This window comes from Pogonomyrmex barbatus, unplaced genomic scaffold (genome assembly GCF_055798465.1).
Source record: "Pogonomyrmex barbatus isolate J1 unplaced genomic scaffold, ASM5579846v1 scaffold1, whole genome shotgun sequence".
NCBI classification, from domain to species: Eukaryota; Metazoa; Arthropoda; class Insecta; order Hymenoptera; family Formicidae; genus Pogonomyrmex; species Pogonomyrmex barbatus.
Genome location: NW_028297098.1, coordinates 13593854 through 13660900, shown reverse-complemented (window position 1 = coordinate 13660900; position 67047 = coordinate 13593854). Strand labels below are relative to the sequence as shown.

The 67047-nt window shown below is 39.0% G+C and overlaps 1 protein-coding gene across 1 annotated transcript; it reads left to right on the top strand.

The window, feature by feature from the left end:
* Window positions 1-6415: 6415 nt before the first annotated feature.
* Window positions 6416-42166, top strand: LOC105431867 (cyclic GMP-AMP phosphodiesterase SMPDL3A). Its single transcript, XM_089084605.1, has 11 exons — window positions 6416-6439; window positions 22077-22150; window positions 23800-23865; window positions 25312-25480; window positions 27078-27283; window positions 28148-28344; window positions 35963-36143; window positions 36594-36703; window positions 36868-37043; window positions 37782-37913; window positions 40107-42166. Exons 2-11 carry the CDS (start codon window positions 22093-22095, stop codon window positions 40225-40227), a joined length of 1416 nt encoding a protein of 471 aa, XP_088940731.1. The 5' UTR covers window positions 6416-6439; window positions 22077-22092; the 3' UTR covers window positions 40228-42166.
* The last annotated feature ends 24881 nt before the right edge of the window (window positions 42167-67047 follow it).

Sequence of the window (67047 nt, the reverse complement as noted above, 5' to 3'; positions counted from 1 at the left end):
TCAAAATTTCATTTTGGAAAAAAATAAAGTCACAAAAACGAGCTTTAACTTTATATCGGTGTTCAATGTTTTAATTATATGCATTTTTCACTGCCTACACACGCATGGAAATAACGAACTTGACGATTCACCGATTTTAACAGTGAAGAAATTTTTCAACATCCGTTCTTCGTTTCTTTATCGAAATATAAATTCATTGGTTTTCTGACTCCGAACGTCGCGAGATGTTAAAATTACATCTGTTATAATTAAGTTCAAATTTCTCTACTCCTAATTCACTGCTTTCCTTAAACGTTGTATCCAGTTTACACCGCTGCTCAATGAAATCAGGATTCTGTGTGCAAGAATTTACTTTATAATCTTTCACAGATAAATAATAAATCTTTTTCAAATTACACATTTACTTATCGAAACGACCACTAAGCAAGCACGAAAGCAAGTTTATTGATGTTTATACGCGTATTAAACATCGCAAAAAAGATATCGATACATTTCTTAATAGTTTACCAAAGAGAAATACGATTGGACACATAAGATGTAACACATAAGATATTTATAGACTTTATTTAGACTTTTTACTTATGGTGTTTTTTTTTTTTTTTTTAGAAATGCAAAGTAAAATCGCGTGTAAAAACTGTTGTATCTTCCGATTTTTCGAACGTTGAGAACACGGAAGTTGATCGAGTCGTCTAATTGGCGACTAAACGTTGCTTTGATCAGGAAATTGCAATTTCTGTTGTCTCAGGCACGGTTAAACTGTTCCTTGGTACTGTCTATTTACGCGACGCGTTATCGCTAAGCGAAACAATCAGTTCTCCACCCTCTTCTCCCCCGCGCGTTGCTCCTCTCTGAGGAATTTAAAAAAACTTTACTCTAAAATGTCCTAACGGAAGATAAATTATTACGAATCCGCGTTAAATCCACGTGGCGGCAGTCGGGGGGGATGCACAAGGAATACATTAATGCGAAATGCATCGCGCGCTCCTCCCGCGGCTGTTCCGCGCTCGCGAAACGCAAAACTAACATCTGCGTTATCCCCGAGAAACGCAAAATCGCTTAAGCGCGTCTTAAGCGGAGAGAGGCGAAACTTTCGCTATATCTGTCTGACAGTTATCCGATACATTACACGGCGGGATACCCGATATATTATGCGCGGCTAGTATATATATCGTGCGAGTATACGCCGCCGCCGCCGCCGTTGCCGCCGTCGTTGCGCGGGCGGATAATTTTATTCTAGCACGCGAATTCCGGTGCGGCACGCGCGAATGTTACGCTTTTTCTCCGGGCGGTCGTACATAGCTCGTGCGAATCCCGCGGCGCGAATGGAATCGCGGGTAATTCGACGTAATGATATTACGTGCCATAAATTTTACGTTTTAAAGAGGAGGAAAGAGAAAGAGAGAAGGATAGAGAGGGCGGAGGAGGGGCGAGGGGGGCGAGGGGGAGAGGCGGCAACTCTTGAACATCGACCGATGTGCTAGACGTGCGTCGGCCTCGCTCTCATCTCGCTTACGTGCTCTAATGTGCAGTTGCATCTGCAAGGTCTTCTCACGACACGCGCTTCACCAAATCTGACGAATATATATATATACGTGCTCCGCGCTCCCGGCTTTGTACAATTAATCGACGTTTCCGTCAACGGCATCTTTCTTCCGGAGCTGAGCTGAGAATTCGGCTCCGAGACCTATTCGCGCGTGACCTCCTTCCGGACCCATCACCCGACGACTCAACTCGTTTCCTCGAATTTGATAAAGCGTTATCCGTATAAGGATTTCAATAGGGAATTGCGCCGCGAGTAATGATTAAAAATTCCATAAAATTAACATCTCTCGGCGACGCTTTACCGTATTTCCGTTAAATTGCATATAAATATGAAAATTTGAAAGGCGCTGTTAACTAACTTCATATACTTCGATATGTTGTGCGATAATTGAAGTGTAGTTTTATTTCTATTAGATTCCTCTTTTTTTTTTTATTTTTTTATTTTTTATTTTTTTTTATTTTTTTGGTTTCTAGTTGCTTTACCAGTTTATGACGCTTTTATGTAATTTTCAAAAAACTCTTAGAGATATTAGCATGAAAATTACGCGTTTTGATCGATTTTTGCTACAACATAGTGGAATTAGTCTAGATTAGACTAGACTCGATTTCGCAATTTTTTGCATTATTTCCCATAAAAAACAGATGTGTATCGGTTAATTATTATAATATTTACGCCATATAGACTTGACGATCCGACAATTATACGTCACCAAATAAATTTTCTAAAAGAAGAGTTCTGTATTAATTGAAAGCTGATTCGATTAAATGTTGAATAACATCGTTAATAATATTTATTTTAATAATTAAAATAACATTGTGCAACAGAATAAATTATCGCGATGTTGTTGTTTCGAAATATATCGGAGCACATTAATTTATCGCAAATATTTTTTAATAATTTAAAGCTTCTGTTTTCTTCGCTGCAGTTGTATTAAATTATAATGTCAGAAACGAGATATTACGTAAACTTTTTCCTCGCTATTCGAAATAAATGAGTTCTTTTCGCACGCTATCGCTTGTAGTATAATATTGATAAAATATATCAAAGACTCACGTTCAATTTGCGGATTAATAAGTATTAAGTGTAAATTTTCGCAAAGTTTATTTTGATGAAAATATATAATTATATATTTATTTATTAATGTAAAATGATAGGAAAGCAAATGTATATATTCTTAATATTTTTTATCAGTTTATACATACTATTAAATATGTATGAAAAAAATTAATTTATTCCTATATATAATAAATTTTCTATATAAAAAAGAAATTTATTATACAATTTTTTATTTTTGACGTCATAATTAAAAGACTAATAACTTAAATATTACAGACAGTTTATATATATATATATATATATATATATATATATATATATATATAAACTTTTTTTATATACATATAATAGAGAATATTGCTATATGTAGATTTAAAGGAAAAAAGTGCAGTTTGAATTTAGCCACACGCTTTTCGAGAAAGGATCAACGATCTTCCACAAGCACCGCTTTTGCCATCAGGGCTTATGTGATGGCAAATTGTTGTGCCTGCACGTTCTGTGGAAATTGTACACCATATAAAATGGATTAAAAGAACTTGGCGAGACCTCATTCTCTAAAATAGAATTCCCAAAATGCACAAAAAATAGAAATTATTTACTTTATTAAAAAGAGCTTTGAACTTTATTTTTTCCGTTTTTTAATAAATTAACGTTGATTTTGCTTTTTTTCTTTTTTTACAAATGGTTAGATGAATATGATTCAATTTTTGCGGAAAATAGAAAAGCGTTGATTATAATTAGACGCTTATGAAATTTCTGCGAAATAAACTTACTACAATATGTATTTTAATCCTTACAATGATTAAACACTATGTTGTAATTTAGTTGAAAATCAAAGAGTTAATAAGAAAATAAAAAAAAAGTTGCGTACATTGTTCGAAAATTAAAAATTCTTATTAATTTCTGTTGATCTAAATCTACTTTTGTAGCCATTATTAGGATAATAAACTTAGAATTCCATGCTGCAATATCATCGCATTGTGACTTCACTAAGTCTTTTGCGAACGATACTTATCACTCGTGAACGTGGCGTTCTCCCGGTAATCCGTTTGCGCTTGTCAGAGCAACAGACGTCGCTTTTGTTTCTAGAGAGACATTTAGAGATTATTTCATCTCGCGTAGCAAAGTAGCGTCGAGAGCTAAGAACATTTTTCGAATTATTATATTATTCTGCATTATACCAGCATCTGTTCTGACGGAAATTCTCGAGGTGGAAACCCGATTCTTGTGATTAATTTGAGTTTCAGATTAACGACGGATACACGACGCTCTCGATCTCGTTAATGTTTGATGCAGAAATGGCGAGAGAGAGAGAGAGAGAGAGAGAGAGAGAGGGGGGGGGGAGGGAGAGAGAGAGAGAGAGAGAGAGAGAGAGAGGGAGAGACAATACGATGAGAAAGCTGCGCACGATGATAGATGGAATGTGACGTAAATCTTATTTGCCTCTATCTACGTCCATACCATAGCACCTCCCTGCCAATATTGTCCGTTTTCGTATGCAACTTTTAACAGCCGAGATGTGTCGCTGTCATGCAAGCTTTCGTTTCTCCTGTATGCGCTCTCACGTACGCCGCCCATGCGATGCAGCACAAATCCGCGAAGAGGCGACGCATGCGGACTTATAAGTGATAAGCGTAACTCCTCCACGAGTACCTGAAAATATCGAAATAGTCGAATGCGCATTTGACTAGTCGCTTCCAACGCCACGATATTTCGCTACGTTAAAGGAAAGCTGTCAAATGTCGTCTCCTTTCATAAAAATTTCTTCAATACGATGCAAGACGCGTCGGAACCTGTGACGTTAATACTGGATAATAAAGTTCTTTCTTTCTTTTTTTTTTTTTTTCCCTTAGTCACGACCTTCCTCAGAGACTTGGCGGAAAATCTTGCATTTTTAATTCTTTATAACTTGAAAAACTGACGGTGTTGCGACATTTTATAGTTAATGAAAAATCGACTGCAAGTTAATTAAAGACTATACTATTAAAATTAAGGTCAACGGTTCTAGAACACTCTATATAGAATATTGATGGGACAAACGCTTTGATGGATAACCAGTTAAGGAATATTGATAGATAGCATTATTCTCGGAAAATTGAAATATAATTGTTGTCGCCAATATTTGTGCGTCAATATAAACTACGAAATAATCTTTTTACAAAATAATATATTATTATAAATATATTATTTTATATAATTATAAATATTTTTACGATAATAAATAGAATTGATAACAAATAGAATTGAGATGCATTTAATTATATGTAAACAAAAAATACTGAATTTTAGCAATTTGGATAATTCTTAATCATTGTTTTAATTGGTATATGGTATATTTAATTGGTATTAATTTATATTTTAATAACTGTCATCTGTCGTAAATAAATTTCAGATATATTACGAGAATCGATTATTTAGATTAAAAAAAAAAAGGCAAAAGTGTCATTCATTTTCCATACATTTTCCGAATACTATGCTATTCTATGATATTGATCCATTTTGTTAAGAGGAATTATTCTCTTCTCTATTGTCATGTCAATGAGACTGATGATAGTCGATCCATCCATCCAAGCACACAAGAACAAGAGAATTCAACACACACACACACACACACACACACACACACACACACACACACACACACACACACACACACACACACACACACACACACACACACACACACGATTGATTATTTATTACAGAGTAAGATTGCACTTCTGTTTCGATATCAGAAGAAATGAGAGGATGTGAATCTTACTTCTTGTTTCTGAACTTGGAACTGTTTTTGCGCCGATCTCGAGCAGGTCAAGGGGCTTGGCCAAACGATATCCGCCGCGAGAGATAACGTCGCCGGTCACACGGAAAGCGTTAAGAGCCATCATCTCGGGAGGCTCGTTTCGCGCGTCGTAAATCACAGCGAAAGTCTCGTCGACTCTTTGACGTATTTTATAACGCCTTAAAAGTGACCATTAATTATCGCGGGGCGCACACGGTCGAATGCGTTCCGCGAAAACGTGCACCCACGTACACGCCTGCACACGTTTTGTACGTGTCTGTTGCGTACGTGTGCAGTACGTGAATGTGAGCGCGCGCGTATGTCGGATTCACATAAATCTCGAGTATACAGCTGTCCGCTATGCCGGCCACGTCCGCGGAATAAATTCGCCGAAGGAAAGAATCGCGCGGTGGTGGTAGCCGCGTACTACGTGTTCGAGTTTGGAAGCGACCGCCTCGTTCGATCAAGGGCGCCCTCGACGAAATCCCCACGGTCCGTGCCCCGACTCCGTGTCCTCCTCGCCCTCCCTCCCCCCTCCGTGTCCTCTTCCTACCTCATTACGGCATAATATCGTTGCCGATAATAATAATTGATCTCTAATTGGATTGCATTCCGAGCTCGTCTTCACTCCCGCGCGCCCGTTTCTCATCCCGGGCGCGCGTTTGTGAATTTTGCCCGCCACCGTAAATAATTCAATATGAATTCTCTTTGGTTAAACCGATTACCAATATAATAACGCTCGACGTATATAAAAAAAACAGAGGACAACGTTGCCGCGCGTTGCGTAATAACGACCGCCGTCGATAAAGCACATCAAAGAGATATTCACGCGGCGGATCGCAGAACAAATGCGCGATTCGTTCCGAAGTGGCGCGCACAGGCCGCGGCCGCAAAAGTGTTAATGGCGCATCGGGCCATGGTATTTCTACGCCATGAATATGCATCGCTGGATATATATCGAACAATAGTGCATTACGACCGAGAAGGCACTGCAAAGTGAGTCCCGAGCGAGGGACGAGAACGCGAGGGAGGCCGGGAAGGGGAGATAAGAGAAAAAGAAGGTGAGTCAGGGGCTGGGAAATAAATCTTCCGCGGCCCTCAAATTAAGACGGCCGCGCGCGCGCACGCGAGAGAGAGAGAGAGAGAGAGAGAGCGAGGGAAGACATTTACTCCTTAATGCGCCGACATGATTTCGCGAATGCTAATGCGTTTTTTTTTTCTTTCTTCACGAGCCAATGTATGATAACGATCCGCGATAACGATCGCCCCGGGCGATGCACGCGCCTTCTTCTGCGCCAGCTTTTTCCCTCGTAGTGCGCGCGGGCCGAGTTTATTCCACCGTCACTAATCGATTCATATCAACATTCCGTAGATTTTACGCACCATTTTCCACACGATCGCGTAATTTTCTACGGTGTAAGAAGATTTGAAAGGGAGAGAGAGAGAGAGAGAGAGAGAGAGAGAGAGAGAGAGAGAGAGAGAGAGAGAGAGAGAGAGAGAGAGGAGGGAAGAGAGCTTTACCGATAGGCCGTTTATTATATTTAAACAGCCATTTTCTTGCTCGCAATGAACTTTGCGTTTAATTCACGATTACGATGCAATAATAAACAAACGCGATGAAATGAAACGTTATGTCTTTATCGTCTGACCTCGTTGATTAAATCCCGCGAATTAAACTTCGTAAATTAAAGCTCAATTTTCAGCGCGGTAAAAAACGTTTCAAAAATTTTCTAATTGCAGAGATATTTTTCACGGGGGATGAATATACAGAAATTTACAAATGTACATATCGCAACGTCTACTTTACGCACGTTGAAAAATTCACGTATCCACTGACATTCGCTACTCGTTGCGCGCCGCACGATAACGGGCATAACTAGATTCTGATGCCGGTCGACAAAGCTGGCGTTGATCAAATTATTTCCTATTATCCGTGCCGCGCGCTCTGCGCTAGTTACCGTAATATCTAAAACAGCTGAAACACCGACGGTGCCCGGTGGCGACCGCTAAACAGCACGATCAGCAATAGCTCTTCCCCCTCCCCCCCCCCTCCCGACGTTCGACGTTAAATGCGCGTCGCGCGGAATTTCCGCGACGGGGCGAGCGCGACGTTCGCGTATGCCGAAACGCAACCGTTTTTCGCGCGAGGTGGCTGCGATATTTGACGTGTGCGGACCGGTTGCGGAGCTTAATATGCATCGGCCGTTTCCCCGCTTCGAAGCTTCGCACAGTATCAATCACGTTTTATTGGCCCCGGCGCACTGTCTATACGTTTTTTTTACGATGCCCCAACACAGGTACCCGCGATATAATACGTGCTCCGATATGACGCGCGCTGCCGCGCGCGCGCGCGCGCGCCCCTCTATTCCCAATCCATCGACAGTAACAATAGACAGTAAAATCCGCTCGAATGAATCTCCTTTATTCTATCGAGATAACGGTAATGTTATACCACAGTTTATATCACGTTCCTTAATTTAACTCGATCGCGAGTACTTTGACAGCCAATAAAAATCTCACTTTTGTACGAGAAATCCAAATGCAGATCTAATATGATAATACAAGAATCCAAGAATTACAATATGTAAAGGATATATTCACATTTACATCGATCCCGAATTCAACTCAACAACTCTTATGCACATATTATCTTGAGGTAATGTGTTTATTGGGCTTGATTTTATCAAATATGATTGTTTTTATTGAATCTTTATTTTTTTTTTTATTACTTATTGTGACTTGTCTATTTTTTAATTTATTAATTAATTCTCCTAATTTATAGTAATTTATTAATTTTATTCTCCTATCTTTTTAGTTTGTCAGACATATTTTTCATTTCCACGTCTGATTCAACCGCTGAAAAAAAAATTTTTCATTTCGATTTGAGATTCAGTATTATAACTTCCTTTTCATCTATGAATTTTGGACAAGATGCTTTGAATTTTGTTAATCAAATTTGATATGTGTTAGGAACAACGTTTTATGAAATTGTTTTTATTAATTGTTTTTGCAGTGAAGATGATTATATTGAAGATGGAAACGTTTGCGTTGCATGTATGAATTTCATAAATGTTAGTAAGTATTAAAATATATTTTAGCATCGTCATTTAACTTCGAATAGTCGAATAGTCCTTCGTATTCTGATTTATTTTCACACCAAAAAAAATATATTCTCTGACTATTATTAATTTATTTTGATATATAAAGAATTTCTTATTACCTAAATACTAGAACTTTCATAGCCTTTCTTTTACCTGTTCTCTCAAAGTAAAAGTAATATACAAATAAAATCTTTTTTACATTAATTAAAATTCGCCTCTAAGGTTCCTTGTGAAAAATTGTCCATTTGGTTACGTAACTAGAACTTTTCGCGTCTAGGAAATACTGTCGTCCATGCGAAATTGGCGGTATTTTCGTGGCGGAGAGACACCGCCGAGGATGAAAGAGGTTAACGCGGGTAACGAACGAGTGTGTCAGGATTCAGGCCGGGAAATTCTTTGTCCCGCTATCCTGGCTATTCATTCAATTCCTTCAACACTATCTCGCCGTAAAACGGCTGCCATCGTGCGCACGAAACGCTCTAATCATAACGATCGTTTCATAGCGTGTACGATCCGCACGCTGACTTTCTTCCCCGACCTGTGTCGCGAATTTACTGCGCGTTTGCCGACCCACTGTTATCGATACCATAGATTATCCGCACGCACCGGCTCCTCCTTTGTTCCTGACACCTCTCGATTTTAAGGAAGGCACACAACTCCCGTGCTTTAAAGAGCACGCGAAATAATTAAGACATTATACAAGAGCCTGGGAATAAATTTCGATTACAAATGGTATGTACGAATTTAAAACTGACTGTAGACTACGGATCAAATATATAAAAAAATGATCGAATGTAAAGTCGCAACAAAGTCAAAATTGATTCTTAATTTCCGCAAGTGATTTAATTTTTCACAGGATAAATTTTCATTTTGTCAGTTTTAATTTTTTTTTTTTTTTTTTTTTTTTTCATATATTATTCGCATGCACATTGCTTTTTCCCCCGCCATTCGAAATGAATGCAATTATTGTGCACGATGTGCATTATTCGATTTTCTATTCATTGGATTGCTTGAATCTGGTCGCCTTTTATAATTCAATGATTGTTATGTATTGTATTTTATAAATGTTATATGTTTTTTTAAATAGAGAAAGGCAAACTGCTAGTTTATTATTCTCATTTGACACGAATCATTTATCGGTTGAAATTTATTAACACTCTTCCATTTTCCTGAATGACTTGCGATCATTATAATTATGGCGATGTATATTACAGAAACAACAGATTAGTATATTTGTTGATGATTTTATACTTTTCATTTTTTTCTGAATTCTTTATTTATAAAGTATATATACATAATACGTTGCAATACTGATTTTTTTAATTATGACTTTCCGACATTTTAGAAAATAATAAGTTTTTGTTTATTAAGACAATCCTCTCAAATGTGCCTCTTTCGCAAAAATATGTCCAGACGTTTAGGACATTTTTCGGTTGCCTCAAAAATATATCTAGACTTAGGCTATTTCTCTCGCTCGGTTGTCTCAAAAAAATTGTAAAATTTAGTTAGTAATTTCCCCGGGGAGATTCCTGCGCATCGAGAAATTTCCGCGAAAGTGCTAAAGACACGCGAAGACCCTTGCGAAAGAAATGACGCGTAAATCGGAGATTCTCTCGCGAGATAGCGAGGACCGCGCCACCTTCTCCTCAGGAATGCGGCGCAATTTAACTTAATTAAAGCAACACGGACGATCCGGAGCGAACACGCGTACATTCGTTCGTTCGCTCAGATCCGACGCGGATCGATATCGAGGAATTTTCTGCGGTGCTGCTGCTCGGTTTCGCGCGCGGCGAGATGCACGACATGCAGCTAGGGTGGCGCAGTTTCTTGTCACGCGCGCGTTTCGTGCTTTCGCGTACCACATTTCCGGTCCCCTGCCCGCCGTCGAACGTATTTCCCGACACGGCCGCTTAGAGACCGCATTTACCTGCAAAACGTTTCAGGAGCGCATCTCATGCCGCACCGCACCGCACCGCACCGCACCGGACCGCACCGCACCGCACCGCACCGCACCGCACCGTACCGCACCCCACCGCACCGCGCGGTGGACCTATATATGCGCGGTGGGTAATTGCGCCCGGGATATTTCGTCGCTCAGGGCCAACTAAAATTTCCCAACGACTTCCGTTCGACACGGCGAGTCCGCCAGTACAAGTAGCGGTAGGATTTTATCAAGAAAATTGTAAAAACTTCCTTTCCCTCGCTCGTTTTTAAGAGATATAATTGCATTTAAATTCATATATTTTGCATTTAAATTCATATATTTAAATTCGTATATCGCGCCGCGAAAGAAGCTAAATATCTTTCCTGTTAATATCGCGTTCTATAATAATCTCACAAAAATACTCGATTTTTATTTCATATTTTGTCCATAATCGTTAGTAAAAATAAGAAAGCCGTTTTAATTGATAATAACTTACAGAAAAGAAATTCTACATTACGAATCGGAAATCAATTCCTTATAAATCTTTTAAATCTATTGAATTTTTTACACGGGCTTATTTAGAGTCTAGGCCATTAAAAGTTTAATGGATCCGATGAGGGTTAATGACCCGTAAATCAGGCACGTTGCTACTGCGCGATACAAGTTATTGTAATTTTTAATCGCAATCAGAAAGGAAAATAAGAGCAGCGATAAGAAATGCGAAGTTTGTAAAAATTGTAAGATATTTTCTTTTAAATGCAAACAATATTTTTTATACTATGGGTCTACATATATTATTAAAAAGATCTCGGGAATTATGATGGCAATTTACTTTTATGTATCTTATATTTTTTTGTATTGCATATCTTTTATTTTCTTCTATTATTTAGTTTATATTTATATTTTATTGCCAACGCGTTTTAGATTTCCTATTTGTTCACGATTTTACAATAGCAACAAAAAACTATTCTTCTCTGCTAAAATTTGTCTTATAAAAGTTTTATGATTAAATTTTATTATTTTATTTTTTTTGTGAGATAAATTTTTAGAAAGAAAAACAGCATTTTGTTGCTATTATAAAAAAATAGTTCAGCAGTTTTACAGTCTGAATATCAATTTGTCAACAATAGATCGTTTTGTAACATTTCTGTTTCGGGAAGCCTGTTTAAATCCTAACGTTTTTCTCAGAGAGCTCGAAAAGAAACTATCGCGTATCATTTTGTATCCACCACGAACGTTCCCAATCAAGGATTTGTCGCTACACGCGTCATGCACGTATTCCCCATGATTGGCGACACGCCAACTTAACAAGCACGTATCTCGCGCAAAAAAGCACTCGCTTCTGATGCAAGAATTTGACGGAAGAATATATAAACAGAGCGAGGGCGGGGCGACGAGATCGCTGATTAAAAGGGGTTGCGAGCGCGAGGTGACACGACGAAGGGTTGTGCCCGGGATAGATAGTGGCCCGGGCACAACCCTTGCGAGCGTTATTACGACTCGGTGCGATTTCTTGTAAGGGCGGAAAATGAGCGAGAACTTTAGCCTATTAAGCACAGAGTACAACTCGCCGCCGGTAAAGACTACACGCGATCGCTCATTTGCATTTTCTTTCCACTGTCAAGCGGCATCAATTTATTTTGTTTGCCACCATTGCGACTGCGCCGCTAATGCAGGTTGTACAGAGTGTCTCAGAATAACCAACCTTTAGTGATATAGTTGATCAATTATTTAGAGAGTAGATATTGTTTTAACGAAGATAGAGATAAAACTTGCAATTTTTCAATATTGAAATTTAATTAAAATTAAGTTACTTAATAAAACTTTTGCATAAGGAATAAAATTTTTTATTATCCGTTTGCACCTCGTAATTTACGAACTGTTATTCATATTTATTCGATGATAATTGAAAAAGTGTTAAAAATTTGATTACAGATCAATTGTCCGTACAACGAAAGATTGACAATAAAAATAAACTTGTTCAGAATTTGTAAAATTTATTTAAAATATGTTTTTATATTCTTATATTTTAAAAATTGAACGATCTATTTTCATCTCATCTCAGATCTATATTATTTTTAGTATGAATTTAATTATTATGGAACAGTCTTTAAAATGTGACCATCCTTTAAAAATATTGATTTAAAACTGTTTGACTTTAAATTCTTCAATTATAGACTTTATTCCGACTTTAAAACTTTTGATTGTTCAAAGGAATTTGTTTAAGCTTTAACCATTCGTTTTGGAGCGCCTTGTAAGAACGACGCGAGAATGATGTAAGCTGGCGAGAGAAAAAAAGGATGATTTCATTTCATTCCCGCGGATCGAATAATGAGTAGCGAGCGATCAAAGAAAAACGCGCGAGGGAATCGGACAGCTCGACACAAAAGATACAACGGATAGGTGAGAAAGAGTAGGACGGGACCGATAGTCGCCAGTATCCATTACGAGTCGGGAGCTCCTTTCGCGAAGGGGTGGCTGAAAAATAAACGAGAGTTTCAGCTCGTTAACCGTCGAACGGTTCCGTGCTAATAAATGCAACACGCGATGTTCTATTTTGCTTCCACCTCCGACGCGACGGACTCGGAATCGGACCTTCGTGTGTACTTGGAGGAAAGTTTTTAACCGGCGGCGGGGTTGTTGAAACTGCAAATTAGCCGCGATTGGACCCCGGTCGCGCTTTAGCGCGTTAAAGCGCGACCGGGACACACGGGACGCAACGTGCGCACGCAAGTTAAACAGCCCCTCCAGTATCTCACCCCGTGCTGGACAACAAAAAGTATAAAGCCCGGCGCGCATCCGCGCGCGATGAATGTGCGTTCTCGAGAGCGACGTGTTTCCTCTCGACGAATTAAAGAATTCAAAGCCGTATTAACTCTAGGTAGAACTATACGTTACCAAAGAGAGACGCAGCGAGTGCGCGCGCGCGCGCGCGCAAATTAAATATGCGGGCAAATATTTTGCAAAAGTCGTGAAATAAAGGGGCGCAGACGTCTCTCTGCAATTGAAAAAGATACATGAATATGTATGCATTTGAAAGAGGCGCCCGCGTGCGCTTTCAAACGACGACGACGTATTACGTATCTGAAAAATGCAGCCCGAAGGGCTAGTTAAAAACTAAAAACTCGCGTTAAAGCTTGCGCAGAGAGTTCTGAGAGATGAGAAGATACGGGATACATCGTAGTGAGCGCGAGAGGAAGGGAGAGGGAACGATATATCGTTCGACGATATATGCAACGTTCGCTGATTTAATTTCGGTGCATCACGCACGAGTGGCAGCTGACGTTCGCTGTCACTTGGTCGGAAACTGCTATCATTTCAAGCTTATCGAGCAGTATGCTCGTACAAATAAGGCTACTCGTGCACTATCTTCTTCTTCCTCTCTCTCTCTCTCTCTCTCTCTCTCTCTCTCTCTCTCTCTCTCTCTCTCTCTCTCTCCCCTCTCTCCCTCTACATTTTTATTTAAAATTCTCTCTCTCTCTTCTTTTTCATTTACTTACAAAATTTTTAGACGTTAATTCATCTTTAAATCAGAAATAATATAATCATAAATAATTAAATTTATTAAAAAATAAAAAAAGCGATTTTCGGGAGATAGGTTACGAGATAAGTTTATGCTAAATATTAATTGTAACATTTTTGCTATAGTATGTAATAAGATTTCAATGAGAAAATAAAAAATTTTACAAAAAATTAACATTTTATTATCTTTTCTTTCAAGATACAAACTGTTTTATATAGTAGCATCTGTGTTGAGCTAATATTTTTCTTCACTGTACATAAGAGCGATACTTATGCACATATCTGTCAGCACTTCTTAAATATGATATTTTATGTATAATTAAGTTTTCATTCCTTTTGAACTATTATAACTATACATTTTAATAGCTATTCTCTTCTTTTCACTATTTTTCTTTCCGTATACTTTTTTATATTCTATTTTTTTTTTATTATAAATATATGTAAATCTCTTAAATACCCTTTAAAATACCCTTTAAAAGATTTTTATTCAAAAATATAATAACTTCTTCGTTTCATTCATTTATTTAATTATTCATACAATCTTCTCTCTCTTTCTCTCCGTCTATCTTTCATTTTGTTGCAGTAGCTAAGTTAACATAATAAATACCATTACAGCTAAACTTGATTAAAGTAATTCGATTAACTTTTTCCATATTTGAAAATAGTCTAGACCATGCTTCTATTTAGATATTTCAACAACACTGTGTTCATTCTTTTTAAATTTTCATATCTGATCTGTTTTATATTTAAAATAAAATTTGCTGTGAAATATAATAATCACATAATATAACTAATTTGTATTTCTATCATGTTTGTTATTTTATAAGCTATAAAAAAAATTATCATTTTGTATTATTAATAATTTTGCAAAATATTTTTTTATTAAGTAATATCAAGAATGTTATATCTCTCAAAATTCAACTTTTATTTATATTAACATAATCGTTTTCTTACTAAAATTCGTCTTAAAATTCGTATTAAACGTTTTTTTAAAGTAAGAAATTATTGAAGCTGATTAAATTGATTTTCGCTTAGAAAAGATGTTTCGATTCGAAATGAAATTGATTACTTCTTAACTTAATTTGACAAATACAACGAATGATGGCGACAAATTTCGCATTATTTTGATAATAGAAAAAAAAAAGTGTTGCACGTAAATCTTGCGAACCCCACGATTTTGTAGACTGTCCCTGTGTTCTTGAGCACGTACGAGCATTCTTCAGAGCGTATCCAATTTCGCAGGGCGAATTTACGCATCGCCCTTTGTAGATCCTCCTCTCTCTCTTTTTTTACCGCAACGAATCTCTCGCCAAAAGTCCGTCCGTTGCTACCTTTAAACACTATCCCCAAAGGTCAATTACCGATAAACTCACAGCGGGGAGCACATAAGCTCGCGGTATATAAAGAAGGACGACACGGGAGGGTGGCCGAGAGAAGAGGAGAAGGAGGAGGGGGAGGAGGAGGAGGAGGGTTAAAGCACCGCTCGTAAACGCGCGATGGGAGAGATACAGCCATGCGGTATTCGATGTAAAGCCGAGCGCGTACGTGGCTGCGGGTTAAGAAGTTGTCACGTGAGAGCCCCGGATGGGCGAAGCCCCGGGGCGCACCGGGTAATGCCGAAGAACCGCCGGGAACCCGAGGAGAGAGGTCCGTTGATTTCCCCGAGATTTATGGCGCCGCGGCAGTTTCGGGCGCGCGTATCTGACATTGCCGTCGCTTCTCTCGTGACGGGTCGCGCTTAAAGAGCCCACGACTCTCGGAAACACGCGAGCTCGTCGTAAACGTCGCGTGGAGATTTTTGACACGCTCAGTCACGCTGAGTACACCTCGTACAATGGCGCGCCGTTTGCATATCGAGTTAAATGTAAACAGACGGAATACTGTGTTACGTGTATCGTGACATCAACGGGCATGTAGCGGGCTTATTTATCAAGGATTAATGAAAGGATCGATGAAAGGTTACAGATGTAAAAAGCAACAGAGAAATAACTACGAGCTACGTAGAAAGCTACGCAAGATCTAACGTACGGAATAATTATATTACATTAAAATAAGTTAAAAATTGAACATGTTATATACTTTCGATTAGCGCAATCGAAAAATTTATTTATAGTTATAATGGAGGCATTTGCTATATTTGACGATAATGTGGGATATAATCTTTTGTAAGCTGCGAATTTTCGAAAAATTCCCTATTTCTTTAAACAAAGCCCTTCCCCCTTGCAAAATATCTTTCACAAGGAGCGTCCCTTAATGCCGCGCTGAAGATATGGGATGATACACTCCCGTCGTCGTGTCGCGCGAGCTCGCGCGAAAGCGCGATAGGGGTGTTGTAAGCGGATGGCGTGTGTGATAAGCGTCGTAATTTATAACCGGTCGCGGATATTTCCGCGGGTGGCTCTTAAACGGCCGCGCGGACGAGTGTAATCTGCGCGCGCGAAATACGCGTGTGTTAACGTTGACACGATGAAAAACGTATTACACCGCGCGCGCGCGCGCGCGCTCACCATCGCGATAACGCGTCGCGGACCCTTCTCTCTCTCTCTCTCTCTTTCTCTCTCTCTGTAATGACATTTCCGGGACAATTTTGATTTGCATTAACGAGGCGAACCGGCACGATTTACGTCGCAATCGTGTACCCGACGCGCGATTAACGCGCAACGTGAATCGCGCCCCAGGCGAAATCGAGCGAGGGAATGCCGTGAGGAGGCGGAAAAACGGTTCCGGTTAATGCACAAATTCATCGCTGCGAACGAGAACAAGATCGTAGCGACGAAGGGCAATTTCCCCTTTCACAATAAAATATTATTATGTAACGGCAATATGTATAATAAAACGCATGCTATCTATTATGTAATAGCTATATATATATTGTATATATATATATATATATATATATATATATATATATATATACAATTTATTGTTAACATGTGTATATATATATATATATATATATATTAATAATAAAATCATTTTCAATTTTAGAATAATACGTTGTTGCGCACGTTGTTGCGCTGTGCTCTTTACCAGCGTTATTTTGTATTTTCATTTAGAGAGGAATGACTGCTGATACAAAACGATGTAATTTTGTCTCTTTCAAAAAAACATATTTGGGGATTGCGAACAATGAGTTCCCTTCACTCTGAGTATATGGCTGACAGATTTTGCAAGAAGTTCTTTCAAGCTAGTAAATATTAAGATGCGCCTTTCCGTACGCTATGCTTTTTGGCAAAATAACAAAATATTAAAATATGTCGCTTTGTATACAACACAACGATGTAATTTGGTATTCTAATTGCACATTTGTTTGTGTTGGAACTTGGATTCTCGTATTTTGCAAATATTTATGAATAACATTCGAGAAAAATCTTCATTGAAGCGTTGCAGCGTTTGTGTAGTGTGATTTTAGATCTGACTTTAAAGCTAGCACAGAGAAAACATAAAAAGGCAACATAAAAACTGCTCGTATTCCTTTTCTGGCAGAAAGGGATTGCTTTCTTACATTCTCAGTAATAATTTGGAATAAAGCAATGATCGCGTATAGAAAAAGCTAAAAGCAAACAAGCTGCTCAGGGAGGTGCCGACTGAAAGGAACAGGCGTAGCGCGCGGATGCTCAAATAATAAAATAAAATCCGAAAGCGATGTGATGTGCGATGTGATTTATTTGAAAACATGATGAAATTGGGTCTTGAATTCTATAGAAAGGAACCAATCAACAATCGAAAAATTGTTGGTTGGCTTCCTTCTGTAGAATATAATCCGATTGAGGCACAGCTTCGAAAAATCAATCAATACGCTCATTGTATTCGCGTATATCTTCTTTTTGAACAGAAATTCTATCTTAATGTTCCTTTGTATACAATAACAGATAACGTTAGCACGAATTTCACGTCGGCTTTACCTTCCGAGTGATAAATGATGCCATAAATTAACGAAAAACTCTAATCGATAATTTGCTAAAGTTTTATCTGCTTTTACCGCAAATGCCCCAATTCTTAATGAATGTGCATATATCATACCGCGTAGTATACCGTGTGGCTGGGAGAATCGGACGTGAAAAATGATGGCTTTCGGACATTTTGGTAGGAAAAAAATATCTTCTCTCATCTTATATATGTCGCTATTTATATATATATATATATATATATATATATATATATATATATATATATATACATACACATATATATTAAGCTCGAATCTAGGAAGCCTAATCGAAAATGCGCCACCGAGTTCGGCGGATATCGCGGAGGAATGGCAGCTACGTGCTTCCACTTTATCGCGATCCTCCGCTGATTCCCTGCTGATTGCCGATGGCTGCGATAGAAAGATTACGTATATAGCAAAAGGGAGAAATGCTCGCCGATAAAGGCGATAGTCGATGCGATCGAGAAAACGGATTTCCGCGACGCCTGCACGATAGACAGTTCGTTAGTCACCGAGCTAAGAGCACCGATAATTACTCCGCCATCCGTGTATCACGAGGTCACTCGGATGACGCGGTATCGAGGTCAACTGAGCGTTTTCCAGTACAGAGGACCTACGGATCCGAAGGACGGAATACAACGCTCTAATATAGACGAGACATGTCGAGTAATGGCGCGGCAGGAGGCTTATAGTCAGACAACATCCTCAGCAACCCTGTTCGGCGATACTAGTGATGTTATCTGGTTGACAACGCGCCACTATAACTAGATATAATCTGAGTTTAACGGAACGTGAAGCAGCGTGTGGTTTGCGATTTGATATGCCTAGAGTAACGCATAATGCAAATAGTCCTCGGGAAAATATCGCAAAATGTATTTTTTCATTGTGGGCTCTAGTATGAAATTCAAAAATTTATGCGAGAAATCTTTTTTTTTTGTTTTAAATTTATTCTTTTAATTTTTTTATTCAGAGATACGTGTTATTTGAAATTTTCAAGGACGGTCATTTTTAAATATAAATTAGAAAAATTAGTAGATCTGGAGGAAAATATATATGAATTAAAATGACAAAAAATCTTCGAAAAATGTTGGAAGAATCGACAGGTACTATAATATGTGTATATATATATATATATATATATATATATATATATATATATATATATATATACATACATCTATTAAAATATAGCACACATAAAATTAGAAATAAAATGTTATTCTAAAAGCTGACACGATTGTAGAACCTTTAAAGGAAAGATCGAAATAGAGAAACATTTAAACTCAAATTTAGTTATGTAACTTATTTTATATATCTTGTATTAAAATTTCTTATTTCGAAGGAAATGAAGAATCTCCTTGAAATCTTAATATTTTTGTAATAATAACAATTAAGATTTTAACGGATTATTTTTATAGGTTATGTTATACACATAATATGCGTTATTAATCGAAAAGATATACGCACGTGTGACGTAACAGCATTTATGCACTCGTTATTCTCACTCGTGGAAGCAGCTATCACATTACGCGGAATTCTTATGGCGGCTCGACATAGCCATTTGTGCGATGTGACACGCGATTACAAGTAATTACACCTCGCGCGTGTCATGAATATTTACGAGCGCAGTTTTTAAAGTTTCGTGTTTAGTTTAGTGCGTCGTCAGCTATATATATTGGGAAAAATGATTTCTCGTTTACGAGCTCGATGGCGAATGAGCTTCCAAATATGGAACGCGAACACACAAACATGAAAGAGCAGCCAGACGGTTATTGTCTCCATTTTTAAAAAAAAATTACTTAGAAATAAATTTGACGTGATAATGTTATTTTCGAATTATATTTAATAAGTCTTTCACGTATCAAATTTACTTGTTAGTTTTAGCTCAATTTAATTTCATTAACGACTATAATTAGTTATGTTTTGGATATTAAATAAAATATCAAAGTGTTTGCAGTTTGCTCCAAAAAAATCAGATCATTAATAAATAAAAAAAGAATTAAACTTGTTTGAATAACTTGAGTCTCAACTGCACAAAATAAACGGCGAAATTTTATTTTCAATTTATCTTTACTTGTTTTAATTTGAGACTGCCGGTAAAACTTTCACAGAACTAAGAAGCTGTCTGAGACAGCATCGACGACAATTTTAATCTATTCTAATTAGAGACGGAGAATAAAATGTCGTACACATTCATGCACTTAATTTTATCGTCATTTGCAAGAATTATCGCGAAGGAACGATCTTCCGAGTTAATCAATTCCATCGGGACACAATCGATCCCCCCTCGCCTCCCCTCCGGAGGTAACAGGAATGGAATCATCGGTGCAATTACTTCTTCACAATTTCGTTTCTACGAAACGTCCACGATACGTCGCGTATCGACGTTTTGACACATGGCGTCGCGAATTATTCATGCCGCGATGCAGTGGTTAGTGTCGTCCATATGGCGGACGAGATCCGCGGTCGTCGGACCGGCCATTATTTTGCATTAAGTCGTTAACGCCCGGTCGCGCACGCGGCCCGAAACGAACAAGAAAATCGCGTGTCCCATCGTAAACTTCCGTCCACGGTCGCACAAAGAGCCCCCGTCCGATGATAGACCGATTGCCCGTAATGGTTCGCTTCGTCCTCTCGTAATTCTGCTTGTCGTTCCCTGTCGTGCACTAGTCGCAAATTGAAATTCACGGTGGCCGCCGGGCCAAATGTGCCCGCCCTCCACTCATCCGCTTTTCACCGCTCGCGGGCTCGGAGCAATACGTTAAGAAAGGTAAGCGTGAATGGGCGCTGCCGAAATACCTACATAGGAATAGTACGAATATGACGAAAATGGAAAATTCGTGAGACGGGATCCGGCATTAAAAAATATCACGAAAAATCGAATGGTAACGGACTCGTAAATAAAGGATTTTCCCGCTACGAAATATGCATGATAAACAATAACATGGTGAAAAAAAAATAGTCACAGAGGAATCTGCGAAAAGGAACTTTTATCGGGAGCCAAAGCGATCGATTAGTACAGTCTCGATGCGAACGGCTATCGTAAATATTAGAGAAATCGTAATGAGAGTTTATTTTATATACTTTTTAGCTCTATATATATATATATATATATATATATATGTGTGTGTATGAATATATGAAATATGCAAGATGTCCGAGTGACGTGTGGCTTCACTATTCGAGCTCGCGAGACGGGCAATTGTCGTCAAATTAAATCCGAAATTAGCGCTTGTTTATCACTTCCCGCTGTGTCATTTATCTTGGATATTTACGTTTACCGGGAACGAAACACCAGCGCGCGACGGGCAGTGCATTAATTATACGCGGCAGTTCGTCACATATTTTTCCTATGATAATGAATTTCATACATCCGACGTAAACGGAATTTGATTTCGTATTTGAGCCAGTCAATTTAACGAGAATCCCAAAACTATGGGCAATATATAACCGCTTGATAGTTTGATTTGTAGCAAGAGGAGCCTAGAGAGGCCTGGGCTTTTTTTTTTTTACGCAAAACGTCAAAAGCCAACGAATTTGTTGATATTTGTCCGCAACACTCTTTGTGACGTCAAATATGTAGATCAACAAATCTTTCTCTATTGACTAAATCTAAAAGTATATACCGCACATGATTGAAATTATTGAGCAGCCGGATAAATAAAGCTCCGAATGGCATTGCCGTGACTGCGAATTTTCATACGGGATGCGGAATTGATTTTTCCCACCCCTGTGTGTGTGTGTGTGTGTGTGTGTGTGTGTGTGTGTGTGTGTGTGTGTGTGTGTGTGTGTGTGTGTGTGTGTGTGTGTGTGTGTGTGTGTGTGTGTGTGTCTTGGAAATAGAAGCGGAGAAAAATCCGGATCAGATCCAAATTCGGTGAGTTCACGGGTGAGCGCGCGTGCAAAATTATCCGTGACCGCGCTATCCGACATTAATGGCCGACCTATTTGCATATCGCGTTTAAACTGCGCGAAACGTTATTCCGCTTAATACCGCACTGAGAGGGCGCATATATACTTATCATCTTTTATGACTCTGAGAATATCCAGTTTGTCGGGGAAGAATACTCTATCTCGTGGTCGAGTTCTTAGCCCGCGCGCGCGCGCGCGAGCAAACGTGGCTCGGGCGCGATCGCGCGTAAACAAAACCCACCGTCCCCGTTGTCCTTATCGCCGACGATTCGATTTCTGAGATACTCAAATGCGGTCTGTAATTACAGGTGCGATTCCGGAAAGATGATACGCGACTACCTGATACTGCTCTCATGGCTCTGCGCGGTGCAAGGAAAGATAGGTAAGTACCGTTCACACCCTCCACGCGACTTTGCATCGGTCACGGAATTTGAATGAAATTTGATTGATAGTTCGTGTATTTACAATGGTGCACTCGCGTCTCTTTACATGCGCTAGCAGGCACAATTTTTAATCCCATATCAAAAGAAACTGCATAGCGGCCGCATGCCCGGAGGCGCGGCAATCTGGTTATCGTTTACGCGCCGTCAGAAAATCTGCCCCGCGGCGCAGCTATCTCGAGAGAAAAACTTTCCAGCGTTATATAATAGGTCGGGAACAACGGCAGATTCGAAGCGATACTGCTTTAGCTGGAATCTCGAAACGAGAGTGCACTTTCAAATCTATAGCCACACACGATTTTCGAGAGTACGATCGCAATGGATATAACTAGGACTTAAACTTCCGTGTATTATAGCTTGAATTTATCGTTATTAAAATTTATCGCAAGATTTGTTTTTATTTAGACACTCGCTGTGAAGGATATTAAATTGATTTAAAGTTATAATATTGCTATTAATATAAATAATGAGTCAAAAAATCATGTACATTCAAGTGTAATATAAATGTCATATATAACATGTCAATATTATTATATTATATAATTATTATTATAAATAAAATGTATAAGGTAGGTATTATTACTATTTTCTCAAAAATTTCACTTGCATTCCATTTTTTCTATTTTTTTCAAAATAAAAAATATTAGTTCTTACAGTTATCCTAATATTTTTTTTTACATATAGTATTTTTTATACATATTTTTTACATATATTTTACACAGTAACAAAATGACAAATGAAAATATTTTTATATTAATAATCGTTACTATTTTTTTATAGATAAATGGAAATTGTGTTTGTTGGTGCATTAAAAAGATAATATAAAATCCGATTTAAAATAAATATTGCATGCGATTACCTAAGTAAATACAAAATATCAATATAAGAAAAAAATTGAAAAAAATCTTTAGATGCATTATGGCACTTATCTCTCTGGCCAAGATGTAATCAATCTAAATTTTGTGAGATGTTATGTATAGAACTTTAACTGACGAAAAATTTGCCGGAACAGCAGAATTTCCATCTGCCAAACGAATTTCGCTGTGTGCACCGCAACATTTTTTTCGTGTAGATACGCAAATATGATCTCTATGTTTATTTGTGACAATGGAAGCGCAGCAATTGGTGTGAGATGTATTTTTCCATATCTACGGCAGTGAAAATTGGACTCACCGATCATACTGGTTTTAATCCCTGGGATATTTCGACAAGGTTACACATACCAGCAGCCGAATTTTATAGGAGGGAGACAAAAACCTGTTTATTTAAAAGAACATAAAAATAACGAGCTTTTTGAACGTATAAATTAAACCTCTTAATAAACAGTGACGGTGTTTGAAATTTTTCGTTGTTTTGCAACGGCAAATAAATTATTTTTATTTCGTCACGTATTACTTTTTCGAAATATGCAATTCAATTGAAGCCGGAGAGTGTTAATCGTGTTAATCGTGTTCAATCGCGTTAAGCGCCAAAACATGTATTGATCTGATATGGAAAATTTTAAAATTGATTGTAGCACTTTTTAAGCTTTTGTGTCTTTTATCCCCTATTAATTTCAATCACAGTCACGATAAAATTTTTTATCTTACAGGATACTTCTGGCACATAACCGACATTCATTACGATCCAACATATGCTACGCAAGGAAACGCCGCTAGTAAGCTACTAATATTCTGCTTTGACGATTTTTGCAATTTTTAAAAGTCGGAGAGATCGCTCGGTAAAATTCATAATTTTATGAAAATAAATTGTGATATTTTCGAATTTTTCTTTTATTAATTTATGAAATGAATTTTTAAGAAAAATGTGATTTGTGTGTCTTTGCTAATGAATTGTAAAATTGAAATTTTACGGTATCTTGACGCTATCTTGACGCAATTTTTACTCAATTTGGCTAGAGTTACTTTTATCATCGAGCTAGGAGAGCTTGATCACGTAATTATTAACAAGTTTTTTACCTCATTCAATTTTTCATATCTTGTTCAATCACTCACGCGAATCTCATTCTATCAAATTTTATTTCGTCTCGAAAGGTTACGTGACCACGATTTTTACGAAATTCGCGTGAAAATTTTCACTTTTCACTTTTTCGCTCTTAGAGAAAATATACGTGATCGAGCTCCCGTTGTGAAATCTGAACCTTGGTGTTACCACCAAGTATCGATGTTGCCAGATGCCTGGAGGTATAAACTTTCCCGAGCGTTTCATGAAAATTTCTCTAAATTTATCAGTGAAAATTTTCGCAACTTCATAATTTCTGAAATATAATGTAGAACGCTGTGAATATTTTTATCTTTTTCTTTCACCTTTTGCTTGTTTTGATAGAAAAGTATCGCACGTGAGATAATTACTTACCATTAAATAACGTGAGATAATTACTTTTCATTAAACAACATATTTATCTAGAAAATTGAAGAATATATTTTGTAGGAATTAATTATCATGACCTAATAATTAATTACTTACTTTGAATATTTGAATTACTGTCATTTAATAAACTTCTCCTTAGTGATTAGACATTAATTTAATAGCCTATGGTTTATGTATTAGACGGTAAACTTTTGTGTCGACAGATTCGTATCGGGATTTTTTTCGAATTGTCCGTTCAGCATGCAGCAAAATGACTCGCGGGCAACTTCGAGCTTTAACGAATACACGCCTCCGTACCGTTATACATTTCATTTTCCGACGATCGCATGAGCAAATTATTATCATTTCTCTAATAGGATGGTAAAACTGTTATTTACTGGCCTCCCGGGCGCGGGTATTTACCGATCGTTCTAAAGAACGTAGCGTGCCCGGCTGGCACGAGACCCGCACGAAATAGCAACGGCTTGAATTACCTCCCCCCCCCCCGATCTACCTACCTCGCTTATTCGACCTACCACCTACCATCCTAGGCCTCGTGTCATACGAACGTTAGCGAGATACAAGTCTGAACTCCCTAAAGTGAGGGGGTAAGCGCGACCCCTGGCCGTTCCTTGTCACGCGGCGCGCACTTTTATTTACCGCAAGTTTCCACGATCATCACGTCGTATTTCCTCTCCGTCGCAACTCTTCCACTTGAATTGGTCTCTCGATCTCATTTACCAACGTGTTCCAGCGTGCTCGAACATGAGAAACAGCGACGGCGGATGGATGAGGCTCGACAAAAGACTGATGGGCAAGTTCGGCAACTACAGTTGCGACTCGCCTTGGGCCCTGGTCGAATCGGCGGCGCGGGCGATGAGATCGAAGCACAGCGAGGGGATCGAGTTCGTCCTGTGGACGGGGTAGGTCCGGACTATTGTTCACAATCGCGTCGTACGACGCGGGGTTGCACGGGGTTTCACAGCGCGTGGTTTCAGCGCAAGTTTCATCGTACGTCGATGGCATCCAAATGGGATTTCATAAATGATAATCTAGTAATTTTTTTTTTTTAACTTATGTATTGTCTCATGAATGCGGATAATTGATGTACAATGTGATCGAAATACGATATGTTGACATAATAAGCTATATATATTAACCAATAATTCGTATTAATGTCTTTCCGCTTTGAATTATACGTATTGAAACGCGAGAATGTTTTATTATCATCAGGATTATTATCACTGTTATTATTGTTATTTTTAAGAGTCCTTTTTCACTTGATTATTTTCGATAATAATAATAATATTATTATTATTATTATTATCATTGCAAATTATTATTGTTGTTGTCGTTATTACTAATTCATATTATATATTTGAAATTTATGAAAATATTCAACGCTTTTATAATAGTCAAACGATATACAACATGCTATCGTTAATAACGATTGTTGTTAAATGAATCATTAACGTATTGTAATTTATTTATGAGGTCTCATTTATTATCAATAAAATTATAAACAAGATCCAGTTTGGGGAATGACAACTTGTTAATTCAGTTAATAACGTGATTATTATATGTGTTGAATATATTACCGTTAAATAAATTTACTTTACGAACGATTTACTAGTTCGAGGCGTACAACTTTCAATTAATTACCGGAAGCGAAGAGTGCAATTCCGCTGACCAGGATAAATATCATATCCATGACCGATGGTTTTCTCCACTTAGCTTTACCGCTTTATTATAATCATTATCATTATCGGAAATGTAGATGCAAACAAATGCAAATGGCAAATGTTAAAATACTGCTAAAGTATAAATTATTTATTTTCGAAAAGTATAGCTTTGAAACCGTATGAATTTCAAATCCGTTCGGCATTAATATGTTAATAAGATTTGACATATTGAACTCGTATTTCCGTGTTTCAAACTAATTTCGTTCCTATTAGTCTAATATACGTAATCATATTTTGAGATTAATTATAAGTTGAGCTTTAATTACGTTTTCTTATATTTTTAATATATCAATTTAATATATCGAAGATATATATTCAGATATTAATCTGTATCGTTTTCTAAAAAGAACAGTCTGAACTTTTCTCATCCCTTTTTCTCGCCCTTTTCTCCATGTTTATAAATTTATTCTTTCGAAACGTGCCACTTGCATCTTGTCGCGTCGAAGTTTTCTTCGGCGTCCGTCATCGAAGCGACAAAAGACGAAGTGTGTCGGGGGTTTAATCAGTTATCGTTGACGTAACAATTATCAGCGTTCCGCTCGGGTGACAAGTCGCACGTCTGATTTCGTCCTCGTCATCGTCGTGCCGCATTGCGCCTCATCTCTTGCGTGTCGGCGCGGCGCGGCGCGGCGCGACGCGACGAGCCCGTCCTTATCCGGGGACATTTCCTCTTCTCCGTTCTATTTATCGACGATAATCACCGACGCTCGCGTTGTAATCCCCGAGTGCGCGCGTTCTATGTAACTAGGACTAACGAGGCTGTAACTACTTGTTGCAGTGACGCGCTGACGCGCAATGCCGGCATGAACGCGGAGCTGCGTCTGCAGTGTTTGCGGAATTTGACCGATCTGTTGCACCGCACGTTCAAAGGGCACTTCGTATTCCCCGCGCTCGGCCATGAAGACATCGGCGTGAATTACACGCAGCTCGCGAGCCTCTGGCAGAACTGGCTACCGCCGGAAGCCGTAGACACTTTTGTAAAGGGTAAGTAGGCAAATCACCGCTGAAACGAAACCAGTCGAAAGAATCGATTTATGAAAAAGTATTTTCTTTTTTTTTTTTTTTTTTTTTTATTATTTTGACAAACAGAGAACAACTTCTTATAAATTTTTGGATGCTGAAAACGATGTTACAAATTAAATTTTTCCAGCAATTTTTAAATTTCCCCCCAAAAATTGAAGTTTAATGTATAAAGAATGTTTAATGTGTAAAAAAAGTTTTTTGCGATATTTGAAAATTTTTTATAAAAAAAGTTAACGATGATACCTTGAGATTCTAATTAAAATTCATCTCTATAAAATGCACTTTTTTTATTTTAACATCTTAATTTTTAGCCATGTTTCATAAAGAATTTTAATACAAAGTTTTGTTAAATAGCAAAAGTCTGTGCTGGAAAAATTTGGCTTGCGGCATTGTTTTCAGTAAAAAACTAGAAGAAATTTATTTGGTTCACAAAACTTTCTGCTGTAAACTAGTAACTAATAACTGAATGATGATAATCATCGAGTCAATTTCGTTCTAAATCAGTGATACGTTATACGGTCGATTTAACTTCGGAGAATCTTTATATATATTTTGATAAAACATTATGCCGCGATATTTATTTATCATTGTATCTTAACATATTAAAATTCAAAAAGAGGCATCTTACGGGGCTCCCGAGAGCTGCATAAGTGATCGGCGAACGAGGTCTGTGCCGCTCTTTGATTCGAAACGCGCGCAACGGATCGATGCAACATTTATAGATGCCCTCTCCCTTTGAAAATGTTACGGCACAAAGTAAGCTTATTGGCGGGCATAAATTCGCCCCGGCTTTACCGCCACGGCACTATTCAAAATTTGTTGCAGCCGGCTACTATACGATCGAGCAGCGCTCGAAAAAATATCGGATCGTCTTCCTTAATACGAATTTGTGGCTGAGCTCGGTCGACAGCCGTATGCTGCATCGCGCCGGAAGCAGCACGGTCGATAACATGCAGGATCCCTTCGGCCAATGGTCCTGGTTCCAGTCGGTCCTCGAGAATGCGCGGAAGAAGAAAGAGACGGTAGGTTGTTACTTTGCGATATATGATATTATTGGTCTTCCGAGTGAGCTATTATACCGCGCGTTACTCGGACGCGCATTACTTTCCTCCTGTTATATTGCGCTCTTCCGTCGTCGTTATACGACGGCGGATAATAAATAATTCCCGGCATCGCCGTATCGATAAACGATTTTATGGATTATTGTCGAGGATAAGGAAGTACCGTGAAAATGATAAAGGCGAGGCCTCGCGCGCGGTTCCGGTTGCGCGCGGAGAACAGAGAGAGCGGAATCTAAACGAGAGGATACCGATGAAAATCGGGAAGAGATTCGGTATTAATTCAACCGGACTGATCCCTGTTTGGATAGTCTGTCGGGATAATGGAATTTTCATTTTTTAATGTATGTATCATATTATTTCGACGGCGATATCGATTTTTGGTGTGCACTGCACACTGGTTCGAAACTCTTCAACGTACGTGGAACTAAATTAGGCGGAAATATTCTATGAGACTATCTTTGTACGTAATACGATTTCGAATATTGGACTCGTATAATGGCCGCATTGAAATTTTTCGTGTCCATTGAATCGCGCGCGTGCGCGCGCGCGCGCGCGCGCGCGCGCGTGTGTGTGTGTGTGTGTGTGTGTGTGTGTGTGCGTGTGTGCGTGCTGTCCCGTACAGATTGCACGTAAAAAGATAATACAGGGCAAAGAATTTTTACGTGTCATCAATTTTCTCGGATCGATGGAAATGAACGACGGGATATTTCGGAGAGGGCGTCGAGTCACCTGCCATTATAAGCGCAAGTAAATTAAGCTCTTTCTAATGAAGCTGATCATCGATAAATCTGTGGACACGAGTTTTAACAGGGAAATTGATTGGATAAACGAACGTTTAATCATGGAAAATCGATGTACCCTCGGTGTCAGGTATGCCCTAAATTATATAAAATTACGCAATTTCATACTTTTAGATATTCGCGCACGACGAGTTATTGACAGAACTGTGTTTGACAATTTGTCACAAATGTTGAGTGCGTATTTAAGAGATAAAACGTAACATTAAAAAATAAATAACAGCTTACGCAATATTGAATTAACCGGTGAAAAATACAATTTATATTTTGCAAGTAACAATTATGAAGTCCGAATATTTGAAAACAATGCATAATTTGTATTTCTTTCCAAATGTCGCACATCTATATTCTAAAATTAAATATCGTTTTGCTATTTTAGATTTCTGTGTATATTTATATATAAGTCTGTATATATTTATGTATTATTGAACGATCGACTCTTGTTATTTTAATTAGATTCGTTCTATACATAATATACCACGATGATTAAACGAGTCAACGAGCAAAAAACATCACAAAGTTTTTAAACATATGCTAATGGAGTTGAGATACCTTTTTTTTTGGGATGAACGCGTCAATATTATTCGCTTATCATGAAGAAACTCGCATCAAACAGCTGATGCAAATGACGCAAAAAGGGGAGGATGAGAGGTACTTGTTCTTTGCACGTCCAATAAATTACTAAATAGATTTTTAATCAGCGCCGCGGCGGCTCGCTTTTATACAGAACTTCGCGAGTATATACGAATATTCGATACAAACTTCTAGCCAATGCAAAAACGCTTGGGCCACTCGCACGATCGCGCTTATTGGAAAGCACGTTTCGCGAACTTTCCTTTGGAAGATTAATATCAAAAGTCGCGAATCTCGCGCGCAATATCGCTTAATTCAATATCTTACTTTTTTTTTTTTTTGCGAGATACGCCGCTCCTCCCGTCCAATAACATCGCGCCATAATTTTTTTAAAATGAAGTAAACCCAAACTTTCCTCCGTTGTGCTTAATCCTCGGGGTACACTTCGATCGGATGATATTTACTTTAATTTAACTTAATGACAGATTGACTTAACGGTATCACGACAGGCGTAACGGTATAACGACAGTTTGCGGCGTGAGTTCTAATATCGTTCTACATCGGGTACACAGAGAATTCTCGCGATTACCAGTGCCGTCAAGCTCGCCGGACATCGTAGAATTATGGATGGCACGTGTTCCGTTCGGTAAATATGCACGTATAAAACACTCCCCCCCGGTATCTCGCGTGTCACACGGCAAGTTGTTGAGTAATTGAAGGCTGCCCAAAGATGCAAAGATATTACTCGGTTTCGCGGTTTATCATTTCGCGAAAAGCGTGGAAAACCCACAAACTGCGTGACGGCATTGGGGCAAAATTTAAGACGACGGTTATGACTCTCTCATCTCACTCCGCTGCGCGACGAGATTGTTTCTCTTTTTCTTTTCTTTTTTTTTTTTTTTTTTTTTTTCATTATTTCAAGAATAAACTACACGATGCGCGCGATGGACAATTGCAATGTAAGCAATGAAAAAGATCGCGCGGTATAAACGTATTTTTGCGCTGCATGTCCGTCGTATTAAAATGTCAACGCGACACAGGTGCGATCGTCAAGAAGATAAATTTTAATGAAATAAATTCCCGCGGCGCATACGAGGACATACGAGGCGAATAAAATCCCGCTGATCGGACTTCAATGGGATGTATGATTTATCAAGCGAGCTGTTTTGTCGTCATCATTTTCGTTCCTCCTCGTTCGCACGTTTATAAATTATGACACGGGACTAGACACGTTCGCTGGACGGACAGCTGACGACACATCGCGATTTTCGATTCTCTTTCTTGATCACGTTTTGGGTCATTATTCGACAGTTTATCAGCTCTTGAGCGGCGCGCATCCACGAATCCGAAGCTTTCTCGGAAACTCGAGGATGGAAATTTATAACCACAGCTAACCGGATCTTCGTAGGAAGACGGAACAAATTGTATAATCGCCATCGACGATTCGAATGCAAATTGCAACGAAAGAGCGACTCTATTCCCGACAAATACAATTTCCCCGGGATTTCCCTTCTCGATGTATTACATGATCTCCTCCCCTCTCTCTCTCTCTCTCTCTCTCTCTCTCTCTCTCTTCCTCCCCCCTCTCTTTTTCTTCCCTTCTCGGCGCCATAAAACGCTCGATGACAAATCATAGGTAATGCCCATTACGCTCGGATATCGGAGATCGTTGCGAGATCGCGGCGAGAGACGAGGAGGACGCGAGGCTCGCAAATTTATCCTCTTCGATCAGCGAGGCAATTAATTCGGCGTGGCCGCCTCGCGAAAGCCACGGTCGCGACGGTTCTGGTATCGTTCGCGGCGGGCGAACGGAAATCTTCCGAGCCGGGACCTATCGAATATCGCGGTTCCCGGGGTTATCGGTTATCGATTACGCCGCGGGGCGTGTAGTAGAACGAGTCCGACATACGCGAGGGAGGTCCTTCACGCGACCGAGATGGCACGACCAACGATAAATTATGGAAGGACTTGGTATTCCATACATGGGCCTGCGAGAGGAGACCCCCGTCCGTATACGTAAACCGTTGCACGCCATCGTCATTGATCCCGATCGTATTAACCGGCGAGCGCAACTGAAAGAGAGAGAGAGAGAGAGAGAGAGAGAGAGAGAGAGAGAGAGAGAGAGAGAGAGAGTGTGTGTGTGTGTGTGTGTGTGTGTGTGTGTGTGTGTGTGTGTGTGTGTGTGTGTGTGTGTGTGGAGAGTGAGAGGAAGAGAGGGAGGGCGGGAGGGAGGGAGGGAGGGAGTTGAGCCGCGCCGTCGCGTTCATCCACGACACTATCGTGCATTCACCTACATGCACGTCCGAAAAGGCAACCCTGTTACCCCGCGATGCATAACGCCACCGACTGGCTCGCGTATGAAGAGTAGTGACGTTATTTTTCAGTGTACCTTCGACTACGTGCGCAATAAAACTCCGGGTAAATTTTTGATACTGTATGATCAAAAGTTAGAAATTATTTGCGGAATTTACTATGGCACACAAGCTAAACCCCCCATTGTATATTTAAAGCAGAATGCGGTTACATATATCTAGCCTATATATATTCTATCGATACGAAAAAAAAAAAGATCGTTTTTTTTTTAATTATCGCCTGCTTCACATATTCACGCATCCGCGTTGCACCATTTTAGCCCTATGAATTGTTTGTTAAGGCTCGTTAAGGTTCGATAATATTCAAGAAATTTTTCTGAAATCTTAAATATTTTCCTGAAGTCCTTTTTTAGTAAAAATAAGACATTGAAGGAATATTTACAATTGAGTAACAGCGCTCCGTGTGATGAGTTTCGATAAACGTAGCCGTATTCTTTGCTAAATGTACGATATGCCGTAAGCTCTTGGAAGATTCTTAAAGCTTCCCTTCGTCTCCCCTTCCTCTCTCTCTCTCTCTCTCTCTCTCTCTCTCTCTCTCTCTCTCTCTCCTCTTTTTTCTCGGAAAGCTCTTAATGCGGATCAACGAGCGTAGAAGCAAAATAGCCGTCGCACGATAGGTCCTCCTCAAAGCAATGAAATAACCAGTAGGGTAATAACAATCGGAAAATGTAGCGAGCATGGCTCGTTGGTCGCGACTTTGATAACCAGCAATAATTTTCCTCGACTCCCTCCCCGCTCCCCGTCGTCCTCTTATCCTCCTCTTTCTCCATCCTGTTCCTCGATGTTCGCTCGATCGCACCGCGAACGCGCTCCCCCGGGGATTTCCGGAGAAGAATTCTCGGAAAATCTTGTACGTCCTTATGTGCCCGGATAAAAAGAGCGCGCGGAGACACGGATGCAAGAAGGACGAAGGGAGGCGGTGAGCGGGAAGGGCGGATGCCCAGGTTCCGAGATAGAATCCGATTTTCCGTGGACAGATATAATCCGGTGCCGGTGCCGTTTCGCAAACGGTCCGAGAGCGGGGCTTCTCGATCCCAGGCATTCCCATAGAGACGGGGCGATGTCGCGGCAAACGGCAAACGGACGGCCCACCCATCCCGAGAAAGAGGAGGAGGAGGAGGAGGATGGCGGGAGGGGGGAGAAGGAAATGAATCGATCGATCGTTTCCAACGTCGGACGGATAATGCGATTACAAATTACGAGTCGTTTAAGAGCGTCAGCGGCAAAACTGACCAATCAGCGACCCATTGTAGCCCGGTCCAATTCGTTCGTGCCTCCCTTGAATGGCAGCCGTGATTCCTGCACCTTCGGCAAAAGGCCCTCGGCGGCAATTTAAAATCGACGTCTGCGCGCTTTTCACGCGATATTTTTCAATCTCCGCGGCACCGACAATTCGGTTGTTTGCGGAGAGCGCGCTTTTTGCCACCCCCTCACGCCGCGGACCGGCCGAGCGTTTTTGCGTTTATCCCGCGGACCGCAACGCGCGCCGCGCGCGACGATTCGCCACATAATTTCAAACGTGTCACTCTCTCTCATTCAACCCCATCCACCGCCATTTACTTTTCAAAGGAGGCGGCCTTTTCCCCACGGGGCGATTTGACGAGAAAGGATCCATCCTGCGAATGGAAAATGTATCTCTCTTTCACCGTTATCCACTTAACGAGTTTTGCTTTATCCATCTACTATCTTGGCCAGAATGGCCCTATGGGAATATCACCATGGTTGCTTCGTTCCGAACGCTATTGGTATATTCCTATCCATCAAATATACGCGTCATATCAATATAATAAGTTCTTATGATTATTGATATCATCAATGTCTTCACGATAATTTTAGAAAAAAAAACGTACGTATTATTAAAACATTGCTATATAATATATATAAAAAAGGTAAAAATTAATATTTTATTAATATTTTATTAATATTTTATTAATATTTTATTATTTAATATGAAAGATTTCTCATATGCAAAATACAATGTTAAACAGATAAAATCAGGTAAAAAAACGATATAATTTTAGGACATCTTACAATTATACAATTATACAATTATTATACAATTTTTAGTGACATTATACAATTTTATTGACTAATTAAACAATAGTCATTAGGTCTAATACATTTTCCGATCGTCCTTCGAAAGTGTCTCCTCTCCGATAATTAACGAGATCCTCGACTGCTTTTTCAATCAGAAGCCCTGTCTCGGCGCTCGGCGCCAACTTCTGCGTCAATTTGCGTTTCGAGCCGGCGGGACTAATTTCGCGTACGTGTCCGATTAGATATCAGGTCCTTCGTATCTCCAATCCTTCGTCGTTGTGACAGACACCATGATCGAACACAATCGCAGATGCGCGCGCGCGCGCGCGCGCGCGTGTGTGTGTGTGTGTGTGTGTGTGTGCGAATCCGTGTGTGCGCCCAGCGCTGCTATCCGCGAGCGACTGGCCGGTTTGCCAATGCTAACGAGACTTCCTGCGTCCCGAGAGACACATTGCGTAGCCACGTACGTGATTCACCCCCCAGAGCGTCTGTTTAACCGGGACGTAGTCACGCGACGTAACTAAGGATCCTCTGTTCAACGAGAATACCTCCGGTCTCGTTGTCTGAGAGTATCGCGCGAGAATCGTCGCTACTTCTCAATGACCAACGAGACCCATTTCTTTTTTATTCGCAATCTGTATAAATTATTCCATCATGAATTTGTGATATCATTATTATTATTATACTTAAGTTTCGATCGATCATTTAGTTCTAATAAAGCTACTTTCGCGTTTATATCAAATATTATTATACTAAGTTTCGATCGGTCATTTAGCTCTAATAAAGTTTACTTTTGCGTTAATATCGAAGCATTTTTATGTATAAAACAAGATTTGTAGGTTTATATATGTATCTTCTCTGATAAAAATAAATCTAATAATAAATTACGTTACAGGTAAAATTTGCAACACGATAAGAGATGCAAGTATTCTTTAAATACGAGATATTAAGAATTAAGAATTACTATTTGTCTTTTATTTCTATTCTATTTATATAAGATATACTTTGTTGTATGCATCTATTCCAATTATAAATTGGAATATCAATTAGTGATGATCAACAATAAATTTTCACTGCAGTTATGTTTAAACTCGTTCTTATGGTTTTAATTAATTTTATAATTGGAATAGCGTGACTTAACTTTGCACTCTCTTTGATTGTAAAAGTAGAGATATTTATACTCGAATTTGAAATAACATTACGAATGTATAAATATTTCCATTCATATATTTATAGACGTACTGCCACTTAAAACATGAGACAACATTTAAAAATAAATTTAGAAATAGCGGACAAATTCTTGAGATAGCATTGTTATAAATAGATTATGTAACAATGGAGATATATTTGTGAGGATATATAATCAAAGTACATAAGTATGCAAAATCCATTACGATTACAATAATAAATACATTAATATCTAACAGCAGAACATAACAAGAGTTGTACTCAGCCATGAGTTAATTGATTATAAAAATTTTATTACAAAAATAATATTTAACAAACTGTCAGTCTCTAAGACTTCGAGTATACGAGAATTGTATGTATACAAAAATAACTTTATAATAACGTAAACATATATTGTAAATAAAGTATATTCTCGTGTCACAAACATAACGCGGCTCGTCAAAGATTCATCTGCATAGCAACATCGAGTTGCTAGGAACATGGAGTTTTCATGAATGGATATTAAGATAGAACATAGATGACGAAACACCAAGTTGACCTAACTATGCAGATTCCCCCCCTCGAAATATCGATGTTCGATGCTTCATTCCTATTCTGCTCTGTTACGGTCAGGTATACATAGTCGGCCACACACCGCCGGGGGTGGACGACCACGAAAACGGCGCCGCGGCGCTCAACGAGAGGCACAACACGAAGTATCTGCAGGTGGTGCGGCTTTATTCGGACATCATCCGAGGACAGTTCTTTGGCCACTGGCATTCGGATACATTCCGCGTGATATACAGCGACACAGGTATATTACCTTCAGCGAAGTGTCAAGATTTATTTATGAACAACTGTAGAGAGTCACGTGATCCTGCACGTGTCTCTCCGTATCGCGATAATATTTCGCGATAGTATTTGTCCTCAATATTACATTTCCTCCTGGGTTACTACCCAGGTAGGGTAGGTTGAGTTTACTCTGGAATAAAGCAACGTCAATCCTCGATTTTGTCTGTCATAAAGATGTTTGTCGAACTACCGAATGTCCCATTTGAAGGGAAGAAAATGAATTTCTCGGACGGATAATTTATTTATTAATTCTCGTCGTTCGTTTGCCCCCTTGAGCGTTATTGCTTTATCAATTCTCTCTCTCTCTCTCTCTCTCTCTCTCTCTCTCTCTCTCTCTCTCTTTGACCTTAATTTTATTAATACTCGCAGCGCACTTAATTAATTTCGGTGAAACGATACTCGCGTTGAACAGGTCTGCCCGTATCCTGGATAATGATGGCTCCCAGCGTAACGCCGAACGCTGTCGGCGGGCCCAACAACCCGGGCTTGCGACTCTACAAATTCGAAACTAACACCGGACAGGTACGTGGTCGTGTGTGTGTGTATATATATATATATATATATATATTCTTGATAATATCACGGCGTTCCCCCGCCGTAACGGTCTATTTGCGCGACGTACCGATTTCAAAGGGGACGCAGAAATGTAGGACCACATATATGTCTATGTGTTGCACGCTGCGCAGATTCTGGATTACACGCAGTACTATCTTAATCTGCCTGAAGCGAATTCAATCGGCAAAGCGAACTGGATAGTCGAGTACTCGCTGCTCGACTATTATGAGCTGCAGGAGATATCGGCGATCACTCTTCACGATCTGGCGGACCGGTTTACTCAGTCGAACGATTACGCCTTCGTCAGGTATGTGTGTGCGTTGAAATGGATCGATCGATCCATTCGCGTAATGTTATAGCCCTAAAACCATAACCCATAACAGTACCCCCGCTAATTACTGGCCTCGATTACGAGGCTCAAGCCGCGCGCGCGTGTCTCGTGCCTCCAGCACATTTTTTTCTGCCCTTAAGTAATCAACGAACACAATATGGACATCGAGGCAAATAGATCATCTAAAAATACCACAATTCGTATCGCGAACGCTAATGACGATTCTTACGTAGTAAGGAATTGACCGGGCGATCGTGTTTGTCTCGCTATCGTCTATCGCCTATTATTATTACACAGCACGTTCCGCATAAATACCAAACGAAATATTTCGAAGGGGGGTGGGAGGGTTAATGCCGACACGCTAAGTGTCGACGGTTGCGTGAGATATCAACATATATATATATATATATATATATATGCTCACGGTCGAGAATTAATAATTCCCGCGTTTCTCCATGTGAGCCGCCGCAATTATATATCTCGGTATATAATATCTGACTCTGGCCTGCGACATCGTGATAATTGTCTACCCCTTTTCGAGACGCGCGCGCCATTACGATGCTAATGACAGTCCTGATACCCGGCCACTCCCGCGTTTCTCCTAATGCACAAGCCCGGTCCCAGCCTGTGTATATTATCCATCCTCGCGCATCCCGCGCACGTTTCGCGCGCGTGTGCGTGCGTGCGTGTATGTGTCTGTCCTATGTTCCGCAGGTATTACGCGGCCAACACGGTCTCGGTGCCGCGCGAGGTGGAGCAAATCTGGGGCTGCGGCGGACCTCTCAACGGAGTCTGTGCGCTGCATCATTACTGCACTGTGACAAGGCTCAATCCCGAGACCTACAAGTACGCCACACCTTCAACAACTTCAACTCGCGAAAATGATCAATTCTTTGAAAGCTTATTAGTATTATTTTGAAATATATTTATATTTATTCTTCTTCTATCTTCGATAATTATGAAAAATTTCTTTTTGTCGACTGTCTAATTTTTCTCTTGTTTCTTATGAAAACTTGTTTGCGTTGAAAAAAACACATTTGATCGATTTCGCGAGCATGGCAACTAGGTTGAATGTATTTTATTTAATTTATCGTTGAAACGACAAATAAATCTCAAATTTGGAACGGTTATGCAGCATATGTCAAGAAAATTGCACCATATTCGAAGTATATTCGTGACATCGATAAACTTATTTTACGAGAAAAGTATTAAATTTTCCTTGTAACAAAATTGACAGGTTTATTGAGAATCTTCATTTATGAAAGATCTTCCATTTTTAAGTGAGTTCGGAAGTGAATTCGGAATCAATCTTGATTTCATTTCTTCATTCAATATATGCAATCTTGGTTAATTTTAATAGCCAATTAAATTTAATATTTTGATAGTAAATTATCGTAAAACTTTATCGTGGCCAAATTTAATCGCTTTCTGTTATTTCGAAAACGCAGCTGAGTACCATCAGTACCCAGATGACGCCTATGCTCATGAAACTTGGAATCCATTGAGAGTATAGTAAGCTCTCGATGTTCGTCGTTAATTGGTTGCGTATACGTGAAGCGAATACCGATTACATCAGAGTGCTCTACAGCAAAGCACATCGCACACATTACGCACGCGATCTAAGTATAATAATATTATTACGGGAGAGAAGTGAAGAAAATTCCAAAAGCTTCAGTAATGAAAGCTCTTCTCTTTGTACATCCCGAATACCGTAAATATCGTCAATAATTTTCGAAAATATTTAATATTAAAAACTTTTTATTGATGTCGACGTAGTTTAAAGAAATATCTTTTTCATTATTAAATTTGATTTTACAAACCTAAATAGAAAAGTAGATTAGACGATAATTGTGAATTATCTATTAGAAAATTTAAAATGTTTTATTGGTACAAAATTTAAAAAAATTAGAAAAAAATTTTATATATATATATAGATTTTTCCGTATATCATACTATCCGAAATCAATATACTCTTTCGTTTTCTAAAGTATGTTAAAAGTCTAACATATTAAAGCAGCAGAGGAGACAAAGGTTCAATTCCAAAAGAGTTGTCTCGATTGTAATTTCAAAGTGGAACAAAAGTCAGTAATACACATAACGGGCTAGATAAATGTCGACACGAAGATGGATAAATGGAAAGACGAATAGAGAGGGATTACTGCACTTTTCAATATTCGCAAAACGGCAAGACGTTTTCGTAAATTAAGCATCGCGAAAGCTCCCTGAGAGCGTCATGTAATCTTGCAAAGTCTTGGAAGAGTCTCAAAGAATCCAAAGATTTCAGAGAATTCTCAGCGAGGTATGGCTTAGCGCGGTAATGTTTCGAAGTTGCAAGCAATTTCGTATTAGCCAGTAATGTTGTAACACCTTACGACTGACTGCTCCTGTAAAAATAATAGGAACATACGCGCCAGACAGATTTTTAAAGAAACTTCGCACGCGAATCTCCTTTAACGTGCACTCGAAGCGAGGAGCATGCATTATGTATCGGGCAAAACAGCGACGGAGAGAAATATATTATTGATGGAATAAGAAATGTCTCCTCTATTTTTTTTCTCGAGTTGACCTCAATTTGATATATTGCGCGCGAGAAGATAACAGAAACGTAAATACCCGATGGCCGATGTTTTTGCTCGGCAGCCAGTTTATCTCGGAATTTTCAGAGGCCACGGAAATTTTCCGATTCTCGCAATGGTCGGCGGAGAAATTCGGATCGGCTATCGACCGTATATTCGATGTTAATGCATTCGCAAATACGTAGAATGGCTGTTAACGTTTTTTTTTATATATTTTTTCTATTTTTTTTAATCGCTATCGTCATTTTGATTTATAAAGAATAGACTAATGGCATGTTTGACTAATGACAATTATTGGAAAGACATAAAATTAACTATTGTGCATTTTCATATACATTATATATAGTAAAAAAATTAATTAATTTAAAAAGTATTTACTAGAGATAATTTTGACAAATTATTATTATTATTCTTTCTTATTCGTTATGAAAGTCTTGTACATGAATGTATGTTACGCTCACAGGGAATGCTATTCGTCCTACGCCTATGCCCTGGCGTCCACGGGACACTCCACCGTACGTCTCTACTTCGCGTTGCATCTGTTAATCCTGCTGATTTGCGCCGAGGTTCTGAACGACCGGTAGGATGAACGAGATGAGAGGACTCTCGATAGCGCGGGCTACGCCTCGCGTCGGCCCTCCAACGCAACAGCGGTCCGCGTCTTTTCTCTGGCAGAATCCGATCGGGATGCGTTATCGATCGGCTACGGATCGGATCGGTCTAGAAGCGGTCCACGAGTCAAGGCGAGCGCATCTAGCGATACGGCGTTACGGTGTGTCATCTACTTTGTCTATGTCTCTGTCGTGTCTCCGTCTTCTCCTTGTCGCGCCACCGAAATTGTTCAGGCGCGCCTTCGTTCCGTCGTGTTTGGTGTTGCGTGTCTACGCGTTTTTTCAACTGAGTTCACTGTAAAAATTCCGAATTCCAGATATAGGGGATATCCGACAGATATCCAGGATGATTTCGAATCCCGCCGCGCAATTCAGCTTTGAAATTGAGATATCCGAATAATTCGGGTACGATTATTCGAATAATTCCAGTAATTTGGACAATTCGGATAAATCGGATAATTTGATTTGAGTGATTTGGATAATATTCGTGTATTAAAATAACGTTTGAATATTGGTAATGAACGATTTGTGACTTCTTTCCTTTCTGGCCTTCCGCACCCTTCTCTCTCTCTCTCTCTCTCTCTCTCTCTCTCTCTCTCTCTCTCTCTCTATATCTCTTTCAAACAAATAAAGATTTCAAATTTGTTAAAAAAATCCATTACTAAAATTAAAATAAAAAAATTTTGGAATTATTGAAAAATTTGATATTAACAAAATAGTATAAAATTCCTAATTATATACTTTTCAAATATCCAAATATTTTGAATTGGAAATCTCGTAATCGTATTTATCCGAAATATCTGAATGATATGTGAGTAAAATTGGATTTGCTTGGTTAAGTCGATAAATTGATAATAATTCTTCCTTACAGAATTTATTAATTAGATGCGGTAAAAATTATGATAATGATCAATTTCTGATTTTCTTCCAATTTAATGTAAATTATTAAAATTTTTCTTATTCTTTTTATTTCTATGCATATTTTGATGTAATTTTACATGTTATAGTTTATAAATTATTAACAAAAATTTTTATTAATTTTACATTCTTATGTAATCATTAGATGAGTATATAATAAAATTTGGCATATGCAAAAAATTAATATTGATATAAAGTTCATCAATTTTTGAATTTTTTAAATCATATCTTTTATCTATATGTTTACATAGACTGCACATCTGCATATCTACATATTCTGGACAAGGAAATACCAAGAATTATCAGCAATATATCAATGTAATCAAGGTGGTCTTTCTTACCATATCTGAACAATTATCCAAATATTTATAGACTTAAGTTGCAAATTATTCGCATGAAAGTAATTTGCTGCGTTTCTTCGGTGCGGCTGCCGTTGCAGAAAGAAAAGAGAAACACAGGAAGATAGAGATTGCATCGAAATTATTCCTTTCGTCATCGTTCGCGAGTTTCGCGAGCGCTCTCAAGTGTAAACCATCGATCGACGTAACATTTCATCCAGCGGGGTGATCCTCACGTTTCGCGCTCGCGAACGATGCGAGAGCTGCAACGATCGTCTTATCTTCGGCGATAAGGTGCGAATACGTAAAAGACGGCCGCGCCGGAGTAAATAAAAAAAAAAAAAAAAAAAAAAAAGGATCGAAAGGTCGAGAGAAGTCCCCTTAGTTGTACCGCATTCTCGAATAAATACCGGCGTCCTCGCGGCATGCTTATATTCAAATGTAATTAAAGTTTTACACGGGGGACTTTTACGCCGTTTCGTAATCCAATGTCAAAACTCCGGAACACTGCCCTGGAAAACGCTCCGAGCAAAGTCGATGACTCGAGAAGGAGGCTGCGTCGAAGCTCTCATAGCTTAAAGATTATATTCGTACTACCATTTCGCGATTGTCGGAACGATGCAGTATTTCTTAATAAAGGACTCATGGATTTGTAACAGGGGGTTCTCTTATTTATCCTACACTCTCTCACCACCACTCTCGTCCTCCCCGTTCTCGAAAAAGATACAGTCTTCATTATAAGTTTATCTGACCGCATTTCTCCGTCGCGCGACACGTAAAGTAATATATCTTTAACTTACTATATACAGGTAACGAGACTGTCACGTCCAATAATAAAGCATTTCTGACGGGAGGATTGATTAAACGCGCCAGATGTTTTTCTTGAAAAATTACTTTTCGCGATATCGAATATAAACAAAGAAAAAAAAAGGCATCGAGGCATAAAATTCCTCTAAAAGCCTGTATTAAGCACGCCGAGTTAGGCTTTAGCTCACTTTCTATTTTCTTTCAAAATACGATGTCGTATTTCCGCGTTGCGAATATGATCGTGTTAAAAGATTATTAGTAGACGGCGAGAGATTTTACGGGTCGATTTGAAAACAGCATTCTCCGCCATTAAAAAAGTCATTAACAATTACGAGGACAAAATCCGCGGAATGAGCGCGGGCTTTTAAAAAGCAATTACGCTCCCAGATATTATTTCTCATGGATACGGCTGAACGCAGACTGCGCCGCGACTCTCTCGTCCCGGCTCGTTTTCAGACTCCGATGAGCAGTTACCAGAATTCAGAATTTACTCGTATAACGAGATATAACGGGGGGAGAGGTCTCAATTAATTCCGCGGCCGCTACAGTTAGCAGGCTAACCCAACTTCTCTCTCTCTCTCTCTCTCTCTCTCTCTCTCTCTCTCTCTCTCTCTCTCTCTCAAACGAGAGAGCTCCGAGGCTCGCGCACGTGGTGACAGCAAATATGAAGATAAGTCGTTCATTAACACGAAGGGGAACATTTAGTGGAAAATGTGAGAATTTTGTTGGCGTAATGAGAGCCCGGCTTTCCCGGCGACAAGCCGTTCTCCGTTCGTCGAGGGAACGGCTGAGCGGAGAGCAAAGGTGGAGAGAAAGCGGCTGCGAAGATATTCAGGATATTCCAGCTGGCCCCGGCACACATCCCTCTCTCGGTCTTGCCGATTACCACTTACGTACGGTAAGTACGCAAGAGCTACACGTAGGCATATGTGCGTGCGCGCCGTTAATTACATAAGTTAACGAACATGCCGCGTACTGCGACCGCGAACTCGCGCACACGCGTTACGCATTCATATCAACGTACGCGTTCGGAGGGAGAGGAACGATGGGAGGGAGGGAGGGAGGGAGAGAGTCGTATATTCTCGGGAGGATTGCGCGAATTCATCGCTCATCGCTGGGGAGAATCGAGGTATCGCAAACATTGGAGAATCTCACCCGCTCGTACGTACATAGGCACGTTCGGTTCGCGTCGGTGTGTGCGCGTCTGTGTACACCGCATCGCGATACGACGCTCGCCGTGTGTTTTGCATACGCACGCACGCACGCACGCACGCGGCAGTGCGCCGCGAGGCGCCTCGAAGCTGGTAAACACAGTTATAATGTGTGTTTGTATATTGACATAAATCTTTCGCCCACTTTCCGTACGCGAGCCGTACGCGGTAAAATTACCGCGTGCATCCGGAGCTGCGGCGTGACGCCGTCGACGCATCGCGGCACTGCCGATGTTGCGAGATGCGTCCGATGTCCAGAGAAGAGAACGATTTTCCTCGTGAAAAAAATATACATAATATAGTGAGTGGCAATTGTAATGAAGTTTTAATTCCGAACAAATCTGATTCTTCCCATGATATTTTTTCCAAACGCTCTCGACCAACATATTTAAACATGCAAATAAATCAAGATTATAATGTTAAAATAATATCGTTAACTGTTTAGAGAATTACGTAATAAAAAATTTGATCATGGACATGGAACAATTTCAATTTTAAGTCATATTATTAAATTGATCTACATAACGTGGTTCTTTCCAATAAAAAGTGATTAAGAAAATGTTTAAATAATTCTAAATGTTTAAATGTCCGACTATATTTGAACGGCTATTTGATATTTAAAATAATTATCCAATTTACATTATAAAATCTACATTTTTTATATTTATCTTTCATCGTAAAAAGATAGGAATTATCTTCTTTCTCATTCTATTATTCGTCTAGAAACAGTCTATATAATTTTACGATATTATTTATAATAATTCTTTTAATGTAAAATGTTTAATATAAAATTTTTTTATATTTTTTTTATATTTTTAAATATCATTCAAGAAATTGATCGATCACAATATTCGGTGCGTCGTAAACAACACTGTTGACACGCCAAAGTTACGTCATCGATATGCATCCTTAATCGCGAGCCGCATCACAGTTTCGATTCACGCGAGTCATTCGCTCTCTCTCTCTCTCTCTCTCTCTCTCTCTCTCTCTCTCTCTCTCTCTCTCTCTCAATTCCATTCCGACAGCGAGATCCTTTTATAAGAGAGTTTGGCTCTTTACTTAATTCTTCTAATTCGGAGGCTGGGGAGTCGTGACCCATCCTTGATTCCCGGCCATTTCCATATTTCTTCCGTCCCGCTGTTCCCTTTGGGAGCGCGCCGACGGCGGCGGCGGGAAAGTATTGTCGTAGTTAAGGCGATCGCTCGCGGCATACAAATAACGTAGTTTTCATAGCGCCGCGGCGTTCCAGCGTCGCTAACAATGAATGAAATGCCGATGTCGTTATCATCCGCTCGGCCGGATAAATAAATACGACCGTGCCTGAGACGTGAGAGAGGAAGAAAGGAAAAGAAGGCGGAAAGAAAGACACGACGGAGGAGCGATTTTTATTAGAGATACGTTCCACGAGCAAAACGGGGACTCGTGCGCGCACGTGCGCGCCCGATATCGTCGAGATTATGGCGCCCAGATTTATCGCGTGCCTATAAATTTCAAAATATATCCGGCCCATGAAAAAACTATAATTTCGCGGGGGCCGAAATTGCCGGGGATCGAATCCGCGGCGAATTCTTTATCACTTGCAGATATACACGCGTGATCGTGATTGATTCATGGATATTCAACCACCGGCGCGGTGTCGACGGAGCCGCGAGATTAATCGGACACGGGAGAGAGTATCCGGCGTTAAATATTGGATTAGCGCTCCATTCATTCCCTCGTCCAATCATTAATTATTGAACAAAAGCAAAAGACTTTCCGCGGTAATTAATGCCAAATAATGGAGGTACACCTGCGCCACGCGAAAATGGCAACGATGACCAATCGACGACGGGGCATATAACGAGGATCGTTGTGTCGGATGTTGCGAGGACGAGGCGGCTCGACGTTTAAATGTCACGGCAAACGTTGCCCTGACTCCATCGCGTGGCGACACGTGCAATCTGGTGCGTGCGTGTTATACACGGGGCCGGCCGGGACAAAAACGGATATTTCCAGGCCGACTCGTCGAGGGCCGCTATGATGCGCGGATTGCCACACACAACGGCATTTCCGGCCGGCGTGGCGGCTGGAGTGTACGAGCAGTCATTCCGGCCAGGGCGAGCATCATTGAACCTTGGTCAGCGGAGGCACGGAGCTATCAAAGCTACGCAAAACAGGAACATGGCGACGACGTTGTTCCGCGCGCAAACGCTCGTCCGCGGCTTTTCAACCTAAACCATCGCGCTCGGAATTCATTAAATTACGAACGAACACGCGCGCGCGCGTCTCTGTCCCTTTTTCCCCGAATAAAAAGCAAATCTTTTCAAACAAAATAGGCTTCACGTCGAAATCCCGTTAAACGCTTATTCGGAATTAAATGAGGAATATGTCAGCTCGTTATCTTATTCCTTTTATTGGGATTTGTTGCGACATAAGTTTTTTTATTTTCGGCCATTAATTTGAGAATAAGGTGTCTCAATTTGTGTCAGATTCATTGAGGAAATTATTCTAAAATATTTTTTTATAATTTTCATGTACCGAATATATCGATAAAAATTTTATCCTTTACGAATCGATTGTTTCGAAATGTAAATACGAATACATAGCGTGTAAATAATTTTAATATAAAATTCGAATCATCTTATGAATTATGTTAATATCCTGTTTCCTTATGTTAATTGAGTTTACTTTAACATTGGGAGTTATGGTAATCATATTTATTTATGTTAAATTGGATTATCTCGACACATTGAGGATTGTGTCTTTAAAATAATACCAAATTCTCTATTCATAAATCGTTTACATAATGAATTAATTTGACTTTCAAAATAGTAATAATGCTAAATACTAATAAAACAAGTTATTTCACGTCTTATTCAGAAATATATTTCACTTAATTAAGAATCTCGTTTTCCTAAAAAAAAAAAACATAACCGTAAATTCATTCTCTTACATGTGATACACGCGCCTTATCAATAAAAAAAGCATCGATACGGAGACAGAAAGAAGTTGAAAAACGGACGGTGGACTAAATTTAATTTAAAACTTGAATTCCGCCGTAAGATCGCGGATACCGGGGGACGACCGGGAAGTAAGACCCGGTAATTAATTTGCGAGGATTACTTACCGGTAACTTGGCAAAAGTTCGCGGACCACACCGCGGGGATCCGGGACCAGAACGGTCTATACGCAAACTCATTATAACGGAATCTCCAATAATCTCGTCATTCGACGTCAGTGCTGGCCGGCAAAGCACGGCGAGTTATCGTGTTAACGCCCGGTATATACGAGCTATCGACCGTCGCTTGGTTGTAGGGTATAAAGTAGCATCTAGTACGTATCTCGGCGAAGCGTGTATTACATACGCACGTACAGAGCGACTCCCCTTCCCTCACCCCCCCCCCCCCTCGCCCCTTACATCGCGGAGCGGAGCGCCATGCGTACGGGGATGTCGATGCTACCTATCCCCGGCCGCCAACGGCCGATCGTTCCTCCTCTTTTAGAGTAGACAGCTTTATGATCGGCTTTTGTTATCCCTCTCGGATTTTATGGAAACGCGAAGAATGATATCGGGGCGCGGGTGTATGTAACGGGGTTGTAATTGTCGTCACGCAGCACCGGCTGAAGTTGGAACAGGGATCTCGCATTTACATTTCGATGGATACACGACGATGGGGTTGTAACGCTGGAAAAAAAATTATTCTTGTGTTTTCACTATTGGTGGGCCGTGTCGATTCCCTTTGTTAGTAAAACGAAGTTACGTGTCGAATGTTGAGTAATAAGAGCCGCCGATAGGACTGAATCACCCTTAATAATATCGAGAGAGGTTTTTTTTTTATGATTGTAAATGTGTGTGAAGAGGGAAGATATGTAATAATCGCTCTATGAAATTACATCTTGTGGTATTACATTTTTTTCTCAACCTCTGACTTCGTCAAAATATTGTTTTCATTTTCAGAGAGAGGAATATGGTTACTTTACTTTTATTAAATTATTATATTGTCTTATTTTTTTTATTTTTATTCATATGATTTTCAACATATTCATCATTTGACACATTCCATTGTAAAATTCCCAGAATATAATTAATAGTTTAGTGATTAATTATCATGCGGTTTTTCTCGGGCTGTCTCAAGGCGTTGTACCAACACAAGCACCCTCCGTTTTACCCCTCGATCTGCAAAAAAGCTGTGCACCGGCTTACTAGCATATCCGCTATAATGCGTTAATTAACTCGGCTTAAAGCCTGCCTTGTGCCTTTACGTTATCCTATAAAAGCCAATGTGCGCGGTTCTCTCTCTTGATGACTGTCTCGGATGAATCATCCAAAGCGAAAGAGGCGTGAATTACTTAGCCGGTGTATCCACAAAGATGATCCATGTTGAATAATGAAAAAGGTGAAGATATTCTCTATTTTTGTTCATGAACGCGCATGAACATACGACGCGCGATACCCGTGGTATAACTATAAACTGTCGCGAAAATATTTTTCCCTCGTATATAAACCCTTATATAAACAACATTATAAATAAATATGACACGATGGAGAATAGATATGTACGAGGGAATATGCGCGTGCACGCGCGTAAGCTCAAAGTCGATCGACATATACTGCCCTGCCTGTCGAAGAAACGAATTTGTCAGTCGTTATCGCACGCCTGTCATACATACTTTGCCGAGCCATAAAGAGACGATACCATACGTATCGGCGTGAATATGCGCGACGCAATTATAATGTAGGAACATGCGGTTAAACAAGGATCTCGCATTTATGTCTCGTGAATTTACGAGAGCCCGAGGCGAGCAGCGATTTACTTTTTGCACACGAGCTCGGATGACCATACTGAGAACCGCTCCGGTTACCGATGACGAACTAAAAAGTATTACGCCCGATCGATCCCCGTTGCTTCGGAGTAAGAAATGCGTTCTCGTCCTCGTCCTCGTTCTCGCTCTCGTCGTCGTCGTCGTCGTCGTCGTCGTCGTCGTCGTCGTCGTCATCGTCATCGTCGTCTTGCAATGAGAATCCGAGGCTTCGGCGTTTTCAATATCTCCGATAGGTTCCTTCGTACAAAGTAACTCTACACCGCCTCCGTTGCGCCTTTAGTACGAAGATAGATATCGGAAGACGCGTCTTTATGCGGCGCTTGCAATATGGCTTCGGATTCCTGCAAAATTTTTGCCGAAATACACTTTGCTCCTGCGACAGAATTCGTGCGCGCGCGCGCGCGCGCGCGTCCTCCACCGGCTCCTAAGTATCACTTTCATAAGGCTCAATGTCGTTCTCGTGCCTAAGGTAAAAAGACGTAAAACTATAGAATATTTTTTTTTTTTTAAATAATATCATGGCATCAAAAGACGTGACAGTGTCTCGCCTCAAGTGTATTTTATTATAAAGTTTATTATGTTTCCACAAAAAAATTCTCTCTTGCAATATTAACCGCCATTATAAATCTATCAGGCCTAAATTAATTTCAGACTAAATTGATCGTAAAAAATTATAAATAAAAAGAATTACAGATTATTATTCTCTTAGGCAATGTGTACTATGTCAAGAATTAATTCACTGTAACAAATTGAAAAAAAGATCAGATTTGAAATTTTTTTAAATTAAAGATAATATAAATGTTTTTATGTTTTAATATTAAAAGTATAAAGCCAAATATTTTTGTAGATATTGAAATATATCAAACTAATTAATTTTTAAACATAATTTGTAAAAATCTATTTTTATTTTTTTATACTACTATTTATTACTTTTTATATAACTAAATTTTACAATTTGCAATAACAAAATGACATAAACAATTTTCAAATCTATAGAATTAAAATTTCATAAAAACAATTGTTATCTTATCGAAAAAGTAAAAACATTCTATTAAAAAATCGTTAAAACTGTTTAGAGAATCTATTTAGAAAATGGACATTATATTTTAAAAAATTTTTTCATTTATTTATTTATGGAAAATTTAAAAAAATACTGTTTTGAGAAAAGTATTGATAAGATTGAATTTATCAATTTAACCAATGTTATGCGTGTTTTAATATAACAATGAAAAATAAAAAAATATTTTATCACACAAATGTTTTTCTTTAAAATATTTTTATTTTATATTTACATTACGTATATATATATATATATATATATATATATATATATATATAAACATAAAACATAACCATAAAACCATATATCTAGAAATGTATATAAATTTTTAAAAGATGTAAAAGAAAATCAGTTTTTGCCTATACAGTAACTTAAATCTTTAAAAATAGATAATTACGTTTACACTTATTTAAATTAGTCTATTGACAGAAAAACATAAACAATCTTGATTCGCAGATTATGCTTTGGAACCTTCTATGCTTTGAGATATTTTCTTAATTGATTTCAACTTACGTTCTTTGAAAGAGCGCACGTGTATCAATAACGTTTCCAGCGAGAGATTGGCCCGCGTTTTAAATTAGTTTCTTCTGTCTCTTCCCCGAGCTTTCTCGTTTCGAAGAGGGTCAACGAAGCAGCGCGATGCGACGCAACGATTCCGTCAGTGTCGTTTCTTATTTTAATCACGATAATGGCGATTGCCTCCAACCATCCGCGCGAATGCCTTGCACTTCGATGTGGAAATCGTCAAAACTTTTCCGGTAAACGAGTAAATTTTGCGTTGCCATTCACGCAAACGAGGACTATAAAATTGCTGATTTTTTTAAAAGGATATTAATTTGTTATTAGATACCGTGAGAATAGCATGTTGGTAGTTATAAACCAATCTTATACATGTCTTTGACATGTATAAGATAATTCTTTTAATATTGTTATTAAATATAAGATAAGATAAAAATATCTTTTCTCTTAAACTTATGAAAAGAAAAGTCAGTTTATAAAGTCTGAAGTTTTTTTTTTATAGTAAATATAGTTTGGACTGTTAAAATATTTTATTACATCATAATTTTTTATTGTTAGAATTATTAAAAAAATTAAAATTGAAATTCATAAATGTTTGAGTTCAAATATTTGGTTTGTATTATTTTGTTAAAAAATTTTTTTAAATTTATTAAAAATAAAGTTATTAAATAATATAGATCAATTCATTAAATATTTAACTTATTCGAACTTATGACGTTTTAGAGAATTAAAAACGCTACAATAAATAATTATACTTTTTGAGTGATTTTTTGTAAAATTGATGATTTAATGGAAAGCACATTTTAGTTAAAAAATCCAAGATTAATTTTAACATTAAAAATACAAAGCTCTTCGAAGAGCTTTTCTAAAAAATTCAACAACTTCTAACCAAAAGTGGTTCTGAACTCAAAATGATCATAAAATTTGCAATTTGCATTGATGGATTTTATCGAAAGATTCGACACTAACTGTGTGAAAATAATTGCGCGCAACAATGCGCAAACGTGATGAATTACAAACGTATCACGCGATATTGATTAGAAGTCTCTTTAAATTATTTATCACTGTATATGACGATATATCGCATTCACGATATCATGACGGTAATTTCAAACCAACCGATTTGTAACCGTCGCATTATATGATATGTTCGCCTAAAGGGGTTTTCAATAATTTCAATCGGCATGGACTTACACAAATCATCACATATACGAAATTGATCCTTGATGGAGACTTTGATAGAAACGCGTCCTTTTTAATTTAACTTTTTAAATCAATCCAGACTCGTTTAATATATATGAGTAAGTTATATCACTTTAACAATTTTTTAATCAAACAGAAATAAAAAGCCATAAAATATATTTAACATTTAAAAAATGTATTGATAAAGTATACAAATAAAATTATATAATTAAATGAGAATTGAAAAATGCATTCAATCATCGAATAGAGCCGTGTAAATAGAGGGGTGCAAAAGTTGCACTAGGTCTGTACTATCAAGAAACGCCGAAATTTCTGTCGGAAATATTACTATTTTCTATTTGTGCTGATTATTACAAATTTCATAATCGTATCATAAATTTGAATTACATTTTTTAAGTTTTTTTTAAGTTCTTTTAATTCGCGAACAGATAAAAGGCTTCCTTTTTACTTCGGTAGCAAAACTTCGAAAAAAATTCTTTACACAGCCTTGCTCCGCCGAATATTCATAATACACTTACAATTACCCGGCTGCAGTATTGTCTAAGAAGTCGGTCTTTGAAATGCGCCGTTGTCGCGAAGGTACGATACGCGCCGCGGAGCGAATCCTTACGCGCCCGTCCAAACTCGGCGCCGTTTTTGTTTCTCGCGAAATGGAGAGCGATTTCGGTCGAACGAGTGGAGCGGCGTCGTGTCGCCGCGTAATGGAGTTAATATTTTAGCAGCACCGAAGGAGGGGTGGGATTTCGCGTTATGCCAAGCGCGTAGTCCCTTCTACCCCCTCCCTCACTCCCCTACCCCCCTCCCGGAACAAGAGCGTGGCGGCAGGATGAGAAAGAGAGAAGCTGTCGGGCCCTCTCTACGCGCCTCCTTCCCCCCTCCCCCGACCGGGGGAAATGACTAAGGAACTCCGTCGAGGTACTGTCGCCTGGTGAATGGGGGCGCATACATTTCACGGCTGTTTTCGTGACAAACGTTACGCGGGGCGCACCGACACGCGGGAGAACGAGCTGCGAGAAGAACAAAGTGCCTCTCCCGGCAGCCTCGTTCTTTAGCTTCACGCTAACCCGTTCGCGTCGTCGTGCAAACGACGATGACGATGAGTCGCCCCCCCCCTCTTTCGAGGACGCGCGCGCTCGGCTACTTACAATTCTGCCATGACACTTGCGCTGCAATTTCAATGATATGTATAACATTATCGAAATAGAAATTCTATCGAAAGGTTATCGTGCTAAATTGTTTTGTGTAATTTGTTATATGATTTATCTACGATGGAACATATGCAAAGCGAGTTCGCGAGTTGTTTTGCGCTTTGAAAAATATACGTAACATACATTCATTACGTAATGAAGAATTTTTTTGCGGGATAAATGAAGAAAGAAAAGTGATTTATGTACCCGTGCAGGATAGATTATTTTGATGGACCAATCCAACATTTGAATATTTTCTTTAAATTTTTTATTTAAAAACTAAATATCTCAAATAACAGTTTCATGATTTTGTAAAAGAAACATGACACAATAGTTTTTTATAAAACTATCACCCATCATCAACATTATTTTTAGATGAGGCTATACGGTTTTGATATGATGCAGCTGCTTTAATCATTTTGAATGTAAAAACATTAAAATAAAGTAATAAAACAAATTAATCATTTTTTTGAGATATTTCATATTTTATTCTGATATATTTCGACACGAAAAATTCCATTTAATCTTTTTTAATACTTTCTATATACGCAGAATAATAATAATAATAATAATATAAAAATGTTTTTAAGAGAAGAAGCTGTTAACGCGGAAGTGAAATAATAATACCGATGCATAAGTGAAAAGACTTTAGATTGCGTAGCATATAGATAATATAGAAATTTCTATTTCTATCGCTCAAAAAAGTTGAAACGAGTCGTGTGTAACGGAGCGTACTACTGCATACTACATATTCGGCCGAATATAAGTCGCAGGTTCACGTTCGACGCAGGCTCGCATTGATCAACTGACGCTCTCGCGAAACGGGATGCGGGATGTAAATAAATACGCGACAGTTTGTTGCGATAAGTTGTCTCGAGCGGGCCGGCTTTTACTATTTCAGCGATCCGTTTTATCACGTCGCGACCTTACGGCGTACGCCCTCGGAACGTGCAACCCCGATTCGTCTACGTCGTCCGTCGAAGCGTGATAAGTCAGCGTCGGCGGATATCGCCGCAGACAGACGATTGCCGCGCTTCTCTCTCACCGGCACGCTCACGTTTTCGCGGTTCGCCGTGGGCGAACAGCCGCGGAATTATTCCCTCGAAACATTTTTCGAAGAAAGACGTCCATCGGAAGACGTCCGTCCGTCTTCGGTATCCCTCCCCCCCCAAGGGGGCTCGTCGAGCCAATCGCTCGTAATGAAAATCCTGATTCCACAACTTGGGGGATGTTAGTATCAGTGCCTATGAACTTGCTCATTCTACTTCTCCGCGATTAACTGTAAAATAGGGTCGAAGTCGAATGGGATGATTAAAGCTGATCGCGCCTCTTTCGTCTAGGTTAATACTTATTCCGATAAGGAGGAGACTAACGCGGTCTCCTCGTTTTAATTCTTCTCGAACGATAATTTGTTATTGCGATACGATCTTGTACATGTGAGTTTTATTTATGATGGAGACTTATCGATATTGTTAATGTGTGTGTGAAATATTTGACGCATATTAGACGATATTCTTCTGTTATTATCTCGTCTGTAAAATAATATAACTCTTTTACTCTTCCGAATTTTTTAAATTTGTCTATTTGTAATTCTTACAATATATATTTCGTAATATATATGAAAAATATTAAACTTTACAAAAATCAAAAATAAAAATAAAATATGTAATTTTTACAATGCAGTCAAGATACATCTTTTTAAAATTTCGATACATCTTTTATTGATAACATAAATACTAAAAAATTAATATGATTTATTATTATTAGCGCTGTGTTACGATATGAAATTAATTAAATAATTTTGGGAAAAATGTAAATTTCTTCCTCACTTTATATGTATATTTATATATATGTAAAAATTTAATTTAGTTTTTAATTCAATATTGCCAGTTAAATATCAACTGTAGTAACTATGATGAAATAAAAATATATGCCAGCTATACTTTTATAGACTATACGTTATTAATATACGAAATCAATTTTGTTCCATTAATGCATATTGTTTATAAAAATCTATTTCGCACGCTATGATTATTTTTAAAAAATTGGAATCATATAAAGTCCTTTTTTATCATCCTGCAAGAAGATTCGAATTTCAAAATTTGTTTTTAGCTTTGTTTATCCGACGCTGACCTGGTACCGGCTATTTTATCTATTTTTCCCACTTCGGCTCTCTCTCTCTCTCTCTCTCTCTCTCTCTCTCTCACATGGATTTTTACAAAAAGATAGTGATATTTTGCCTTTTACTTCTCTCGCAAAGGCAATCTTTTTTTCGCATGTCAAGGGAGTGTGTGTTCTCCGTGTACGTGTATGCGTGTTACGTGCTATAACCCTCTGAAAAATTTATCCCTGATGGACTTACGATAGATCCACGTCACAACGAGCGATGTTACCGATACGATGCCGCGGGCCTTGGTCGGAATTTATCCGTTAACCGCTTTCGATCGGCTTTCTGCCGCGCAAATGAGCAGCGAACGCAGATAGTGCGGCCGAAGACCTGCCACTTACAATCGACAATTTCGACAATGCGCTTTGCGCTGTCGCGACGTATGAGCCAGATACGTCCACGTCTGCGTCCAAGTGCAATAAGTCAATGCGGTCGAGCATCGTCACCGGTCGGCCGGGATAACGCCATCGATATTTTACTCGGTATCGGATGGCACAATGGCGATCGCGTCGGGGAAAGGCGAGAGGTGCGCAAAATTCATTCATGCGCATAAGCGGAGATGCTTCAATTTCTAATGGAAGAATTTGATATTTTATTTTATTTTATCGTACATTATTATTCGCTGTTATGTAGAATATATACGAATTATGAGCTTGTACTTTTTTTTTTTTTTTTTTTACATTTGCGAAGTGTACATTTGCGCATTTTCGCGATCTCATTTTCATTTTTATTTTCGCTAAAATTATCAGCGAAACTTTATCTGTTATTGTTACATTTATTATCGTTTCCATTTCGGAGAAAAATGAGTATTATAAAAGATTATTTATTAATATTGAATTATTATGCCTACAGAGCAATTTTTTTCTTGTAATATGAGAAAATAAATAAAAAAAAAATTGTGATATTTTTTATACAAATTTTTGATGTTGTTTTTATTGAATTTTGTTTTTATCGAATTTCCAAATATGTTCAAATGTGACTCGACATATGTGTCTATTATTTATTGGTATAAACATTGTAAACATATCTGATGTATGGAAATAGTACATGTGTTTACACATAGATTATTTGCCTTTCATTATACTGTTTTTTATTTTTTAAGGAATTTTTCAGGAATTACTGATATAATTAAAAAAATCATATTCAATTATATTTCACTTTTTGTATCGTCCGTTTATTTTAAATGATTGGAGAATTGTATTTTTCGTCGCATTTACTTGTAAAAGTATTGTCGCAATTGTCGCAACCGATATTTCTGATTTTCTCCATATTATTGAGACTAAAAGTTAAGTAAAATTGATGAAAATTAATTCATACTATTGTCAATATTTGCAAACAGCAGCTAATGAATTATATAAATAATAAACGTAAAATAAAATGTGAAATAAAAATATTGATCAGATTGCATTCAGTCTGTTACATATTTAACGAATTTTTTCATCAAAATTTATTTTTTTCTTTAATGTTTTTTACACGAAATATATTATATTAATATCTCAACATATATATGTAATCCTTCTCTCTCTCTCTCTCTCTCTCTCTTTCTCTCTTTCTCTCTCTCTCTCTTTCTCTTCGGTCATATTATATTGCGTCCTGTATATATTTGCTTTTTACTTTTAAAATATCCCAGAGCGTGAGGAGCAAAAATATTGTAATGAAATAGTCTTTCTTCTTGCGTTCGTAGTTAATTACTTTCCTCGAGCAAGTCAGTACGCGAAGGAGAAACGCATCGGCGATGGTGGCAAACTCGGCGGGCAGTTAATATAGAGCGGGACCAGAAAATAAATTGTCCAGCGCGCTTGCGGCGTACGTTCGCGCGCGAGCGCGCTCTCGCCCTTTCGCTCATGCTCTATATATGCATTTATTTATTAACCAAGTTTTATTTGTCTCCCGGGCAAAATAACGCAAAAATGAGAGAGGAAGATAGAAAGAGGGAGAGAAAGAAAGCGTAAACTACCGCGGTATGGGCGGTCGCGCGACAACTCACGAACTGCCAACGCCAATTGCCGGCGATCCGTTTTATCCCGGAGCGTCCTCGATCCGTCTACGTCGTACGTCGAGGCATGATAAATCAGCGTCGCGTCGCGTCACGTCGCGTCGCGTCGCGTCGCACCGACGCGACGCCGCGCTCGCTCGCGGCGAGAGTATCGCGCCGACGATAGGCGAGCTCGGCCGCGACAACATGGCCGGTGCCACGCCGCGCCGTGTCCCGTATCCTGAGCGCTGCTTTCGTTTTTACTCTCTTTCTCCCCCGGTCCCAAGTTGTTTATCGCGGCGGGATTAATGTCCGCCTTTTTTGCGCTCTCGCGAGCATGAAAAATTCCGCGGCCCGTACGCCGCGCGTCGGGATTCGGCGAGCATTTTTAACGATCAGCTTTCTTCGGTCTCCCGCATTAATCCGATCAATGGGGGGAGGGGGGGGGGGCCGGAACGAAAATGCGGGAACTTTATTCGCGGCTTCGTACCGTTATAGATTGGATTAACACGACGTGTCGCAGACGACGATAGAAGAATCATCGACTGCCGTCGAGAATAACGGCCAATAAGCGGCATTGCGTCCCTAAAAATGAAAAACCCTAAAACTTACTTGCAACGTAATTACTTGCAAGTGATCATCATAAGTAATGCTATGTATTTACATACGTTTGAATCTTTAATAACCATGCCAAATGGAACAACCGAAATAACTACGCTTACACGAGCGAGTTTCTCTTTAGACGTATTTATGCAAATGGATTAACTAACCCAATCCGATTGAATTATGCGAAAATTCATAACTTATTAACTCCAGAAGCACCACGCTCTCTGTACAATTACATCCACGTTCGCGTGTAATGGACTTTACGGCTCTCGGTTATCTTCGATGTTTTTCCTCCCATTTCTAGACGTATTCGAGAGGATTGCATTTCACATTCGCATCCGCGTTCACGGCAAATGTAACGAGCGAATATTTACGAAACATTTTGAGATATCAAAAAATCCTTTCCAACGTTTCGTGGAAGGATCTAAAACCATATGTATGTATATGTATGTAAATCCTACATAGCGACTAGATCTCTAAACCGATTATAACTGTTTACGAAATATGGTACGACCGCCGGGGAATGGAAATGCAGATATTCTATTTTGCAAAACTTAAATCGCCCTTTGATTTTTATCCTTTTTTTTTTGTGAAAAATGTGCAAGGAATTACCATTATTTTTTTACATAACTTTCAAAACTGCCAATATTCGATATCACGATAATCTTTAAAATCATTGGAAAAGTTATTATTATCTTTGAGAGAAACCTATTTCAGAGACGTTATAAAATTTATGTGACATATAGGTTTTTTTTCAAAATTTGAAAAAAATTGGACATAAAAATTGCTCTTTTTTTTCTTTTTTGCATTTCATATTCACTAAATATATAATGCTAATAAACTGCGCGTGATCTGCGCGTAATTGTAGAATATTCAGCGTGACGGGATTAATAAAGAGGAGACTCCCCAAAACTGAAAACGCATTCCCTAAATATCTCGCATCGTCGGTTTGTCCAGGGCGCTCTCGCGTGAAAACGTGACATCGGGGAGCGGCAATGAGAGGGAAGAGACTTGAATGACGAGGCTTCCCGGAAGAACATTCGGCGTCACGTGGCGACCGCTGATCCTCTCTCGGCCATGGACATCGAACGTCCGCGATTCGGACAGACTTGCCTGCGCATTGGCTTACGTTGGCATTGCGCGAATAGTTCGGCGACTCTTCGGTATCCGCCGACCACTGTTTATTGCATACCGATGCCAAACACCGGGAACCATCTCGGGACGAGGTATGATGGCGGCGAGGATCGTTTCCAAGTCTCGATCATCCCTCGTTCTCCCCCTCCCCCCTTCCGGTAGGGCCGGAAGGACTGAAAAATACAGGAATGTCAGAGCGCAACAAGCCATGAATCTAACGGTTCGCGAATGCTGGAATCCGAGGGATCCTGGGATGACACACACATACATACACATACATACATACATAACAATCTTCAGCATCTGAGAATATGCCGAGCGAAAAGATTCGATAACGAGGCGCGAGGATGTACAGTGGATACGACAAGGATTGGCCTGTGATGACTTAGCGCATTTATCCGCGTAATTCGAGCCGCATGCAGCCCAGGGAGAAAACTGTTTGCGATAGTTTAATTTATTTAATTGAAGTGTTTCCCGTTTTCGCTGCCGCCTTTTTCCGTTGCGTTTGCGCCGAAAGCTTCTTGTCTCGCGCGCGCGTTTTGTATCGACCCGGCGGAAGCGGACGCAGCGCGGGTTACGAGTGTAATATATCCGAATGAGCGTTCGTTTGTGGAGTTAGGGAGAAATGAAGAAAGAAACGAAGAAATTGAGAGAGAGTGGATGTCATGAGCGTCGAATGGTCGTAGATAAAAAAGACGAGCGACAATGACGCGACAAATGCCTCAGACGGATAACGTGCTGACTCGATAACGCGGACATATGTATAACACGCAATTTTCATTTCCTAATGTATAATAATTTTCGTATGATTTCAAGCGGCACAAAAAGGAACCGTCTGCGAGAAATCAGAACTCCAGAGAGAGGATATTTCATTAAATTACCTAAATGTTACATTTGAGCTTCGGCACACGTGTTGATAAGAGCTCGGAAGAATTTGCGTTCCTTTGAGGTCCACCCTGGTCCAGGGTTGGTACCAAAAGTATCTCACTTCTTCATAAATAAAAACGCTATCTTACGAACATCTCTTACGAAGCGTTCGTATAAACACCCGGAAAATAAACATACACGCGCGTTATGATATATTATACGTTTTAAATTCGTCTCACGAATGTGTTCCTTAACATTTCAGATTTGCTCTTCCATATTCACGAGTGCGGGTCACGAGATGCTTTTCTTTTTTTATTTGCCTTCTCTCAATTTGCATATTTCGTGTCTCTCAAAGTATCTGTGTCGCGGAATTTGGTTTCCTTCGAAAAGAAGCGAGCGAATGTTATACCGGCTGTATGCCGCGAGTAGTTTCTTGATGCGTTAGTAACGACCGTTACAACATTAACGTCGTAGATGCTCGTGGAAAATACAGCCCTCCGCCGTCAGAGATATAAACATCAAGACGATTTATTCATTAGATACAATAAATACAACTTGAAATCCCATAAGTCTACTCGATTTCCAAATAGAAATTTCTGGAGAAATTACGAAGTCAAGATTAAGAAACAATTAACGAAGTGCAATAGCTCATTGCAATTTTTGTCATATCGCAATTTTCGAAACTTAAATAGTAAATATTCCAATCGAGAGCTTAAATGGGTAAAATATTCAAAAATTGAAAACCTTTAGTATTTCATCGAAGCAAATCAAACGTTTTGGTAAAAGAATCAGCTGTTTGGGTGAGCTGTTAAAAAAAAAAAAATGATGATTTGTGCTCTGAACGTATTTGGACTAATTACATGTCATATGTATCGCAAAAATTATATGGTCCATAAAGACACGTCCTTGATGAAACGCTCGAAGGAAAGATTTAAAACGATCCTGCGTACCTATAGCTCTCGGTAGTCGCTGTTAACGAGTGGCATCGCTCAGGTGGAGCTTAAAGCCTCGTTAGAAGGCTAACAACCGGCCATGTGTCTTGCGAATCGCCGATTCGGAAACAACGTAGGTAGGTAGGTAGGTAGGTAGGTAGGTAGATAGGTAGGTAGGTAGCTAGGTAGGTAGATAGGTAGATAGGTAGGTAGGTATCTCCTAGGATCGTCCCTCCGGGCGTCGGAATCTACAAATTTATACGACCATCGAACCGGGGACCTCTCTCTCCACCAAGACCTGTCTCGCCGTGACATTTGTCACCGCGGATTATTTTGTATCGGCAAACTTACCCCGGTATTAACTCGCTCGTGGAAAGGACCTCTCTTTCTCCCCCTATCTCCCTCTCTCCTCCTCTCTCTCCCCCTCTCTCTTCCTCCCTTATCTCTCTCCCACCTCTCCCCCCCTCTCTCTCTCTCTCTCTATCTCTCTCTCGGGATAATCGATTACCGACGAGGGTCCGTACGCCGCACCGGCACGTCGCGAGACGGAACGTGCGCCGTTTTTCGCGGCCCGATAACGCTCTCTCGCGGTACGACGGCCTCGTAATCTCATTTGTCGCGGACCTTTTCATCGGATATCGGGGACATCCCGGACTCGCCGTAAGAGGAAATCGTGTGTGTATCGGCCGGGCCCGTGTGCTGCGCCGGATTCCGGCTAGATTTCTCGAGCTAGAGATAGAGTAGATACTTGTGTGAAAAGCGTGTCGGAGTCGATTTCGCGTTTTTTCGCCGATTACTCATTGTCCCCCCCCCCTCTCTGACCCCCGGATAACCGCTCCGACGTTCATCATTCGGACGGATTCTACAACTTCAATAATTCCTCGATCGAGGGAATAGGAAAATAAAAACTTTTCTTCTACGCAGCAGAGAGTTTTGTGTAACTTGAGATCTTCCGAATTATTTAATATCATCCAGAGCTCACGCACGTATAGCATTGCTTAAATAAAATACATAATAACAAATAGAACTATAGAAAGCTTTCAATTACTATCTTGAAAGTAACGAACAATTGCATAACACAATAAAAAAAAAATTAATAATCTCGGAAATCAATATGAGGGGAGGGAAGGAAGAGAAAAAGATAGAGAGAGAAAGAAGGAAAAGAAAGGTTTTTGGAGTTAATATAACGCTAGATACACAGAATACCAAAATAATAATAAAAAAAATGCACGACGAGGCTTAAGACGAAATAATATAAATCTCGATATTATTATAATCTATAAAATTAAAAGTTAAATCAAAAAAATATGAAATCGAATTAAATTAATAACTATATGTAATACGAAAGTGTAAATATAAATAAAATCAAACTAATCAATAAATAAAATAAAACTAATAAATAAAATTAATAAACACAATGAAAATTTTAAAAATAAAAAAAGAAGAATATAATAGTAAAGTTTTCGAATCGTGTTAACAAAATTATTATTAAGTATCCATTGGCGTGCTCACTGACGTGAACTAGAATATACTTAGATATACGATATCAAGATTTCTACCTTCGATATATATATTGACTAAAACAGGGGGCACGTAATCGTTCGCGCTTTCTGCGCTGAACGAAAGCTCAGCATCTTTTTGGATGGAATCCGCAACGACGTCGGGAAAACGAAATTTCTTTCCACGGACGTACACGTCCTATATCCTATAATACGGGACAGCGAATCGAAATAAGTAAAATTGCAGCAGCGTCGAGGGAATATCACAAAAATATGTATTTCGAGAGAACGTCACTGGAAAATTGTCACAAATCATATTTGTGAAATTGCATGGATTTCAAATAGATAACAATCAAGTGGACATTCTCAAAGCGAGCTAATGGAGAATAAATCAAATGATATGCGAGTGGAGTAAACATAAATTAGATATGAATAAATAATGTATTAATATATTGCAAATAACATACAAAATATATATATATATATATATATATATATATATATACACATACAAATACATTCAAAATACAAAATCCAGTTTTGGATGTGTGAATTTCATTTATACATAATTAATATTCTTTTTTTTACTGAAGAAACTTATAATTCTTATAATTAAAGAATATATCAATTGTTAAATTTACGTCGAGAAAGAATTTGTCGTATCTTGTTTTAGAGACGTTATCGTTAGAATTCGAGGTAGGCAGAGATGGAGGCAGTCCGTATACGAGTATCAAGAGGCGTATTCGGAGACATCCTGAAGTATCCTTCCAGTTCAGGAGCAGCGGCCCGACGGGAATAGACTCGTCGTGAAGGGAGGATACGCGGATCCGGGAACGACTACAGTTAAGACGGGAACGGGAACAGTATCCCGCTAAACAAGGTCGTCCAATCATCGGCGCGATCGCTCGTGTAAAACGAGACGAGCGACATGGTGGCCGTCGAGGCTCACCAAAGTTTAACGGCGTTTCTCACCCTCTTCCTTCCCATCCATCCACCCGTTCCCCTCGTCATCCCGCTACTTTTCCGTCCCCGTGCGCTCTCTCTCTCTCTCTCTCTCTCTCTCTCTTTCTCTCTCTCTCTCCGCATCGTCTGTTACGTGACTTAGTCGCTACGGATCGACGGATCGCGTGACACCGGGCGAAGGAGTAATTAAAAGACCTTTAGAACCTGCGAGGCAGTCGCCCGCCCATTCCCACCGCACGCAATTCGTATTTGAGTTCGTATTTGTCCTGCGGCTCGTAAGCTGCAGCGCGAAACGTCGCGCGTTCAACGCTCGCAATCGCTTAAAATCACGCCAGGCTAATGGCCTCGTCGAGGACGAAAAGCTCGCTGAGAGCTCGATATAACTCTCGAAAGCTATATGGACGACCGTTATATAAAAGCAACCGCGGCTGTGTCGAAACTTCGGAAATAGGCTTCTAAAGTTCTTCTTAGGGAAAAGAATTTCATTATTCATAGAATCCGCAAGAATACGACTCGATATATCTTTCAACGTGATATTAACAATAATTTGTAATTATCTTAATTTAATTCGAGAAATCATTATTCTTATAGTTTAATAAAAAGAGGATAACATCTATCAGGAAATGTCGCAAATTAAAATCAAACGTTCTGTCACCGAAAAATACAAATTAATTTTAAACGTATCTTCAAAAATATGTATTTAAGGTTAATGAGAATATAAAAATTATATTAAACCGTAAGTTTTCTTGACTTACAATTATATCTTAGGTAACATGTCAGTATTACGGTATTGATAGCAAAGGGGATGATTTAAGAATTATGGATTTCGAAATTTTTGGTGCGCATAGCCGCGGCTTTGATTAGAATCTAGACTCGTTAAATTGTCGATACCGCGCTACGCTTGTTCGAGCTCGGACGCTGGATTTCGTTAAGCTATGCTCAATATGCCTTTCATACCGCAGCCGTTTCGCGCGTTGGTCTTTCTACGTTACACTGTTACCGGGGATTACCACTCAATCGCGAACACGGCCGGCAATTTTCCGAAGATTAAAATCGGCGCTCGCGGAACGTGTGATCCGACTTTTATATATGCGGAAACTGTGACGGGTGCCGGCGGCGATTGTAGTTTTTCTCTCCTAGTCTCAAATTTTGATACATTTAGCCGTGCGCAGTTTTTCGCGTTAGCGCGAGGGGTTATACATCGGCGCGTATCGGATTTTCTGGTTCAGAGGTGCAAAGCGCTTGTCCCGATTCGAGTTCGCGCGCTCGCGCACCAACGGCGTGGCTATCAGCGATATATTTTTTCGTCGTCGTCATCGTCGTCGTCGTCGTCGTTTATAGAGCTACGGCGCGACGACCGGAGCCCCGATTCCCGCATCGTCTCGCCTCTGCAGATCAATGAGCTCGCCGACAGCGTGTACACCCCGTGATTCCCTGCGTGGTTCAGGACACGCTGATTAGTCATCTCTACCTACGTATCGTCCATACAATCTGCTCTGTATGTCGTCGAACTTTGTTGTTGTCGTATACTCGCGGAACGTTATAGATTTTTCAATAAAGCCTCAAGTGACGAGAAGGGACGCACGCTCATATGTCACCGTTACTTCGCGATATCTCGTTCGTCATCGTCCTTTGACGATGACGACTTGTCGATTGACCGGTCTTAATCAGGACGTAAATCTAAATATCCGTAAATCAATCGGATTATTTTGATGAAAATAATTATTTTCCGTTTCTTATTTTTCTCATTAAAAATAGATAAAAATGATTTATTATTATACTAAGGTTTTCTATTGTAAAATGTGATTTTGAAATGGAGTATCATATCAAGTCGTTAACAATTGTCAATTATCATATAATCAATTTACAAATCCGATTATCTTGTTTAGATACGCTGCATATGAGTAATAATAAATAGATATAAATTTATGATAAACTGATGAATTTGAGCAAAAAATTAGGAATTATTATTTTATTAAAAGTAAATAATTTAAGTCCATTTTTTCTTTGTTAAAGTTTCTTATATTCTATGATTTTCAATTCCATAAAAATTGGAAATCTATATTTTGAAGAAATCGATTCTACTTTTTTGCTAAGATGTAATACGTATTCTTTATTTCAGCTACCTTCATCCTTAATTAGTTTTTATGTATTTATATCTTTATATTTATGCCTTTTCATAAAATAAAAATAAATTGAATAATTATAAAGCATAATAAATAAAAATAAAAAATAAAGCATAAAAATAATATAAATATTGCGTTTCGAGTATTGTATTTCGATTTTCTCTGGTAGGAGGAATTAATATGCTTGGAATATAATCGTATCATTTTCTGAAAAATTGATTAATTCTTATTTTTGCAATGTATTTTTATGAAAAATAAATGATATTTTTATTTAAAAAATGCATTTATATTTAAAAAACATTAACGTGTAATATATTATTTAATAATACCATATGTTTACTTCAATATGCTAAAATAAATATACAATAGTTTTTTAAGAATCTGCACTCACAACATACTATATATTTCTATATTTTCCTACATAATTCTCTGAATTTTTTTTCTACTTTTAAATTGGAATGACGCTATTTTATTCAAGTTGATTTCCGCATAATTTTTATCTTTTATCCTTGTATTAAAATTCTATACAAATTTTTCAATATTTATATATACATATTTTTATTAGATATGAAAAAATGTGACGCACACATCCTCCCAAATAAGAAGGGAGAGCGTCACGGCAGGGCTCGACCACGAACCAGTCGTGAAAACTCGTAATTATTTTGCGAAAAAATACCACCTCAGCCAGGAATCGAACCTGGATCTCCTGCTTACCGGGCAGGCATCTTATCCTTTCGAGGCATGTGATGGCATATTTATCGCAATAACGTGTTTAGAACAACACGTCAACAATACAATGACACACACACACACACACACACACACACACACACACACACACACACACACACACATATATGCACATATATATGTATGTTTTCTCGAATCCCCATGACCGGTACTCCAGAGCGATGTTGATCTCTCACTCGATAGATGCAGGTCGGATTGCAGGTCGGCGACACCCTCCAACGCCATTGGCAAATAATATACAAATAATCCTCCGGCAGCACGATAGGAGAGATTGCATCAAGCATGGCTCGAGCCCCCAAATAAGAAGGGAGGGTGTGCGTCACGACGGGGCCCGAGACCACGAACTAGTCGTGAAAACTCGTAATTATTTTGCGAAAAAATATCACCTCAGCCAGGAATCGCGAACTTGGATCTCCTGCTTACCGGGCAGGCATCTTCGACTACCGAGGCATGTGATGATATTTATCGCAAATAACGTATTTAGAATATCACGTCAACAATACAATGATATATATATATATATATATATATATATATATATATACGTATATTACAATATACATATATACATGTATTCTTTCGAATCCCCACGATCGGTACTCCAGAGAGATGATGGTTCTATTCTCTCGATGGATGCAGATCGGACTGCAACGGCGACACCCTCCAACGCCATTGGCAAATATACAAATAATCCTCCTGGAGCACGATAGGAGAGATTGCAGCAACATTGTATAAATTATTTAATGAGTTTTCATGTTTTAAGGTAAATATAAAAATTACAAAACAAAACGTTATGTCAAAAAAAAATTTATAATGGTTAACCATTATAAATACCAGTATCATTGAGTAAAGTATCATTAAGTAAAAAAACAACTGTTTGCAATTATGCATATAATAATTCGAATACATGTGATACCGTTATGTTATCGATACGCATACTTATTAAAGTGTGTGTATGTGTGTGTGTGTGTGTGTGTGTGTGTGTGTGTGTGTGTGTGTGTGTGTGTGTGTGTGTGTGTGTGTGTGTGTGTGTGTGTGTGTGTGTGTGTGTGTGCGTGCGCGCGTGCGCACGTGTAGGATAGTTCTATCCCCAAATCAACCCTTATTTCTTCACAATGCACCAAGTGATCTGTCATGTCTAAACACGAAATGGCTGACATTATCAACTAGTATCACAATTTAAATCGGCCAATGTATATTTTGTTATTTTACACATTGACAGCGCAAATTTGAGTGCAAAGTTATAGATAGATAGATAGATAGATAGATAGATAGAGAGAGAGAGAGAGAGAGAGAGAGAGAGAGAGAGAGAGAGAGAGAGAGAGAGAGAGAATATCTCTCGAAAACGAAAATATTCAGAGAGAAACGCGCAGCAATCGATCGGACGGTCGCTGATAATACCCGCCTGTGGAAAATTCGCATAGCTATTTGTTGCATAGGTTTTCGGGCGGTCGACATTTTTCGAAGCATATGGGGCGGAAATTTAAACGCGCAATTTGAAATCCGATCGGCCACGCAGCAGCCAACAGGGTTGTACTGCAAAATGAGAGAAGGAGGACAGTAAAGAGGAGAAACAAAGAAAGAGAGAGAGAGAGAGAGAGAGAGAGAGAGAGAGAGAGAGAGAGAGAGAAATTAAGGAGAAAAGATTGATAAAAGGAAACTTGGAAAATCAGCGATGCTAATTGCCGAGTAGACGCAATAGGATCTATGACGTATCGAACGTCCTCG

Coding starts and splice junctions, on each gene's coding strand:
- LOC105431867 (XM_089084605.1), top strand. CDS start 22,093: ATGATACGCGACTACCTGATACTGCTCTCATGGCTCTGCGCGGTGCAA. Junction 25,481..27,077: donor GAGTTCGTCCTGTGGACGGG/GTAGGTCCGGAC, acceptor TACTTGTTGCAG/TGACGCGCTGACGCGCAATG. Junction 37,914..40,106: donor CTCAATCCCGAGACCTACAA/GTACGCCACACC, acceptor TTACGCTCACAG/GGAATGCTATTCGTCCTACG.